Source organism: Peromyscus eremicus, chromosome 3 (genome assembly GCF_949786415.1).
Source record: "Peromyscus eremicus chromosome 3, PerEre_H2_v1, whole genome shotgun sequence".
Lineage (NCBI taxonomy): Eukaryota > Metazoa > Chordata > Mammalia > Rodentia > Cricetidae > Peromyscus > Peromyscus eremicus.
Window position 1 is genome coordinate 27375126 of NC_081418.1, and position 72089 is coordinate 27447214.

Here is a 72089-nt window from a genome sequence, read left to right on the forward strand (position 1 = left end):
CGTCCTGTAGTCTAGAAGTCTGGGGTTGAGGTATAACAGGAACAGTCCTCCATCTGGAATTAGGTGTGGTCGTCCTTCTGTTCTATTGTAAATGCTGGTGTTTGTGAGCGATCCGTGACATTCCATGTTTACAGAAACCTCACTCCAGTCCTTGTCTACATTGTCCCATCCATATCATATCTATGAGTGCCTCTTTCTCTGTAATAAAGTATATTCAGGGCCCATTCTAGTCCAGTATACCTTCATCTGGATACATTACATCCATAAGCATCCTGTTTCAAATACATGCATAATTAGAGGCACAGTAATTAATACTTCAGCCTATCATTGTAGAAAATACAATCTAACTTATAGCCCTTATCAATTGTATCTCCCAACTTTGATATGTTATTTTCATGCTACAAGTTGAGAAGCACATCCCTATGAATCAGCTTACAAATTGCTTAAGATAGGGTTCAGATTTCAACCACTCTTACTTTTTGGAGCTGATTTATGATTTTCCTCTATGATATTTTATAATTTTTGGAATGTTTGAAAAACAATTGCCTCAATGAATTTCCAAAATTACCAGAATTTATTTATTCTTGTCTACCAATTAAGTATTAATGTATCAGCATAGTTATCTCAAATGTGTAACTTTATGATTCAAGTTACCTTTGTGTAAAGTTATAGTTCAGACTCTAAAGCAAATGCTTACTATGTTGAGGCCTTGAAAATATTTTCTAAAGCCGGGCGGTGGTGGCGCACGCCTTTAATCCCAGCACTCGGGAGGCAGAGCCAGGCGGATCTCTGTGAGTTCGAGGCCAGCCTGGGCTACCAAGTGAGTTCCAGGAAAGGCGCAAAGCTACACAGAGAAACCCTGTCTCGAAAAACCAAAAAAAAAAAAAAAAAAAAAAGAAAATATTTTCTAATGTAAAACCTCTCATTAGTCATTATCCTATCCATTATAAATATAAGTCAACAAGGTAATTAGAGTCCTGTGAGGCCGCCAACTTCTTCTAAAACATTAGATACAGAAAACTCACCTCTTTGAATGTTTCTTTAAATCAAATCAATGGTCTGTCTTTCCCAAGCAAACTTAACTAGTTCTTTTAGCATGGGTAACTTGACTTTTTATTGTTTTGTACTTGAGTTGTATTTCCCTTGGAATAGGAAAAGAAACGCCATTATGTCTCTGAGACAGTTTATTTCTCCAACAGTCTTTTTAATATCTGCCATTTCGGTTAAAAACCTACAATTTTTCCAAGTGTAGTAGTGCACATATGTAATCCCAGCCTCCTGGAGATGAAAACAGGAAGTGATATTTTAAAGGTAGCATCCTTGGGTTTGCTTTAATTACAGGAGCCTTGAGGAACAATTGGCTTTGTTCTAAAAGCAAGAGTTAGCACTTTAATATCCTCCTTCCTTCTTATTCTAATGCTCTCCTGTGGTGATATTGTGTTCCCCAAAATATTGTGCACCCTAATAAACTTATCTGGGGTCAGAGAACAGAACAGCCACTAGATATAGAGGCCAGAAAATGATGGCACACACGCCTTTAATCCTATCACTTGGGAGGCAGAGATCCATCCGGATCTCTGTGAGTTTAAAGCCACACTGGAAATAGCCAGGCATCGTGACTCACGCCTTTAATCCCAGAAAGTGAGGCTTTAATCCCAGGAAAAGATGGCAGAAAAGCATATAAGGCATGAAGACCAGAAACTAGAAGCTTTTGGCCAGGTTAAGCTTTTAGGCTTTGAGCAGCACAGTTCAGCTGAGATTCATTTTGGATGAGGACTCAGAAGCTTCCAGTCTGAGGAAACAGGATCAGCTGAGGAATTGACAGGGTGAGGTGGCTGTGGCCTGTTCTGCTTCTCTGACCTTCCAGCATTCACCCCAATACCAGGCCCTGGGTTTGTTTTTATTAATAAGACCTGTTAAGATTCCTGCTACACTCTCTCGCTATGATCTAATCCTCCCCAGCAGCATAAGTCCCTGCTTCTTCTGACCTGAAATCCATTGTGAAAAATGATATTCTAATACTGTCTCACATCCCCCAACATGTGACTTGTCAGAGCCCCACCCACCCTATACAGCACCATGATGGGATTCTCTTCCCTGGGATTAAGCAACAGGTACAGCCTTTTCCTCATCCATCTCCTAGGCATGCATGCCTTTTCCTCAGCCCTTTCAGGGTTCCTTCCTAATTATCTAAGCCTCAACTCATGATTAGAACAATTCTGGTTCTCAGAAGACTATCTTGTTTTCCTTTATCCTCATAAGGCAGAGAGAGAGGACAGAGAAATAAAAGAGAGTGAATAAACATGAAATTACCAGTGCCTTGATCCTGGGATTTCAGCATCTAAAACTGTGAGCATAAATGATTGCTGTTTAGACAACCTGAGAATCTCATGTACAGCAGGCCAAGCTAAGCAAAACAGGCACTTCCTGAATTTGGGTCTTTCCTAGGACTGCCAGCTCCCAAATAATAACATGGAGACATTATTAATTATGAAAATTTGGCCTTAGCTTAGGCTTGCTCCCAATCAACTCTTAAAACTTAAGCTAACCCTGTTACATTAATCTATGTTCTGCCCCACGGCTTGTTACCTCTCGTCAGTACCATGAATTCCACTTCCTCAGTCTGGCTGGCGAACCTTGGCTCTCTTCATCCCAGAGTTCCTATCTCATCCCAGAAGTCCCACCTATCATCTCCTGCCTACCTATTGACCATTCAGCTCTTTATTAAACCAGTCAGAATATGCCTTGGCAGAGACACATCTTCACAGTGTACAAAAAGATTATCCTACAACAATTTAACCTTTACGTCCCATTATTTACCACCTTCCTGCTTTGTTTATTTTCTTAAGAGTATTGAACATCCTTAGTTAATTACTTACTTATTGGCATAGTAGTTATTAGTTTTCTCTCTTTCAGCTCCATGAATGCATGCTATTGGTTTCACGGACAAGAATACACCAAGCATTTATCTTATTTCCCAGCGCATATTAGATATCCATCAAATATTTGTGGGAAAGAATGGAATGGGTATTCAATACTTCTCTGTGAAATTTTGTTCATATTGTTTTAGTTTGGAATAATCTTTTTATTGCTAAATAACAAAATCAAAGAAATACTACATTTTTAAAATTTTATTATTATATTATTATTTTCATAACCATATTAAGATTTAAGACTCATACTTAATTCACGGCTATTTCAAAAATCATATTTGACTTTCACATTTGTTGATCACTATATTATAGAAATTATAAGAGTAATTATGTTCAGGTCACCAATTTTCTATGAATTACTTGGAAACACAAGTGACAATGGTAAACTTAGGAGTCACCTCATAATAATAGTTTTTATTTTGTTAAATAAAAATTTTAAATTTATTTATTTGTAACAAGGTCTCACTGTATAGCCCTAGAACTCACAGAGACCTACCTGCCTTTGCCTCCCAGAGTGCTAGCATTAAAGAAAACTACCACTCCCTGCTTAAAATAAATTTTAAAATGACAACTCCTTCCCACTTCTGAAGAACCAAATTTAGAAATAAAAAAGAAATGGCTAGGTATAAAGTTATTTATACTTCTCATAAGTTATTAGAAAATTTTAATGTTGATGTAAGTATTGGAGGCAGTGACTCGATTACATATATCTAGACTGGCTGAACTGAGGGCTACTTTATTACCATCAGTTAGAGAATTGAAACTGTTTATCGACATTATTAATTTGATATCTTTCTGTAAAATTTATTCCAGTGTTCGTTTTTTTATTATTTCAATATATGCCAAATAAATGAATTGATAACTGAAGTATATGCATTTATTTGTGATCTTTCCAAACATGATCTTCGCCTCGCAGGACAATGCTTAGCTTTGGTACATGCCTCCCAGCTTTAACTCTTACTTAAACATCTTTTTCTGTTATGTAGAAAATAACACTTATCTTGCTGGGAGTCCCTGAGACTGGTTGCCTTGGGATGCTTTGCATCTGATAAGTATTCAGCCAGCCATTACTGCACCTAATTGTCAGAGAGGCCAAAAGACAATATGGTAATTGGCTATCCCTTTTGCCTCCTTTATCAAACAATTCCCAACATCTTTTGAAAGGCCTTACCTGGACAGTCTTCTCAAGGAGTTATGGCACTTATGCAAATTGTAAATGTGTTCGGTATTAGCTAATATGCCAAAGAATTTGCTTCCTTATTCTGCAGAGTACAAATTCTCCACTGGCAATTAAAAAATAATTACAGCAAATTGCAAAGGGAGCTCTTGAGAAATGCTAAAGCCTTTATATAATCTATCTATATTGTAACACACAATAGGACCTTTTGTCCTATTACATTGTATTACTTTCCTTAAGTTTACCTGCAGGGGTCACTGGTGTCACAGGGCGATCACTATCTGTTTTGATGGGCAATTACGTGCTGACAGGTAATGTATTATAAGAATGAGGTAATATATTCGTACAATTTACTATTCAGTAAGAATTCATTAACATAAAGATTATGACCTAGAATATACCCTTGGGAAACTTTCATGTTGATATGCTTTTATTTGGGAGGTGAGTCACTGTGTTTGCTACAGGAAAATAGTTGACAGTGATTTCATTTTAAACTTTTTATTGGAAGTAACTGTGGGGTTGCATCAAATGATACTGAAACAAAGGGAAAGTAAGTTAAAAAAATACAGCACATATTCTTGAATGCCGTAAGAAAAATGCATTATATAAACTTGATTAATAAACTATGTATATTTTATGTTTCTAATAAATTTTAAGTAGTAGCTTTCATTCTATTCTGATTCGTTTTATATTACAGAAGTAAAAGGATTGTCTCTGTGAGATACTGAAATAAATATGTGACAATTAAACTTGATATTTTCATTATATTTAGTTCAATTTTTGTGTTCCTATAACACACACACACACACACACACACACACACACACACACACACACATATATATACCATTTGACCAAGAATCAAACTTTTGGTTTTTAAAATAAATTTTTTATTTTATGGAAATGATGCAATTGGCTTTGGTTCTTCTCTTTGAAGAATTAGTTGCTAAGATACACCAATGAGAAGTAAATTGAACTGAATCCAATCCAATACTTTTTCTAACACACACACACACACACACACACACACACAGGTATTGGGGAAGAAGACACTTTACCCATTAAAAGCATCTATGCAACTACTGGCTCAGGAGAATATGCCCTTCATAGGCAGTTGTATGTCATCTGTGTTGTCCAGAGAATAGAACAGGAAATTCATTATTGTTGTGTTTGTTGTTCACAGAAAAAGGAAACAAAAGTGACCCAAAGAAGAAATAGCATTTGATAATTTTACAAAAATTGGCAATACAACCAGCTCAGAGTTTATTTGTTAGAACTATTTTCTTTTTATCATAATAGACTGAATTATCAATGAGATCATCCCACATCTACAAGAAAATGCAGTAACATTATGATGTTTTAAGACTGAATTCATCAAGTTTTTGAAAAATTAAAGAGAATTTTCAGAGTTAATTTTTAATTCCTTTGAAGTTTCTCTATTACCTTTTGTATTTCCCTATGAAAGGCAAACACTGTCTTAAAGTTTAAATGCAAGTGAATTAATTCTGAAAAAAATATATATTTGAACTAGAACTACAAATGTTTACAGACATTGGAAAGCGGCTCTTAACGAAACTCTCAGAAGGAGAACCATAATTATTTCTAAGATTCATATCTAGTTACCTCTCAGACCAAGAGGACCTTATTTGCTGTGGCATCTTAATGTTTCTACAATACATTCAGCCTCCAAAGGTCAAGGGGTATGTTTACCACATCCGAAGAGCATCCTGAAATATGACACAGCCGTTACTACCAAAGTTCTCATATAAAGTCCATTTCACTGAAAATCAAATTTCTTCATGTGAAAAATATATTGAGTCTTTTAATAATATGAAAAAAATTATGAGTGCATCTGTGTCCTCCATTAAAGATTAGAACATTTCATTTCTTTTGAGGAAAAAATACATTTTACTCCATCACAACTGTATATTCTAGGTTTGAAGATATGGACAAAACTCACACACACACACACACACACACACACACACACACACACACACACGAATTATGTAGGTTTTTAGTTTACTGAAGCTGTGGCAGTAAAAGAAGTCAGAATTTTAGTTTTCCATGTCAGATTTGTTCCAAAATCCAGGTCAGGATAATTGTGATTTTCTGGAAAAGGACTATTATCACTGTACAGAACCTCAAATTAAATTATTCTTAATGAATTAAGTAGCAAAATATTATCAAAACCTATATATGTTCTCATTCTGCTTAGAGATAAAGGCATAAAATATGATCTTTCTTTTAATTAAATTATAGCTTATATTAAAAGAATACAAATAAGAAAAAAAGGAATGGTCCTTAATATAGTACCCTGTGCTATTTGAATAGATTGATTAGGGAATAAATATAAGTAAGAATGTATTACAAGATGAAAGACACTCTTGACCATAAGCCACCATGATAAACAAAAATCACTTACAAAAGTATTAAGTACAAAGTACAAACCGATGACCATGTATTTATCAGTTTGTCTTCCTTATTTTGAGATGAAGAAACAGAGGATCAAAACAGTAAGAGAAATACAGAGACAATAAAAGTTAAACCAGTCATCCAGCATGCTGTCAGAACATAAAGGGAGAAATAAAGTGGCAGCAGACCTTGTTGACTTTCATACCCAGAGGAATTTCCCTCTCTGCTTCTATTCCAAGCCCTGTTACACAAAAGGTGTTTCCAAGCATGCTTTTGATCTGTGACTGATTTACTTGAATGTTTCTTAAAGCTACATAAGATCTAAACTTAGGACTGCTTCCCTGCTTCTCACTATCTTTCATACCCCTTGTGTAAATGAGCCAAGCTGTTCTCTAAAGATAAGCTGAACGTTTTGTGGACCACTTGCCTTAATGTGTGCTATCTCTTGCTTCAGAAGCTGTTTACCCCACAAACTGCAAACTCAATCCCATATTACACTCTCAAGGCTCCTTGACCTCTCCATCTAGAATAAAGTCTAAAGTCTCTACACTTGACCCATTATGTTTCTGGTCTGGTTTATGTACCTGCTTACTTCAGGATGCTAAATGGTCAATGAAGAAAAAGATCTAATTATTGTATTTTCACTGTTTGCAGTACACTGGAGACCTTATGCATAGCTGTAGAGGAATAGCTCTAATACAGTAGTCTATTATTGACAATTACAATACAGTTAAAATCATTGACATGCATCATACAGTTTCTTAGCATCAGCCACTGATCTGAGAACCCACCATGGAATCAGGATTTAAAACTAGGCAGTCAGTTCCAAGAGATTTGTTTTAATGGTATAGGTTCTATAGCCTGACACCTCAGACTGAATTCTGATTCTACCTCTTAATGACTGAGTGACCTCAGTGTTTTCGAGATTCATGTTTAGAATAAAAAATATTGGTAGTATTTAGCTTATAATATTTTTTTTTAAAAAATAGATTAATTTCAATAATTTATGTGAAAAAGCTTTGAGCAGTGCCTATGTATTAGTTTGTCTTATGTATTAGTTGAATTAACTAGTTCAACCCTCTTGAGCAAAACATTTCTTACTTTCCTACTTCCTGTGACAATACAACTGTAGCATCACTACAGTGGTTCTCAGCCTTGGGTCACAACCCCTTTACAAATCTCTGTCTATGAAAAAATGTTTACATTATGATTCACAATGGTAGCAAACTTACAGTGATGAAGTAGCAAGGAAAATATCTGTATGGTTGGGGGTCACCACAACACAAGGAATTTTATTAAAGGGTCACAGCATTAGGAAAGTTGAGAACTACTGCTTTACAAAATGGCCTATATTCCAATTCCTTTGTGAAATTATTTCAAGACTATTTATTCCCAGTGTTGTGTGGTAGTTGAAGGAAACCTTTATAATCAACTATAGTTTGTTGACATGAGAAATAATTATAATTACTCTTGCAATTTTTCCTATAATAACAACAAAAAGGATCATCTAACATTCTAACATTTTGTGTTTTAGATTCATCTTTCCAAAGGTTGACTTAAACATGCAAGAAATAATCTGGTAGTAAGCTAGACATTGTGAAAGACCCAAATGGGAATATACAAAACAGTACTTTGTACCTCATCATATGTACAGCAGTATTCTACATTATAAATTTAGGCAAGACAATCTCTCAAGCTCCCCAGGCTGTGTTAGCATTTCAAAGGTAAAGTGTTTACTCAACATGCTAGTAAAAATCCCAATTTAACCGAATATTTCCCAGACAGGAATTGTTTTAGTTTGAGGAACCATACTCAGTTTTCCAGGTTACATTAAAATATGCTAAAGAGGGATTCTAATGATTTATTTTCCTATAATGAAAACTAAACATGTGCCAGGGATTTTCCCTAAACAAGATCAAAAGGATTTTATAATAATTGTGTGGACCTGGTAGCTTATTAGCTCTACCATATTCCACAATATGGTTTGGGATGAAGACATAAATGAGAAGAGAGGCAGCAATGGGTTAGATTGGCACCACCGTATTTTAGCTTGGTCTTTTGAAACCAAAACACAACATTAACTTAAGCCAATCGTTAGCTACATGATTTTAAGATAATTTTCAACCCTTTTCTTTGGTGGAAATAATCTACATAATATTAGAGATTGTTTTATTCTTTAATGATTTCATAATTTAGTGAGGTAATAACAAGCACTGATGGGTTTAAGTCTTGTCCTAAAATTTGGTGAGACAATTTCTTTTTTAGTGCCTAAAACCATCTTGAGGCAATGGTAAATATTCTTTGTGACAACAATTAGGAAGAAAAAAGAGAGTGGAATATAGAATGGATAAGTCAAGGGCAGAAGAAATGGCAAGGAATCCAAACTTGAGTTCCCTCTCAAGGCTTCTCCGTGGGATTCCATGCTTCCATGCAGGCTTTATCCTTGCTACTGTGGGAGGCATGTGAAAAAATAATGTTGATTTCAAACACACATATATGGATCGATCATATAGCAAAGTTGGTCTGGTTTGCCTAGTCTTATGGACATAGATGACCAAGCTCTGAGAATTCTTGGTGTTTAAAAAACAAGCTGTTTTATACAATGTTTCAGAACCATTCCTAATAAGCCATTTCCTTCTCACATGAACAGTATATATTTCAGAAACAATAGAATTTTATGTATTTTAAAAATCTCACAGAAAAATACATTATAGTATGATTTATTAGTGTATCAGATACATTTGAGAAATTTCTTCTCTACACTGCAAATTTTAATTAGTTTTAAGATATGCAGTGCTCATCAAAAAGAACAAAAAGCAACATGACCAGATATCACTTGCTTTTGTTAAAAACAGCGTTGATTAATTAGATCTTCTAAATAAGGTCTTTCCTTGGAGTGCACTGGCCAGGGATGATCTCAGATATGTATGTTAAAACTGAAGCAGCTGGTACACCTCGCGTCCTGTTTCCCTCTTGCATCCACTTTAGCAAGAGTGGCGTGGCTTACTTCTTATTCCCCCATCGGCCACCACTCTGCCATATCCTAGAAATGACACAGACAACAAGGGAACAACTGGAAGGAATATATGATAATGTGATTCAAAGCATAAGTGCATACAACCTGAGAACAAGGCGAGAAGCTACAGCTAAACTCTAGAATAAAAAACAATCCTCTTGCAGGTGCCAGGCAGTGCATACTCACTGAAAACAGCAAACTTACTTTTGAGACTCTATGGCATTTTTATTACCCATGTTACTTACATGGCCCAGACCCAGTTAATTTGTCTGATTCTACATCAGAGTACCAAAAAGCTGGGAAGAGACTACCAACAAAACAAAACAAACGAACCAAACCAAACAACAAAACAAAACAAAAACAAAATCAAACAGAGTTTAGATGGAAAAGAGTTGATGAAGCCAAACATCAAGCAAGTGTAAGCAACTAAGTCCAGAATCAGGACAAAAAGCTACTCTAAGTTAGATGGTTTTCATGAAACATTCAGATGAAGACTTTGTATATCTGAATGGATAAAGGGAAGAGAAACTTTTCATTTTTGGAGCAGTGATGAGGCATGTATTGTGTTACTATTAATGTATTGTTTGTTTGTTTTACTGTGTCTCCTAGGCTTGGCTTTGTTTTCTATCTAGCCTGCTGACCTCAAACGCATAACCCTCCTGTATCCTGAGTATATTGTGTTGAAGGCATAAACCAACAAACAAATTGTTTAAGAAAAAAATTCTAGTAAGACATGAAAAATTTAATTCAATATTCTTAAGTATAATTTGTAATCATGAAATTTTGAAAGAACAATCAGGACTAGGTATAAAAAACCAGAAAAATAGTAAATTGGAAAGGTAGCTAATGAAATTATTAAAAATACAACAGAAAATAAGAAAATAAAACATGAACATAGAAGTATTGAAACAATGAAATACTTCAAAGAAAATTCGATAAGAATTCTAGACAGGAAAAATGGTAGAGCATTATTATCTTAGAGTTATAGAAAAGAATTACTGATGATTTAGAGAAAAACACACATTCTTAAGTAAAACATACACTCTGGCTCCCAAAAAGAGATGCTCGCAGGCGTAATGTTTTCTCTGGAAGCTTCTGTGCATGGCTTTCTCATTTCCAGAGTTCTGAAATTTTATGATGCTAAGCATTCATCTGTACCAGTAACAATTGTTTTGGATTTATTTTCTGTTCCTCACTTGGCCTCTTTTGATTGGTCCATTTGGTTTAGATGTATCTTTATGTTTCTGCCTTTATTTCAAAGAATTTCTTCAAATAACAGTGGACATTGGCTTTCTACTAACATTTAGGAGTATAGTGTGGTACCAGAGAACAAAATGGAGGCTGTGCATGCTGAGAGAGGTCGGGGATGGGTTGGTTGTTATTTCTCACGGTAGGGTGTTCTAACAGAACTGTTGCAGTGATAAGTTTCCAATAACCCTTCAAATATTATTATCCCTAAAGGCTTTTTCGCTTTCTCTCTCTATGGATAAGTTTATCAGTTTACACAGAAAAATAAAACTGTAGTCCTTCCAGGACTGAGGAACAGAGTTGAGTGGCTGTGTAGAAGCAGTTTCAATTGAGAATCTATGCACCCTACGTTAAGATCTTGTATCCGTTTCATATTTCTCCAGCTGTAAATGTCTTAGACCTTTCAAAAACAGTTGGTGCCCTAAAGCTGTGTTCCTAGTGGAATGTGGTGCCAGTGCATGGCCTCTGTGCTCCTTCTGCGGCTCGCATACGTTTTAACCCTGTTGGGGCTTTGGAGTCAATTATGACTTAGCATGTGCTAGAACTCAGAGAAGTTCGCTGAAATGTCTTCTCAAGCATTTTCAGTGCTGGAGGTCTTCACATTATTTTGTCCTTTCATCTAATTTTTATGGAATGTTAAGGAGAAAAATTAATAATCATCTTGACTCTACCATGTGGTTCCCATTAAGGAGAAAAATGTTACAAGTTCATCCATGGGATAACACAGAATACCTGCTGAGAAGCCAGTGGATGAAGCAGCATCTTTTAATTTCAATGTTATATTTTAGTAATATGAACTAGTTACACTGCCTCAATTTTTGTACCTATTTGTGATGATGGGCAGAATCACATCTATAACATACCTTCCAGCAACATATACCACTATAAGTTTGTGGTTTGTGTAGCAAGCACAGTGGCCTACACAATGTTCTCAAAAGTTTCTTCCACTTTATTCCACTTTGGGTATCTTGGATCATAGAAAGATGATGGCTTGAGCCCTCTAAATAGGCTAGAGTTCATAGCTCCATGATGCAACAGTCATTGTCTGGTATCAGTTTGTAAATAATATTTGACATACTATGACCAGCAACTTCTTTTAAAAATGTGCCTCCCTTCCCTGGTCAATTGCCCTCTATATTACTGAATCTACAAAAACATTGCTGAATTTTCCTGGCTGACCAGGAGCTGATGCATCTTAATCATGGACTGTGGCCCTGAAGACAGGAGCTGTTAAGTTACAAATGATATTCATGTTGGAAACTGCTCCTCCTGACCATATGACACCTCATTATTCACATCCACTCTTCAAGTTCATTTGCTTGATTTTTTTTTACTTGAAGTTCTTTTTCATTTGTTTTATTTTAAGTTCATTTTATATTTTGTTATTCAAACCATGCTGCTTTTTAAAGTTTAAAGGGATACTAGTATTTGTGTCCTCATTCTAGTTAATATATAAGCAAAAGTTCATTGCAAGTAGGAATTGAGTGGGTTTCGTGATTTTTTTTTTTTTGATTTCTTATGGTGTCAAAAACATGGCCTATCCATGAAAAGGAATATATATATATATATATATATATATATATATATATATATATATATATATATTACATATATTATATATATGTAAAAGAGACTGGGCAGTCTTTTTTGGTGTTACTTCTAACCCTGAATTTTTACCTTTACTTCTGATTTCCCTTCACAAATTCCAAAGACTGTGAATGTATTTAAAATATTTCCACTAATGTCTCTGAGAGCAGAGAATACAGAACCTTAAGCTTGGGTCCATTAGAAGGAACTTGGGATCATTTCACTCAAGAAACGGTGAAAATTTATATTCACCATAAAAGAATACAAATGGATCTCCCAAGAATACTAATTGTGAATTTGTCTACTGTGTAGAAAGGCAACACAACATATTAGAGTGTATAAAAGTGATTCAAACTGTAATGTTTTCTTTTATTTTCCTTGCTAAACATACACTCTATTGTTCATACCTCCCACATACAATTGCTAAAAGTACATTATGGTTTATTTAAGTATTTTCAGAGAGAGCTTCCAGCTTCTTATGTTTTTTTAATTGCCATCTCTTTGCTGTTTGATATTGTATTTTATAGAGTGTGTCTTTTGTATTTTAAATGTTTCCATCCCGAACCAAGTCAAACAGTACAAGACATCAATAAATTCTAAAATGGAGTGGGGTGTATCTGTTTTTTCCTTCAATTTTAAATGACCAAGTCCCAGTTAACTTGAAATGTTACATAACAAGCTATTACATTCCCTGCCTGCATACTGCTTTTCTTTGGCCTAAACCTCTAAAATGAGTATATCTCTACAATACTATTTTATCTAATTGATGAAAAAATAAACTTTCAAATATTACATACAACACTATGTGAATTATTTGTAGATTGATGTATTGGTGTATGTTATATCTGTGTGTGCTTTCAAAGTCTCTCTTATGTTAGTTAGGCAAATGCTTTCCTTTTTAAAAAAAGTACATGGACTGTTTTCTATCCCAAGTTCTGTTTGCTTAGCCTGAAGGTTGACATGCAGAACAGGTGTGGAGTGGAGAGATCAGCCATTTTCAAAGGGCATGGCAGCAGCTGGGCAGATTGGGTTTCTTGCACTTTATACCTTGTGATGTTTGTTGATTTAAACAACTGAGCCATTTTCTCTGACAACATGCTGTGTTCCATTAATTTCCACCTTAGCCAGTTAATTAAGGGATGCATTATTTCCCCCTAAACTCAGAATACTTTGTTTATTTTCCTTGAGATAAAATGATAGGAATGTTTTATGTATGAGAAATAAATTTTTAACATGGAAAATAAATGTAATTGTTAAGAGAAAAGTGAAGAAAAGGCCATTTTTCTCCTTCCACATACCAAATCCGAACACGTCATTCTATATTGCTTCTCCACATTCTCTTTGCCTTTTTGACATTATCTTCAGGAATTTACTAATCATCACAGCTACAGCTTAAGGAAGTTTAGGAAGTTTTAATTATATGTCAGGAGACAAAAGGAAGAGACATCATTGTGATAAGTACTGGCTCAGTATCCCTACAAATTAGACCATGTAGGGTGACTGGGAAAAAAGATAAAAATCTTTGTTTATTTCTCAAGCTTATAGTCAGTTCACTTGGGATAGCCAAATGATAAATGCAAGCAATGAGAAGGATCACATAGGAAGAAATAAAAAATGAAACATGTTGTAAACTAAGAAAGGAGATATGACAGAAAGGATGGGACTTAAATTATGCAGAGATATTGTGCAGCACTAAACAGGAAGAGAAGAGTAGTACAGTCATGCAGTCTAGGCAGAGGGGTACACATAAGTAGTGCTCAGAGAACTAATATGATTTGTTGAGTTTGCAAGGGGACTTCAGGGAGGGGACAATGGAGAAGGCTGAATTACTGGAATAGTGAGATAAGAAATCTGCACCAATTTCAACCAAGAGATATTTCATTAGATATCACAGGCTATTGTAAAATCAGATCTTGGAGGCACCACAGCCAATTTAAAATGACTCCATAATCCTTTACCCTTATTGTCCTTTTACTTTATTTTCTAGCAATTTGCAAGAATTGAATGTCATAGAAAAAGACTTGGGGAAACTTTTATTAAAGTTTTGCACAATGTATTGTCTCATTTAAAAAAAAACAAAAAACAAACCAATGTATTGTGTATGCATTTGAAAATATTTGATACTGGGCGGTGGTGGTACACTTCTTTAATCCCAACACTCAGGAGGCAGAGCCAGGCAGATCTCTGTAAGTTCCAGGCCAGCCTGGTTTATACAGAGTGAGATCCAGGACAGGCACCAAAACTACACGGAGAAATCCTGTCTCAAAAAGCCAACAGAAAAAAAGATGAAAGAAAAGGAAATATTAAAATGATATAAAATGAAAATCTTGTACTTTTTAAATAGTTGTTTGTTTAATAAGGTTTCAGCAAACCACAATAGAACAATTTATTGTAAAATACATGCACATTCAAAGCTAGGCTGGAAGCTTCATAAAATTTTTATTTATAATATTGAAAGTTTGGGTTATGTGATAGAAACATTAGATTCTTGACTAAATGTGTTTTAAATGATGAAAATTAAGTTGTGTTGACAAGATTTTTATTATAAAATTTCCGAAAATACACAAAAGCAACCGTGGTTGAGCAGGTAAACACCAGTAGCCTCTTTGACTGCTCTCTTCAGAGACACACAGCCGAGAAGGCACCTGGCCTTTCATTTCACATCTTGTGGAGTTAAAACGGATCTTCTTCAGTTCCACAGGAACTGGTTAAGACAAGATAACACCAAAAGGAGGTCCTTATAGTAAAGTCCAACTTCCAGAAGCACTCAACGGACTCGTAAAAGAAAAGCCTGTATCATAAAGGAGATCAGTAAACAGACCACCTACGATTTTACTAGGCCTATTTGATTTGTTTTTATTTCATTCATATATAAAAGGGATCTTGATAAAGAAGATAAGGCCTTTAACATGAAAAAAATTCATTGCTGTAAAAGAAATAATTTTCAACCCTCCATGAATACCACTGGAGAGAGATAAAATATCTTACTTTTTTCCCCCTATTTTGTCTGGTCACTTAAATTTTTTCCACTTAACCAGAGTACTGGTGTCAGATGAGGTGTAAGAATGTCCCTGTTTTGACAACATATTGAAAAACATTTGAATACAGATAGTCTGAAAAACTTTACTATTGACATATTAGAGGAGCTACTCAGGAAAATATTGTTCCATTAACCCACTGTTCCTCAATGCTGGGGAGGGCATGTCACCCACTGATTCATTTCATCCTGGTGGAGAATTCTGTTGTGACATTGATAGCTTACAGAAGTAAGATTTCTTAAAAGAGGATTGCTTTTACTAATTATACTTCCTGGACTTGTCAACTAATTTTTAGAGTTCCATGTCTAAGAGTGAGAAACTCAACAAGATAAAAGGTGATAATGGTTATATCAAATTTCTCATTCAAATGAGAACGGGATAGTCAAAGCTCCTCATTGCTAATTACCCTGCCATGTCCTCATTATGCCCAAAGTCAATATCGGTGGGACATGGAACATGCAGCTATGCATTAAAAAAAATGGCCTTTACCAACATGGTCCATAGCCAAATTCTTCTTAGCAGAGGCCACGAGTTCTTCCTACTACCCACTCTTCTTATTCAGCATAGAGATGTTAGCAAAAAAGTCTAGTGAACTCTGTCTCCTCATATAGCAATCATTTTACATGTTCTTGTGACTTTATTTCAAGTTCCTCATACATAGTGTTTTGAAGAGTCAGTTCAATCCAGGTTTTAAAATCTTTTGAATCTTGTTCCTGTTTTATTACAAATGCATGAGAACCTTTTGTGAGTTAATGTTACCAGAAATCAAATAAAAGAGATAAAAGAAGTTGCATTGATCATTTCAGAGAAGAATTTCAGTTTGGGCACCTGTGCTCATAAAATAATAGTGTTCTTTGCATTAAAGAGAAATGGCATATTGACTAAAACTCTTAAAACATAGAATTAAAGAAACTCTAAGCCATAAAACACTGGAGGAATGCTTGCTAACTTTAACTCTAACTTAACTTAGTCCTGACAACAAAATATGATGGCAACAATATTGGAGATAATTTCTAAGGACGGCTTAAAGACATTCCACTTGTATTTAATGAAAATATGCTTCTCAAAAACTCAAATATTTGACCTACATTCTACTTCAGGATATTTGTATTTGGCCAACTAAAGAGCTGAAGCCAGTCATTCATTTTCAAGGGGACTTAAGAACAGCATGCAATTACAAGATTGAGAAATAGTTGTGTACATAAAGAAATTTAAGCAAATCACTAAGTATCAGATGAAAATCATTTTAAACATTTTTATTATTTTTTCATCAATGTATATTTCTAATATTCATGAGATGGCATGTAAGTTTATCATTATAAGTAAAAATATTATACCGTTTTCAATTAAAGATTCCCTGAAATAAATACCCATGAAAGATGACCATGCCAATAGGCTCCCTCTATGTGACAGTTTTCGTGCTCTAAGCAAATTAAAAATATATTATTTTGCTATGTAAAGGGGTCCATATATTCAGTGTATGAAAGGACTGCCATAGAATAGAGCACACAGTGCCTTGTATATTACAGTCATACAAAAATTGCTGAAATAATTTGTATATGAATCTTGGTAATATCACCACCTAACCAAAAAAATTATATTATTTCACACTTTTACCATAATTACAGTACTCAAAATCACTGCTGTATTTGATGTTCAGTTATTTTCTAGTTAGCCTCCAACTCTACCTATTTTTCCTGCTTTCAATTTTGAGTCATCAACCTAAAGATAATATAATGAGCATTACACAGAAAAGGTGTTTTGTCCTATAAGTGCATGTTGGGGAATAATTCATCTCCTCACCAAGAGAAAATATTAACAACTAAATTAAAGGCAAAAGAACTATCATAAAGAGCAAATAATTCTATTATCTGTTTTATTATTATCATATAAGGCCTTATCCTTCATAGCAGTGGTTCTCAATCTTCCTAATGCTGCAACCTTTAATACAGTTCCTCATGTTGTGGTGACCACCAACCATAAAATTATTTCGTTGTTACCTCATAACCATAATTTTGCTACTGTTATGAATCATAATGTGAATATCTGACATGCAAGGCATCAGATATCTGATATGTGACCTCAAAGGAGTCATGGCCTACAGGTTGAAAGCTGCTGCTATATAGGTACAATGTCATCCTAAAACAACACTTGCAGAAGGTTTTAATTTTCATGTCTGGACACCACTTAACTTTGAAGTTGTTCAGCTGTGTTACTGTCTACCCTTCCAATTGAAAAGCATAGCTTAAAATGGGCTACCCACATGTTTTGTATAATTGCATGGAAATTTCCAGTTTGTTACAGAAGCATTGGTCAAATTTGGTTTATAAACATTCTGATGTTGTTGTATGTGTAAAGAAATACAAGGGTGTACATATGAAATATAACATGAGTGTGCACAATATATGTCTCCACCTTAAGTTTTGATATTGTAACATACATCGGCATTTTCTTGAAGGTGTAAAATAGAAATTTCAGTATTTGATCTATAAATATGTGTAAAGGTATGAAATACAAATCCCAGTATTTAATCTATAAATATGTGCTGATAAATGACACAATGCTAAATGAAAATATCCTGGTTAGTTCTAAGGGTTAAAAGAAAAAAAATTCTCTGCTATTGTCCATATTTTATCTATTTTTAAAAACCATAGGGGCAAGTACTTTCAGGGAAAAAAATGTCCAAAGCTTTACTGTGAAAGAAATGAATGCAAGAAATAGCGCTTTAAGTAGTGAGATGTGAAGCGTTGCAACTTCACAGCCTGCTAAGGAGCAACAGCTGTACCTAATTTCAACTTGACGTGCTTCAGATCTCATGTTCATATAGTTATTTAATGATCCAAGCATAATGGTCCTATATAGAATAATTACTTATATGAAGGAGCAAACTTCATACGCATTCCTTTTTAAATGTTCCTTCAAGAGAAAAACTGCTCTGACTCTGAACAATGGATATTCTCTCTCACCAATCCAAATGTTTGCGACTAAATGGCTTATCTTTCAGGAGAGAACAGTCATTGTGCCACGCTCACTTCTTTCTGACAGACTCTCTTTGCTTCCCCCCTTCCCAGTATAACCAGTACAAGGAAAAAAGGTAGAAGGCCAACCCAATCATTAAGTCACAGTAATAGATAGTGGCAAGAAATATCAGAAACAAAAGGAGATAAGGTATTTTAGAGTTGATGTATCTTGAAAGCAGAGAGTCCCTGCCCTGAGCTTCGACTTCCTGGGTAGGGAGGGTAGCAGAAGCAGGGCTCTCTGATCCTTTATCGTCCGAATAGCATTGTGAGTGTCCAAAACACATCAATTCTTCAATGTCAGACCTTGCCTCCTCCAGATTCTCAAGAGGTTCACTGATTAAAATCATTGGGCCTTGGGATTTTTCCAAGCTACCATCTTTGTGTTGGAGAATCGGCCCCACGTGTCGTTCTCTTCCACCACCTGATTCCATTATTTCCGAACTTTGGGAAACATCATTAGGTTTAGACATGGCATGGCCCAGGATCTCACTTTCTGGGTGGCAAGTACATTCCGATTTGATCGGAATAGATTGGAGTGTTGAGTTAGTAACTGCTTTCTCTTCAGCAACTCGCCATTCAGAAGAGGGTACTGAATTTTTAGAGTGGCATCTGTAGACTTGAGGGCTGCCCTGAGAAGTGCTGGAAGTGTCCGAATTAAATGCAGAATGAACAGCATCCAAGTCTGTTCTCCGTGGTAATTCTTGAAGCAGCTCAAGATCTTTATTTTCCGGGAACATTGCTTTGTCTGTTGGTAAAACTCCCAAATGTAAATCCAGTTTTGACGTAGCTTTTTGATTGCCTGTAATGACCTGCAAAGGTTCGTCTATAGATGTTACAATTCCAATTCCACGTTTCTCCTTGTCATATGTCTTCCTACGATTGTATGTAGATGTGGTTGCCTCCTTCTCCATTTCATCTACATGTACATTACAAATAGCTGAATGTGACTCCCTTTTAAAATCATTGTCATGGATTACACCTGCTGTATCTCCATGACAAAGGGTATAATGTGAATCATCCTTCCTCCCTTCATGTGGATCAAACGCTGTTTCTTTTACCTCGATGGGCCTGTCACTGCGTGCTGTCTCTTGAGGTAGCTTAGCAATTATTGCTTTTCCTCTAGCAGACATGCTTTCTGGAGTACTTTCTAATGTTGTCTTAATTATATAAGCTGTAACTGCTTGTGCTTTTTCAGTAATACCATGATGGGCTAGAGAAGACAGTTCATAGCTCTCTGTCTCCTGGCAGGTAAACAATTGTTCTGTAGGAGTAGCTTTCAGACCTCTCGTGTTATCTCTTTTTTCCCACACATCTTTACACTCTGCTTGTTCTTTGATCTGCTTGGTTATATTTGTTTCAATCCCTCTTGTTTCTGGCTGACTTTCCAGAACATTCCAATTTTTTTTATGCTGTGCATTCATATTCTGATCTACAGGATTACTAGAATCTGATTTTCCCCTTTCAGCTCGAAAAAGATAATCATCCATCAGAACACTGCCATTTCTTGGTGAACCAAGATGAGTAGTTCCTGGTTCTAAACTGGAACCTTCTCCAGCTTCTCCCCAGTTCACTTTTGTCTTTGTTGAAGGAGAGGGATCTACTGTTACTGTCCAGGTGGTAGTTGTAGTGTCTTTGCTTAGTAGGGTGGTTGTGGTTAAGTCCTCGTTCTTAGCTTTAGTGCCCTCAATGCTTATTTTGGGGTGCTCCATTTGCCTCTCTTGGTTCTGGAATATTGATTGAAAATTCTTGCTTTGGTTTTCACTAATACCTAAGCATGTATTCTGCTCCATTCCATCATTGCCCTTGGTATAATCATTTTTGGAAGATGCATTTGATTCTTCCAGGTTTGTGGATGCCTCTAAATAGAAATCACTTCTTGAATATCTGTAATCTTTTATTCCAGGTTTCTTGATTCCTGCTTCATTATTTTTCTTAAGACCATCTGCCATTAGTAGGTCAGAGGATGAACATGTTATTTGCACTTTGCCACTCTCATGGGCTGGGTTGGCATTATCATCCAGGACTTCTTTGCTGCAGAGGTTCAGTTGCATTAATTCATCAGAGCTAGCATCTCCCAGTGATGGCTCCATTTCTCCCACATATGAAGGAATCTCCTCTGAAGTTTGGTGACCACATTCATTTCCTGGGGAATAGTTTTTGCTATGGTAGGCTGGTAAACTTGGAGACAAAGGCCTTCTGAACAAGTCAGTATGAATTTCATGATAATCTTGCTTCTTCTCTGACCCCTCAGCTGTATTTGTGAAATTGACCCCATCTGTTGAAAATGTATTCTTTTCATCCCAGGAAGTTGTTAGCCGTTGGTTTATCTTATGGAATAAAAACAACAAAAATAAGGACAATATGATCTTTTAAAATATATGAAAAGTGAATTAGATTTTATTAGCTCAAGTAATTATCTGGTAGATTTCCTTGGCTCAATTCATTTGTGGATTTAACACAAACTCTGAAAGTTGGATGTTTGGGACAAGATCTTTGTAAGGTATGACTTGGGAATGAGATCAGTGGGAAAAGGCCCAAATTAATCACTCTCCTTCTCAGCTTCCAAATATCAGATTGTATTATTCACCCATTCTGCTTGTCAGTGCATTTTTTCCTTACTTAGGATATACACATTGATAGCTCCATGCTAATCAATTAGAGAGCAGCTTCCTGGATGCCCCTTGCCACGTTTATATGTGCTGTAGGTGCCCCCATTACAGTTTCTCTTATTAATATGTTTTCTGCAAAGCCTCTGCAAACTATTAATAGCAAAACGTCACTCAAAGAAAAGTGAGGGAGTTAATGTTTCTGCAAATTCTGTTTTAATGACCCTCTGCCAACTGGTACTCAAATGTATTTGAGCTCTTCAGTGATGCCAACTGTCAGGATTTAACAGTGAGATGCCTGTGTTTTTTTTTTCCTCCTCATAACTGACATTTGCATGATCTCAATAATTATATGCAAATCTTACGTTTTCCCCTTCTTCTCACATAAGGCTCATGTTACTTGTCAACTGCACAGCTGTCTTATAAGCCAATGCCTGTGGGTTCTACAGATTTGGTTGTATTTCCATCCATTATGGAGCTTCATTGTTTTATGCAGTCACGTCAGCATGGAGCAAATTAGCATCTAAATTACAGCTCCCTGTTCATTTACTGGGCGTATACTCTCAGTAACTTCTAAACAAACTTTTATATTTGAGGCCGCTCATGGTAATGAGGTGTATTGGTGAAGTATGTGATTTTTCAGGGGACTTTCATTATATTCTGTGGTTTGAAAAAAAGGAGATGTTAACTTTCAGCTGGTAAGAACTCTCACAATGGGTGACAACTTCGTACTGCCTTAAAGTGGGAGCCCAGTAAATTGCATACGTTAGTGGTGCCATTGCCATCTCGAGATCGCAGAGGTGAAATGTGTGGGCAAAGAGAAGAGTTCTAGTTCCTTTTGGCTTCAGCACTGACACTTGAAGAGGGAAATGTCATTTTAATCAAATGTGATTATGAATCCATGTATCCCCATGCTATGAGCTCCAACCGAATACAGTAACAGTTAAATTGCATTATGTGACTCATTTACTTCTATTTCTCATTGTGTGTTCAAAGTGCAAACTAAACCATTTCCTCCAAATTTCAGAACAGATTTGATGTGCACCAATTGTGAAATTTGTGCTAACAAATATTACACTAAATTGTACATTACCAAATTTGATTCTTGTTTTAAAATTATGTAGCACTCAGTAATTTACTATTTTACCATGATAAGGAACTTTGGGATTCTTACTCTGACAGAAATAGTAAAGCAAAAGACTGCAAAACCTAAGAATTATAGGCTTGTCAGTTGGATAGGGCCTTAACCATTTTCTATTCCAGCCCTCTTATTTTACAGACGAGTTTATGCTAAGTGTACACTTGTTACAAAGATTAGACGTACACATCAGGATAGTGCCCCTTGCTTCTAATTCCCTCAAACTATTATTCAGAGCCAGTGGCAAAGAGATAGGAAATGAATGTCATTAATTCACCACTGCAAAGCGCAGAAGCAACACGCTGAAATCAAAGTGCCTTGTTGCTCTAGCTCAGTAGAGATGCTGGGACAGAATAGGCTTTCTACATTTGCAAATTATATTAACTGAGGCCATTGGAAGGCAGGAATTGCAGCATCTTTGAAGCATAAATAGATTCATCTTCTCTAATACCGTGGCAACTAGAACACTTACCACCAAGTCTAATTCTTTTTCATTATGTTCGTCATGCTCCCTTTTGGTATCTTCTATATTCTTATGACTGGCTCCCAAGTCATCCTTGTTTTCATGAGAACAAATGATTGTTGGGATGTAGGCATCTGAAAAGTTAATATGATTAGTTTTTAAGTTGAAGATTGTTTGCATTGCAGAGTTTAACAAAAATGGATTTTGTTTAATTTTAAATAAATATTACCTGTGAACTTCAAATTCTCAAACTTATTTTCTCCAGTGGTTAGCAGTGATTCTTCTTTACTGCTAAAAGTCAGAAAAACAGACATTTGTTCTGAAATGACATCTTTTAAAGTATCTCTACATAGTGGAAAATGAACAGTAAGACAAATAAATGTTTTTATAACCTTTTGTAATTCTGTATTACTGTCTATAATTTTAAATAAAACTTAAAAATTTAAGTTTTTAATAAATTTTTTAGGATGACACAGTAATCAATACTGATTCTAGAAAAAATTAAATAATCTATACAATTACATATTTCTAAATGAGATTTTTTTGTGCTTGTTATGCTTATTAAAACATATCCAGAGTGAAACTATAAGCAAAAGTGTACCATTCATTATATTTTTTTAACCTTTCAAATTGAGAGCATTTCCCTTTTGGTTTAAATGAAAGTAGTTTATGAACTGATCTTCCATTGTTGTTATGAAATTGTTTTCTTGCTTTTCAATAATTATGTTTTTCATCTTCTTTATCTTTCAATTTGAAAGATAAAGAAAAATAAAATAAAACAAGCTCACTAAAACCTGAAAGGCAGCTAAATTTATACTCAAAAATTTCATGCATGAATTGCCACTGGCCAGTTTTAAAATGGACACTTCAGAGTGCTCACAGGAAAACACATAACTTTACTTTCAAATTATTCAAATTACATTGAGTTTTCTAGTGTATTCTGCGTTCTGACTAGAAATGGTAAGTACTTTTTCCTCCAAATGTCAGTAGGCAGATTAATGATGCCTTTATAATTATATTTGTCTGTGATACTCAATATGAAAAATGTAATTAATGAAAATTGCAATTTATGTATTGCTACTCAAAAATTAATTTGTGTACCTTTAAATCATTTTCTTTTTAAAATATTTTATTTATTGCTATTATTATTGGGTGCATCTGATGTGCATGGGTAGGTTCAGGTGTGCAATGGCACAAATGTGGATAACAGAGATCAACGTTTTGGAGTTGATTCTCATCTTTCTATGAGTGCTGGGGATTGACCTCAGATCATCAGCCTTGCATACCAAGCACTTTACCTGCTGAGTCTTCTCAGCCTTCTAGTCTGCATTTCTTCTTTCTTTCTTTCTTTTTCTTTCTTTCTTTTTCTTTCTTTCTTTCTTTCTTTCTTTCTTTCTTTCTTTCTTTCTTTCTTTCTTTCTTTCTTTCATTCTCTCTCTCCCTCCCTCCCTCCCTCCCTCCCTCCCTCCTTCCTTCCTTCCTTTCCTTCTTTCTTTCTTTTGAGACTGGGTATCTCTATGTAGCCCTGACTGTTCTAGAATGCTCTATGTAGACCAAGCTGACCATGAACTCACACAGAGCTCCTGTCTGAGAGCTGACCCTGCCTCCCGAGTGCTGGGATTAAAGGCTTCTACCACCATGTTTGCCACACCCCAATCTGTTTTTCTTGTACTCACTTTTGTCAGTGAGGTTTCTGCAACAACAACAACCAACCAACTAACCAAAAAAATAAACAATAATAATAACAACAAACAGGAAAGTGTCAATTGCTGATTAACTTCTATGCTCGAGTCTAGTCTGTTTGCACTGAAACTTTTATATAAATCCAGCATGGCTAATTTTACTTCTACAAGTCACGTGAAATTTGTACATTTTTCCATCCTGATAATGTAAGAAGGTGACTTAGTTTTGCATATATTTTTGTTACTTCATTTTAGTTTTACTGAAAACAACAGTAGTGAGCATGGCAAAATACCCAATGTTCTATGTACATAAAAATTTTTAGACTATGGAGCTTGAAGTACTGACACCACATTAATCTAAAAGTTGTAGTGTTTGACAAGATCTATAACTATGCAATGATTTTATTTTGTGAAATTCACCTACAAACCAATACATTTTGCTTCTCTGACTATATAATGTCTATCTATTTTAAGAACATGTAAACCTGAAACAGCCACCACCTCTGGCTCTTCTAATCTATCTACCTCCCTTTTGAGCAAAGTTCTCTGAGCCGCGGGGAAAGTGAAATTATATACACATCATAATAGGGCTGAAAACCATGCTATCTCCTGTTCTTTACACTTTGATCAGTTGTAGGTCTCTATGTTAATTGCCATCAAATTCCCAAAGAAGCGTCTCTGATGAGAGTTGAGAGATACTGATCTATAGGAATAGCAATAAGTTATCAGTGGTGAGTGACTCCAAAACAACTGTTTTATTGGCACAGCGAGCAGTTGTTCATGATAACGTGAACAACATCTGTGTAAACTCAAGCCAGATAAAATCCCAGTAGGTAGTGGACATGAATTCCCACCTCAAGCAGAGGAGTTATTGGCATTTGATAGCTGCTGGGAAAAGAAGAGTCAGTTTTCTTTAATGGTACACTTTCTGGTAAGTCAAGCACATTCCAGGGAAGGCCCTATAGCTAAGAGTAGTCTATCAATACAAAACACTGGACACATGATTTTTTTTAAGATATATATATATATATATATAGATAGATAGATAGATAGATCGATAGATCGATAGATCGATAGATAGATAGAGAAAGTAAGTATGAAGTTGTGTGGGTAAAGAAGTAAGAATGGATCTGGGAGTAATTGGGGAGGAGGTTGAATATGATCAAAGCACAATATATGATATTCTCAAAGAACTAATAAATATTTTAAAAGAATGTGTAAACTATTAAAACAACATTTAACTATTTTTATTTCTTATTTGTTCTTAATTAGAATTAGGAACTTTCAGAATTTTATTTATAGAGAGAAAATATTTGCTACTAAACAATGTTTTATTTTTATTTGCCAAAATACCATCCCTAAATTTTCTAATTATTTTAATTGCTTTGTTAAAAAATAGTTGTTTGGAAAGGACAAGAATTTCATTTTTAAAAACTCATTCCAGAGGCAAGTGATTAGGGTTGAAACCACCTTAGTGTGACTGAGTCTCATCAAAACATGTAAATTCAGGAATACAAGGGAAAACTTTATAGTCAAGGATACATGCAAGGCAGAAAACTATATACCCATGGAACATAAATATTATATAGAACAAATATAGAAAAAACTTACAGAAATGAAAAAATTTCTAAAAGTAAAAGTGATAAACTTATATAAACAAATATTAAAGAATAACATATGCCATGTTTATAGATAGTAATGAAATATTGTGAAGGTATAAATTCTCTCCAAAATTGATGCATAGATTCAACAAATTGTAGTCAAAACTATACAACCATTTTTCATAGAGTTTGGACATGTGAGTCTACAGAGAGGAGCAGAGGGACGGATAGCTCTATAGCTGTGGGAAATATAGGGAGAACCTGCTTTAGCTAATTTTAAGAGTTCTTACTCAGTATGAACATCGAAGACAAAGTGCGGCTAAAGCTACAACTCATTTGAGAAATCAGACTTGAAGTTTAGTGAGAAGAAGGAACTAATACATCAGAAAATAGGGAGACAATGGGATCTTCAGAAATGAAGACATGGAAACGGCTACACGTAGAGAAAGTAATGACACTAGAACATGTGCAAAATCCAGGTGGACTGAATTCTTAACATGTCAAAACCTTGAAAATTCCTAAGAGAAAATATGCATGAATATAGACAGCAGGAAGTATCTTTTAAATGATGAAAAAAGACAACAGACATTTAAAAAAAAACTTAGCTTGGCTCTATTAACATTTAAATATTTTAAAGACTTATTTATTTTGATACTTTTAATTTTATGTGTATGTTTTGCTACATGTATGTCTATGAACTGCATGTCCACAATGCCAACAGGAACCAGCAAAGAAGCTGTGATCCCCTGGAACTGTAGTTACAGGTGATGATGAGCCACCATGTGGTTTCAGGGCACCAGGTTCTCTGCAATAGCAGCAAGTGATCCTAAATATTAGGCTATCTGTTCAGCCTATTAAATTTAAATCCTTTGTTCATTGAAAGACATTATAAAAGGGGGCCTAAGAGGTGGCTTAGTGGTTAAGAGCACTTGTCATTCTTGCAGAGGACCCAGGTTTAATTCCAAGCACCCACATTGCCGCTCACAACAACCAAGAACTCTGGTTTCAGGAATCCAACACCATCTTCTGATCATTAAGGGCACCAGGCATGGGTGTGCTGTACAGACATACATGCATGCAAAGTACACATGCATATAGAATAAAACAGAATAAATTTTAAAAAGTCTTTGTAAAGTTTAAAAAAAAAGATTAAACTTGGGGAGAAGATGCTTACATTACATGAAATCAACACAATCAAGAACCAATAATCTATATCTGTATACAGAGAAAAACACAACTTCAAATGAATAAAATTACAACTTATCTTGATATCAAAGGGGAAGGATGCAGAAAACAGAGCACACATATCCATATAAAGGGACAACTAGCATTATTAGGGAGCAGAAATGAAAATCAAAACAAGGTGGTAACATTGATCCTTGTTCAACACAACAAAGTCAAAGTATGTGAGACCAGAGAGAGGAAGGTGGTCTGGAGACTTGGGCTTTCTTGCACATTAGTGGTGTGAAAACTATTAGGGAAAAGCCATTTTGAAAATCAATTTAACATCATTTAAAAAATTTAGCATCTGTATACTTCAGGACTATTACATGCATTCCATGGTGTACACTAATGACTTCTCTATGTGCCACCTGAGATAATTACAGTAATACTTGGAATGGCATTGGTGTCCAGTTTTGAGTGAACATAAATACACATTCACAGAAGACTAAATAGAAAACTACAGAGTATGCTAAAAATGTATACTATATACAATTAAAATTAATAAAATATAAAAACATACAGAAATATAAACCTATCTTAGCAATGTAGTATTAAATGAGAAACCTGGAATGATTATTTCAAGGAATTTTTCCCCATAAGTTTAAAGCCAACTAACATAATTCCATATGATTACCAAGGAAGACAAGGCTATAAAATAGTTGTACCCAAAGGAAATCTAGATTTTAAGGATTATAGTGACTTCAGGTAAAGCAGTTTATGAGGAAGGAATCAGTACATGTGATGACCAAAATCTGTCATTGTTTTATGTAGAGTTAATACATTATTTCAAATGTCTAAACAGTTCAGTCCTCATTTCAAATAATCATGAAATCAAGTGGCTTGCTCTTTGCCATATATTATAGGATGTGTGTAGACAGAACACCACTCTTAAAGTTGAAGTAACACTTTTATGACCAATTACATATAAAGAGTTTAATTAAACAGGTTTACAATTTGAAAACTCTATTGGTTGTTTACAGCAAGTCCTACCTACATCAGTACATCTGACTATGACATAAATAAAGCCATCTTTACTAGCTCTCAGATCCCTTTTGTGTTCCTGAGAATTTTTTGATCAGAAGATTTTCTTTCTTTTCCTTTTTTTTTTTGTATTCCTGGTGATTGACACGCTGCCTGGTACAATCTAATGGCAAAGAAGTGTTGTTGAATAAAAGCCTAGCCTTCTTTCTACCTTTCATTTTCCTTTCAGTCTCTTGCCAGCATTTTAATAACACTATTTTTTCTTTACACAAAATTTACTCAGAGAAAAACAGCATATGTTCATCTATATACCTTCTACAGATTAAATTATTACCACTTCCAAAGTTTAGAATTCCAAGGTCAAATGAATAAATGCAAATGCTTTAAGTTAGGTTTTTAAATTTTAAATTTTGTTTAAAGCTATTCTTCTGAATTCAGAAGAATAATTAAAAAAATAACAAGTAGTAAAAGATACACAGCACAAAATGCATGCATCCAAGAGTAATAAGACTGTCAGAGAGTTTGAATTATGTTTAAAGGCAGAACATCAAGGATGAAACTGGAGTTAGCTTAAGTCGGATTGTGAAAAGGTTTACTGTATGTTACTGTGTTGCGGGGTATTTGATCACACTGAGAACCTAGAGCTTGTGTTGTTTACTGGAACCTGCTTCTAGCTATACTGTGGCTCAGCCTGAGCACACATCTTTAACCCAAAAGCGTTCTGCTTGAATATTGTAAACAGGATTAAATAAAATCAACCATTGGTATAGAGGCAGAGCAAGCAACCAGTTGATAGGAAAAGCTATAAACATTGAGAGGAAGTCAGGAGGACAGAGAAAGAGGTGCACAGGAAGAGAAGGGAGTGACAAGCTGTTGGAGGAGTTTTTGTTTGAGAAAGTGTAGAAGAAAGCTCTCTTTCTGGGAAGATAGCAAAGGAGGAAGCAGTTGTGTGCTTTCTCTGTCTCTATGAGCTAGGAAATTTTTACCCCAGCATCTGGATCCAAGTCATTATTGGTAAAATAGAATGACACTTAGTTACATACAACATTACTGTACAAGCAGAATGTAGTTAAATAAATTCTGCAGTTGTTATTTTTGTTTGTTTGTTTGTTTGTTTTGCTTTCCAACTAGTGGACTCTGGTTAGGGACAATAAATGGGAGACAGATATGGTGAGTTTATTTTTATCTCTTAGCAAGGTTTATCTAATTTACATGAGATTTAGATCTACAAGGGACCTTATACTAAGATAATATGACCAAATTTTCTTATAGAGAAAATAAAGTTTCAATTCTACAATGTTGGCAAAATTACAAAAAGCTAACTAGTGTCCAAACTAGTGATCCTATTGTTCTGGTCCCTGAGCAGGGATTCTTCTGAGAGGATCAACACCCTTGGAAAGAGCACTAATTCTTCCATTCCTATGTGTCTTTCCAGTTACTAAACTTGCACTTAGCCATTACTAACCATGTCACTTCAAACCAGACACATAGCATCTAGATGCTTAGTTTTCCTTCACATATCACTTAGTCCCTTACAGAGTGATTATTTGGTATAATTTCCAACACAGGGACTTTTAATACAATTATTATCACTGATATTATTACTAACAAGGGTATGAGTAGGCACATGCTGATCACATTTTATAGCATAGCCATTGACTCCCATCTCCTTTTTTTACTAGAAATTTTGTTTTTAATATCTACTGCATTTTTCATCAATTCATAATTTTCTTGTAAGACAACAACTTATAATCTGCGGCATTATATTCTCTTAAACTTTAAAAATAGTCTCTCTTTATCACTAGCTCTCATTCCATGAAAACGCACCAGACATTCTAAACAAGCAACTTTTATTTAAACATATCCTCTCCAAAAAAAGCCTGCTTGGGTGCCAGTTTCCACCTTTCTTCATTACTCTACTGATTTATTTGGTATGAGAATGTCACCACCAAATTACTAATTTTAGAGATTTGAGGGCTGCTGTTCTTCCATTCTTGGGGTACTGTTTATTTTATCACTGTCAAAACATAGCAGTTTTAGGATAATTAATAATAGAATTTTCCTAAACTCCTGTAATACCATTATGCTAAAATCTCATTCATGTCACTTAACATATTGGAGAAACTTCTCAAAGACTAGTTCAACAAAATCAAAGCCTGGTGTGATGGAGGTCATCAAGCATCAGAGTGAGTGACAGGATGAGGGTGTCAGGAATAGAACATAACCATTTAAAAGAGGTCTAAAATGATGATACGTATAAGATCAAAGGACCATTTCTCCAAAGAGTTGTGAGTGTTGAATTGACTACCCCTTAACACTGCCTCAAAGTGCACAAAACTGTCTAAAAAGGACCAGTCTTCAAATCCTTCTTCATCATCTCTCATTTTATGCTAAAAAGCAATTACTATGATACTCTTGATTATCATCTGTGTTTAAAGCTTGTGGTCTCATTTACTTCCTTTATGAAAGTCTTCCCCAATATTGTTTGTTGTTGTTGTTGTTCCTTTAATAAATGACGCCCCAGTGTAGCCAAGGAACCTAGTCTTGATCCTCCTGCCTCAGCCTCCAAAGTACTTGGATTGCTAGTACAGGCACCACTACAAACAGTTTATAAGTGATCTTTTAAATAATAAATATTATGAACCTTATTAGGAATATCTTTAAGTCCATTTTAAAACTACATACACCAATATTAGTATTATGTAGATACAGACAAATATGGTAAAAAAAAAAATTCCCTGGGTTAAATAAAAATCAGGTAACATTATTTTCCATTATGTTGTTCCCCAGTAGTTGGCTTATAGAATTTAGATAATTCATATCCACTTGTTATTGGAAGAGGAGAGAGAGTGCAAAGCCCGTGCTTGAAGAAATGCAACATTCACAATGCACTAGCCATCTTACTGTGTTTTCCTTTGGCATCATAATACTATCATTATTTTCTTGATCAGGAATAAAACTGAAAACGTAGGAGATATTAGTTTAAAGAGATAATTATGATAAATGTCTAATAGTGAACAAACATGTCTGAAGAGGAAAGAAACAAGACATTTTTCAGAGTGCGTTTTGGATGGAATAATACATTTAGGCCAGTTTTCTGATGGTATCACCAGACAGCCAAGCATAAATTACACTTCTACACTACTGACAGTCACTCAAAAAAGTAACACATAGTCTCTAGTCTAGAGGAAAACATTAGAATGTTAAAACTGGCTATTTTTTTCTTTTTTATCTGCTAAGTCTTCAGACTAACACCCAACACGATGTGCTTTTTATATATTTGTTTTTGCCTTATTGTTTTTTGTTTGCTTGTTCGATTTTTTTCCTTTTTGTTGGTTTTAAGACACACAGAGAGAGAATACATGAAGCTAGTTAGTTAGGGAAGTAGGGAGGTTCTGGGAGGAGTTTGGGAGAAAATAATATGATAAAAATATAGTATATGTAAAATTTTTTAAAATAAAACAATAGAAGCAACTATTAATTTACAATTGTAATATAACCAGTTCAAGCAAAACTACAGATCACAGTATTATGACCTACATAGTTTTATCCACTGTGTATAGTGGAATAATTAATACCAGGTTATTTTATACATGATCAAGTAAAACTTTGCAAATATTAGAACTTTGCTAATATCTACCATCAATCAAGATAAGCAAGTGTTTTAGATAACACCTATCATAGGAACTAAATTCTTAATTTAAAATACAATCAAAAGCTGTGGATAGTAAACTACTAGCTGGTTGAAAAAAACTATATGAACTGCTCAATCACTGAAGGATCTAAAAACAACCTGCTAGATGATCCAAATTCTTAATTGAGTTATTTTCCTGTTTTAGAGAAGGTTGAATTACTGTCCTAATAATTCCTAGCCGGCCTAAATGCCACTGAATTTCTCTCAATAGGCTGGATTTTCTTGTTTTTCATCCTTTAAATTTTTTTAATTAATTAATTGTGAGTGTGCATGTGTATGTGTGTGTGTGTGTGTGTGTGTGTGTGTGTGTGTGTCCATTGTGCCTGCAGAGAGATCAGAGGCAACCTACATGAGTTAATTGTGGATATTAAGCATTGAACTCAGGTTGTCAGGCTTGGTGGCAGACACTTTACCTGCTGAGCCATTGCTCCTGCTTTTCAACCCCTTAAGACCCTTCAGTGAAACTAAGATCATCCTGCTTCATGATCCCAACGAGTTATTTTCTTATATAGAGAACTGAATTACTATATTCTAAAATATATTTTATATCAATATATTTTATATATTAAAACACTATGTTTCATCATGACACTTCAACTTAAAAACAATGATGCTTTGTCTTTTTGATGGAGAATAGTTTTAATAGCAGAGAAAGAAGCAATTGAAAGTCACCCTTCCTTGAGGAAATCCTTGGTAGGTTTTATTTTATTTTATTCAGAGATTCTTCATCATTTCCACCAAGAAAAATTACAAGTCTGATTGTGTTTGGTCATGTCAGTGTGGTGGTTGCTGTTTTTTCCTAGCTCCACCCCACAGCTGAAGAGACATTTCACATTTTGTTATTCTGTCATTGAATCAAGCATCGCACACTGACTGAAGTGATGTGCACTTTTCAAGGCACTGACTGATGAGGGTCTAGTGCATCATTAAGTAGAATCTTGGAAGTTGAGATGTGGACTAAAAAAACATTGTAGGTTGCTTGGGAATGTGATGTAATTACAAGCAGAATTCATGAATTTTAAGTAGAAGAAGACTATAGATAAACCTGGCTTAAGGGACTTCTCTGCTACCACCTGCCAATTATATTTTATGGAGAGAAATGTAAATGTCTTTAGGTGATGGATACTAGAACAACTGAAGAATGTATATCAGCAAGTTATCTGGGGAAAAAGGTGTCTCAAACTTACTGTCCTAAGGCCCTTACTTTATCTAAATGCTTAAAAGACATAATTACACCCCTGCAGCAGATAGATGTCAAGAAACTCATGACTGTCCAGCTGAAATCCTTGCTGTCTCCAAAGCTAGACTGCCCATTCTTCAAAATCTACGCAAACTGATTGCTAAGAGCTTCCTACCTTCAAAAAAATTCCAGAATGTTACTGTGTGTTAATCTCTGAATTAATACATTTCAACTCTTACTTTCTTAAAAATTATATCAAATTGTGTTGCATAAAAACTAATTTTAGCAGAGTTGAGTCTACTGAGTGTGCCGTGTTGGTACACAATTTTCTAAACTTCTATAAATATTCTGTTTTCCCAGGGAAATCTGTAGTGTTCACATTCACCACTTAAGTTATTTAGTTTCTTAAATACAGTGGTTTGGGGACTGAGAAATGGCTCAGTGGGCAAAGTACTCATATGGTATGTGAGTTCAGATCTCTAACACTCAGATACACAATCCAGTTCAATGGTACCTGACATCTCAGTTCTGAGGAAGCATAAATATGAGGATCCTGGGACGTGATGACTAGCTAACTTAACCAATTAGTGAGATTCAGGCCAAATGAGAGACCCTTTCTCAAAAAGTAAGGTGGATAGACACTTAAGAAAGATACCTGATGTTGACATGTCCTCCACTCCCATGAATACGCTCACTCTATCCATGTTTGTATATATATGGGATTTATTAGAGTGGCTTAAATGCTGTGGTCCAGTTAATTCAATGGCTGTCTACCAAAGAAAAGTCTAAGAATCCAGTTGTTGTTCAGTCCACTAGGCTGGATGTCTCAGCTGGCATTCTGGAATCCTGAAGATGTAGGGTCTAATGCCAGTGAAGGAATGAAGTTGCCAGTGAAGGTGAGGGCAAGCAGGTATAAAGAGAGCTTTTTCCTTCCATGTCCTTTATATAGGCTGCTACTGGAAGCTGTGGCCCATATTAAAGGTAGATCTGTCCACCACAAAAGATCTTCATCAAAGGTATATCCTCCCACCTTCAAAAATCTGGATTAAAAGTGGGTCTTTTAAAATTCAAATAATATAAGTAAAAAAATCCCCCACAGGTGTACCCAACCACTTGGATTTTAGTTAATCCCAGATATGATCAAGTTGACAACCAAGAATAGCCATCATTCTGAGGTTATAAGTGTGAGGCTAGAGCATCACCCTGCCATCACCCACCTGAAAATCAATAGGCCTCCCTTATCTAGAGTAAGTCAAATGAAATAGTTCATTATTCAAGAAAAGTATGAGACGAGCAAGTACTCAGTGTTTTTATTTCTTATTTATTTATTATGTGTATGGATGTTTTGTCTATAGGTATGTTTACCTGCATGTATGACTTGCATATATGAGACCTTGTCTCAAAAAGTGAAGTGTATAGGCTTAAAGAAAGATGTCTGATGTTGGCTTGAGTTCCCCCACCCCACCCCCTCAGACTACTTGTTTTCCTGGTGCCATTAGAAGTTAGAGCAGGGTTTCAGATCCTGGGTTTACAGACTGTCATTAGCTGTCATGATGGTGTTGGGAGTTGAACCAGGATTTTCTGGAAGAAGAGCTGGTACTCTTAATCTCTGAGCCATCTCTCCAGCCCCAATTCTTCAGTAGTTTTATGGTACATCATAGACTCAGTGTTTGTTTTAAAGAATCAACTAATATTCTTTTTTTTTTTTTTTTTTTTTTTTTTTGGTTTTTCGAGACAGGGTTTCTCTGTGTAGCTTTGCACCTTTCCTGGAACTCACTTGGTAGCCCAGGCTGGCCTCGAACTCACAGAGATCCGCCTGGCTCTGCCTCCCGAGTGCTGGGATTAAAGGCGTGCGCCACCACCACCCGGCCTAATATTCTTAATATAATCATTAGAATTAACAGAAGATAAAGTGTCTCAAGCAATTTAGAAATGTGAAGATACTGGGAATTTTGCTGTTTAGCTTTTAATTAAATGTTGAATTTAATATTATGAAGTCATTCTTTCAGATCATGAGATGTCCAGCCTCTTATTAAATCAACTATGTCTTGCATTTCCTGTATATTTTAAAATTATTTCTATTAATCAATGTTTTAGTTTAAATAAATGTTTAGTAGAATGTATGTTATGAAGTCTGTTGGAATTCAGTTCTATATTTAAGTAATTCCATTTCATAATCATACTTTAAAACTAGCTCTTCTACTTGTACTAAATATCAGAAATTAATATATCAAGAAAGTCAGGAACCAAGTAAATTAGACTAGACGGTTCATATTCCAAAGAAAGACTCTCTTCCCAAACTTGGATTTTATTTTGCTGCATTTGGAAACATTTTTAGGCAGCCTTGGTAGGTCTTAAGGCACTATTTCTAAATTTAATGCTTTTGTGAACTTAAGTCACACATTAAAATTATCTTAATGGGCCTTTTTGTCAATTCTTCACAATAGTATTACAAAGGGAAGGGATGAGAAGATACATTTAAAAAGCAAATGAAAAAGAACTCAATGGGAGCCTATTTAGGCTACCTGTTGATGAGCCTGTTAGAGAGTCATTAATATGCGGATCATTGACATGATAGACCATAATGACTCCTCCAGGGACATATCAGTCTATTGTGTCAGAAACTAGTTAGGGATTCATTAATGTGAAGGCTCCTGACTTCTTAATATGCAAATCATCGATGCAAAGCAATGAGGCATACCTCTCAAATGTCCATATTTTGTGTTACACATTTTCTTTGCCATCCCCTCACCCACACCTTCTGTGAACTACTTTCCCCTTCAATCTTCTGTGACAGATTTCTCCACAAAAGATTCAGCGCTCTAGTGGCACCCACCAGTTCATATTCAAACGCCTCCTCCCCTTCACTCCCGCTTCTTTGATTTAAGCCAGGTTTTAAAATGTACAAACCACTTGAAGCATTTTGACTAAATCAGTCAAAATTTAGTATAAAATATGATTTCATATTTTTCTCCAATGTCTAATTGATTTTTTTTGCTCACAACAGAGCAAACTGAGGAAAGCATTTTTAAAAAGCCATAAGCTTCAGAAATGAGTAGTGTCACCAGCCATTGCATAATTTGTAGTGGGAGTGGGTGGAGGAAATAGAATGGAGTAGGTTAAGAGCAAGAGAACAGAGCAGACAACAGCTCAAGGAAGTATGTAAGAAAGAAGATGTAAAGAACTCAAGGAAGAGTAAGTATCCACACGAATGTGCAGCACTGAACAAAGAAACCAATATAAAGCGCACAGTGTCCATCACATAGTAAGCACGCCCTAAATAGTATAATTGCTTTGGCATTTTGTATATATGTAAATACAGTAAAGTTACTACCAACATTCAAACAGTATGGAAAATGTCAGAGAAGAAAGTTGTTCAGTCTTTGAACTAATATACTTCTGCAATGGGCACCAAGTACATAGTGCTGTGATAACATTGTGTGCAGAACCCTCAAGAAGGTACTGAACTGCCCTTCGAAGCTTTTCACACCCTTTGCATCTGAGACCCTATGTGCTGCCCATATTCAATTTCTTGCAACTTTACAATACTAGTCTACTTTAAAATATAGTACAGTCTTAAAATAGAAAAGAATGGGGATTTATTGATGTGTGTAAGGGAAGCAATATACTTTGTTGCTATTTTCTGTTAAATTTCAGGAAAAGCAGGCAGACCCTTAGATTTTAACTTATAAATTCCATATGCCTTAACCTTTTATGCTGTGTCCACAGAAATGTACATTAATTTATCATAAAACATAACAAAAAACACAAAATAAGTCATACAAATTTTAAATTAGGTTCTCATTACCTTGAATAGATTTTACATCAGTTTTATTTCACTAAAGCTGTTTAAGTAGAAAGTAATATTATTTTAATATAAGTAACATTTATTAGAACAATTATCACCAGCAGCAAATTATAGTTTATATTCAGGCTGGCATTCATTGCATTGTTAAATGCCAGAAAACACCTAACCATTGTTTGTCCTGCTAAGGTTCCAGACTGGAGTATAAAAGTGCAGATTTAGGGTTTATGTATCTGAACAAGTACATTCAAGGGAAGAAATCTGATTTGAGGAGCTCAAAAATCAAACACTGGTACATTATCCTTATCACTTACAACAGGTAGCTTTAGGGAAGATCAGAAGGAGCTCATAGTGTGAAGATGGGTCACCAGGATAAATGTTTTAGGTCCCACTTTGAAAAAAGTGATTTTCATTACCAAGAAATCCTAAGAAAATGAAGTAAAGAAAGCTGAAACAGAATAGGGTTGTACTATGCACAATAACAATATGGTGCTTAGGAAATCAGACTGAAATGCTAAGGAAACTTGAACCACACACTGAGATTGTTGATGTGGGGAAAAGAGCCTAGTTTTACTGAGATGGAGTTATGTTGGCAAAGATCTCAGCTACACACTTTGAGTAGTGCAGTACAGAATTTGCAGTCATCCATGTAACTAATTCTGCGAGTGTTTTGAAAGCACTCAATACTGCTGTACATTTACAATAATGCTGGAGAAAATTTAACATGCATCCGTTACAAGAAACTTTAGCATGTGCTAGACATTAGGTTTAAAATTGAGCCACAAGCCCAGGCAGATATTGAAGTTACTATGTCTTCATGAAGTTTACAATCTAATGAAGCATGAACACAAACTAGTGCTTTGAAGTCCCCTCAGAGCTGGCAGAGACAGTGCAGCGGGTCAGAGGACTTGCTGTGCAACCGTGATGACGTAGGTTCCCATCTTTAGGACCCACAAAAGATTCTGGTTTTATCTGCCCACCTGCTCCAGCACTGTGAAGAGAACAGCAGGCCTCAGGAGCTTGCTAGCTGCCTCACTAGTCCTAGGTTCAGTGAAAGAGCCTGTGTCAAGGGAACAAGGCAGAGAGTGGCAGGTTAGGACATCTGAGGCCCTCCTTGGAACTCCACATTTGTGCCTATACAACACACAGACCCCTCATGTGCAGAAATTAATGTGTATGAGTGCACACCTGAACAGGCACACACATGCACACACACACATACACACACACACACACACACACACACACACACACACGTACACACACACAGCATTTTAAACCATGTGTGTATGTTTCTGAAGTGGCATGGACTCCTACAGCTCAAGCAGCAATAATAATAAAGGAACCACATCACACATGGGAAAGTAGGGTGGCAGGGCAAGGGATTCCTACAGGAAACATTTCATCTGAGATCTGAAAGTCACTGTCATTATGCAGATGAGCCAGCTTGGCAATAGTCTATGCAGTGGAAACCCAGGAATAAGATGGTGGGAAACTACCTAGGTTAAAACAAACAATACTAGTATAGTGTATAAGAGCTCAAGGGCATAGCCCAGGGTAATCCTACTTACCCTAAAAGCCCTACTCTTGTGGATCTCAAGGCCATTCCTTTCACATAAAGCTGTTCAAAGGAGTGAAGGTTATTTAAACCTACAGAAAGGCAGAATTCCAGATCTATTATTGCCAATTGAAGAAATCACCTGATTGGACCTTGCATAATTGATACTTACTTGTTGACTTTTCACTTTTCTGGCTAATCAGATGCATTTCTTTCTCCATATCAAGTGTAGTTAATGTTTTCCCTGTTGTCAGGGTTTCATAATGATTAAAACCTGTCTTTAACACTTCAGTGTCTAAACAACAACAACACTTCCTAGAAGTTCCTTTTATTTTTCAATAGAAATTCACTTTATCATGCTAGGCAATACTCCTTTTTTCCTAAAAGAAGCTACTTTCTTTTTTCCAATCTGCTGCACAGACAAACATCCAAATATCGTTGACAAATACAAGGCTTATCCTCTGCATTTCTATGTCTCATGAACCTTAATGCTACTACTCATGCATACAAATTGCTCATGTGACATTTTTCCAAAGTTCCATTTCATTTAGATTCCTAATTTGTCATAAGTTAAACAGCCTTATTCATTTTCAGATACTATAACTAATAACAGATTTAGATTTTTTTTTTTTTTTTTTTTTGTTTTTTGAGACAAGGTTTCTATGTGTAGCTTTGCGCCTTTCCTGGAACTCACTTGGTAGTCCAGGCTGGCCTCGAACTCACAGAGATCTGCCTGCCTCTGCCTCCCAAGTGCTGGGATTAAAGGCAGGTGCCACCACCACCCAGCTAGAATATTTTTAATATTAGAACTCAATAGCATTTTTACCCTTTGTTTATACTCTGTTCAACCTTGCACATAACAGAATCATATGGGAAGCTTTAAAATTTTCTTTGTACCAATTAAATTGGAATCTTCACAGCAGAACCTGACTATGGATGCCTTAGTGTTCTCTTTCTTTAGTGTAGCCAGGTTTGAGAAGCATTGGTTACCACTACTCTGTACTACTTTTTATGACATGAAGGTGTAACTAGGATGAAAATTAAGTACTACAGTCAAAATTTCTTGCTACTGTGGATATCTTGTAGGGGATTTCATGGAAGAGAGGGTTAAACATAATCAAATGCACTATTGTTGATTCAAATTATTGATATATTCTATTTCTGCTACAAGTAAATCAATAAAACATTAATTTTACTTTATCGTAAGAATCACAGACCCCGAGAGGCTAGGTAACCAGGTAGACTCAAGGTGGGACACTCAGATCTCTCAGGGAGGGGAAAGCAGAAGAGATTTTGTGCATTGACTGTGGGTAGGTGTGGATGGGAACATGAGGGATCAGGTAGGGGGATGGGGGAAGAGTACTGAAAGAGACTATTGGAAATGGGGGAGGCAATTCAGGGTCAGGTAGAAACCTGGCACAAGAGAAACTTGAATCTAAGACTTCTAGCAAGAGGGGATACATAGCCTGAACTGGCCATTTCCCATGACCAGTCGAGACTTCCAGTGAAAGGACTGGGACACCAACCCAGCCACATAACCTTCGACCTACAGTCTGTTCTGCCTATGGGATGTGCTGGAGTAAGGATGGCACAGAGATTGTGGGAGTGGTCAACCAATGACTGCTTCAACCTGAGACCCATGCCTTGAGAGTAAGCCCCCAGCCCTTGACACTGCCTGGAGTGCCAGAATCCAGTGGCTGGAAGTCCCAGAGACCTAGGATAGAACCAAACATGACTGGGGGTAAAATGTCAATGTAATGATGCCTAACACTATTCTGCTATACTCATAGATTGTTGCCTAGCCCAGTAGTCATCCGAGAGGCTTCATTGAGCAATTGATGGAAACAGATACAGACCCACAGCCAAACATTAGACAGAGCTCAGGAATCCTGCTGAACAGAGGGAGGAAGGATTTTAGTAGCCAGAGAGGTCAAGGATATCACAAGAAAACCCACAGAATCAACTAACCTGGACCTCACAGAGACTGAACTGACAACCAGGGAGGCTGCAAGGGACTGAACTAGGCCCTCTGATATATGTGACCATTCTATAGCTTGGTCTTCTCATGGGACTCCTAACAGTGGGAGCAGGGGCTGTCTCTGACTCTTTTGCTGGTTTTTGGGACCCTATTTCTCATACTGGGCTGCCTTGTCCAGCCTTAATACATGGGAGGTGCTTAGTCTTACTGTAACTTGATATGCCATGTTTTGCTGATATTCATGGGAGGCCTGTCCTTTTCTGAAAAGAAACAAAAGAAAAGGAGGAGGAGTGGATAGGGAGGGGTGGGGGCAGAGTGGAGGTTGCCAGGAAAGACTGGAAGGAGGGGGGGGGGAACTGTGGTCGGGATGTAAAATAAATAAATAAATGTAAAAAAAAGGAATAAAAAATGTAAAAAAAAAAGAAGAGAAAGAATTACACACCTATGCCTCAGTGACTTTATATTTCATTTTTGTGTTTTTGTACAGAAAGGAAACAATACATATGTTTCCTCATTGTTTAAGCATGTAATTGTAAAAGACAACCATGACTTTTTTTTTTTTTTGACAATTACTACTTACTATAAAATTGACCATGTTTGTAAAGATTTGAATCTGGCCTAGCAAAATGTTTTCTAGTTGTACTCAGTGGCAAACTGCCAAACAATTACTATAAATGCAAGCACCATAAAGCATACTGCCAAGGACACTAGTAGCCTAGATCCCATAAAAGAAACAATTAGAGTCTGGAGGTGAAAGTACAGAGATGAGGTGACAGTCGTTTAAAAAGGCAGAACATGCAGTATAATGGCTTGAATGAAAGTTCACCGACAACGCCGATAGTTTAATTTGAAGATATTTTATCATGTGAAAGGGAGAATTTCACATAAAAATACCAGTAACTAGATTTATTCTGATCTTTATTTCCCTGATACAGTATATGAGTGAAGACATTTACAATACTATGTTTGCTGTCTTTCAGACTCAATTTTCAATAGTTAGGTTGATTTCTATGCACATTATACTGATTTTGTAGAAAATATCTTCTTCTCACAAACCAATTTACACAAACTTGTCTAACGTGTACAGAAAGTGTAGTGTGTATTCAAGACAAGGCATTTTGAAAACAAGATGATATATAGCAATTTAGAACTATTAAAAGTAAACTTGGATGGTGAATTTCTTCTTTGCCCACACTAACTGTAACAACTCTATCTTCATGCAAAGAGAATTAGTAAGGAGGGCATTCAGTAAAATCCAAAGACCTAAGCAGTAGGATTGAAAGAGAGCTTGGTGTTAAAGACAAGGAGTCGATTCATGTTCTCATCTATGCCTTTCCTGCTCGCATTCCTTTGTGCTTTCAAACTGTTGGGTAGGAACCATCACTGCAGGAAATAAGCACAAATATCCACAGAAGACTGTAAAATATTAAGCGTCTGTTCTGTCACTCTTAATCTTAAAACTCTTCAGGGAGGCCCTTCTCCTGCCTTCAGTGACAGCTGCGCACAGTGGTGGAAAGTTTCCTCAAGGAAGGGGGGCTCTCTGCCTTTTCACTTTCCTAGCTGCATCCATCTTCTGAAAGCATGTGGTTAATCTTCTGTTTATTATTGCAAATTATTCTGTTATTATTATTATTGTCCATTAAAATGTGAGCTATATGAGAACAAAGTTTGTGTCTTTTCACTGAAATGTCTACAGTGCTTAAGACAACACCTGGAAAAGGTATTCAGAAAATAGTTCCCAAGTGATTGAAGATCCTCCAATCATTTTTTTTCTGGTAATTGATGTTTATTAAAACTGCCTATCAGTGCACAAGAGGAGCACAGTAGGTGCTTTGTTCCTGGTATTTATTTCCTTATTTTGTGTTAACCAAGATCCCAAACTTCTCAATTTTCAAGTTAGCATAGAAGCAATTCTATCAATTTACATGAATTCACCAAAAAATTATGCTGAAATGCCCAGGCTAATTGTGTGTGTGTGTGTGTGTATGTGTGTGTTTCAATTTGTTTTTCAAGTTTGACTACTATTATTTATTCTCTTTTGGGTGATCTGACTGGCTAATAAAACCTGCAATTTGCCCTTTTTTGCTATTAAATTCATGGAGTGATTTCTACTCCATAAAAATGTCCCTCCACACTATTTCTCTAATGCTTATTTCTCTACTTGCCTCTGAATTCCATGGGATATATCTCCTTCCACGTGACACATGACATATCAGTACCAAATACTATTCCATTCAGATGGCATCCTTTAGCAAACAAATTTGAAGACAGAAACATACTTGAAGATAGTAGTTATGGGTAAAATAAGTACTCTGCAAGCTCTTTATGAGTGATTTTTTATAGTCTATGACAGCAACCTGAGGAAATATGGACCCTAGATATAAACTCAGCTTCTCTTCTTATATATTCCCTGAGTAAAATTTCTTCCAGTGCAAAATGGAGTGGGGCCTGCTTACTACAATGTATGATGAGATATAAAGGATATAAAATATATAGTCCTAAGTTTATATACATAGAAATTTCTAAACTGAGGAAGAATAGGCCAATTTGCCAATGTAGCAAAAGCTGAACTCCATTGAAGAGATTTCATTATACACAAGAATGGCTTTTGTCTCTGGCAAGTTCTAATAAATGTAATGTATCTTCATGTACAAAATTAGACTAATGAAATAAATTTGTTCAAAATGATCAAGAGCATTTAAAGAGTTCTACAAGAATTGAGGGTAGATACTAAAGAACACAATATGGCCATTCTAATAACATCAACACAATTTTGAAGATTATTCCAAAATAACTAATTTCTTAAGATACTCTAATGTGTCACAAAAAATATACTTTATTGTGCCATGTTGGTTGGCCAGCAGCTAATCCTCAGGAAAAGCCTACTCCAACCTAACAATATTTTCAGTAGGAACATCTTCATATTTGTCTGTTGAAAGTTAATAGGAAAATAACAAAACATATATCATAGAGCCTCAGTAGGCACTAATTTCATTGATACTTTTATTCTAATAAAGTAAAATGTACTTATAAATGCTATAATTATCTACTTCAATAATATATTTAAACTTAGTATAAAGAATTCAGAGGTTTTATAATTGAGGTTACTTGCATATATGTTAATATAAGAATGAGTTGATGTACTGTTATAGATAAGTCAGATTTCTATTTTTTTCATAAAATACAATGATTTAGAATTCATGCTAGCTTTACTATATGTGCGTGTTTCTAATTTTTATTGTCATACAATTTTTATCAGATCTATAAAGTTTTAAAAACATTAATCTTGCAAAATAGTGGTAAGAATACAAATGGGATCACATGTTGATTTTTTTAAATAAATTTTAGATGTATCTTACACCAGCAAAATAAGCAATTGGTAGCACACTAGAATATTGTCGCTATGTAAAGTTCATTTTCTTAAACTATATTTTGCTGATAGTGACAATGTGGATTTGACATGTATTTGGGCATATACACATGTGGAGATTAGAGGACAAATTCTGGAGTCGGTTCTCTCCTTCCACCTTCAAATGGTTTAGGAGATATAGCTCAAGTCCTTTATCTGCTGAGTCAGCTTGCTGGGCCTGTGTAAAGATTTTAAAAATAATAGCTTTGCCTAAAACAACCTTTGGCTGGACCCTTGGGCTATAATTTTAAGACATTTAGATATACAAAGGCCTGAAAGCTTTATATTCATATACATCTGTAAGTCTGATGCCACAGTAAATTTAAAAATTAATGTTTCAATAGTCATTATCAGGTGAGAAATATATCAGATTACTTTTCATAAGACATAGTTTTTAAAACTTGCCACACATTACCTTATTTTTTGTCATTTCTGATTTTCTGATTTTATTGATTTCATGTAAGGACAGGCCTAGACTCCTAATAAGTTCAACACCACATAGGCTTCTGGAGAGCATTAACATGGACTAGTCTCCTAGGGAAGAAAACAGGAAGGAAGGAATCTCTCAATCAGCAGGCATACAATATCTGCCTTTGTCTTTTCTTGTTCAGTCTTGGGCTGTTCTGCTTCTCTTCCCTTTTTTAGATCATAAAAAGAGGGAAGCCAAATATTGACCAATGAATTGGTCTCTAGTATGAGAGTTAAGACTTATTGATATTATTGGAAAGTAAAATTGTGATAACTCGATGAAATGATGCTTCCAAAGGCATGGAAAGAAAAAAAAGGCTATTTTTTATGGTAATGTGTTCCTCACATTGATAATATATTTATATCTTAATAGCCTAAAATAACTTTATCTACATGTAGACTGTCTATAAAGTAGTAAAACAATAAACATATTTAAATCTATATTTAGTTTTTAATCAATTTAAATAAGCATTTAGTATTACAGGATGAAACTAACATTTTATATTATATAAATATATCATTCATATGATTTTTCTTAATTTCAAATACTAAAAATATTATTACCAACACAACTATAGACTATAATATAGGTATACAGTTGACAGAAGTGTTCCAAAGATGCATAAATTTTTATTGATGAAGCTTCTTATTTTCATGAAAGAAATATGATGATGATTCTAAATACAATGAAGACTAAAGAAAAGAAAAATATTCATGAGGGTTATCATTTAGATGTGAAATATGAGTCCATTAATTTGCTACTTTAGATACCCAAATATAGATGTATAATAGGCATCTACATTTGAAATATGATGAAATTACAAAAAGTCTTCAACATTAAAACTCTGTTCAATTGTTTAGAAGATGCTTTTGGATTTTCTCAACATCTAGGTTATCAATAAGAAAACAAATTGCTTTTAACGGATACTTTTTAAGGTTAATTTTTCTGTGAATACCTGTGCAAAGCATTATGGGGAATAGTATTTTAAGCTTGCACACAATTCCTTATTTTACAGAATGTGCAATCCAGTTGTGAAGAAAGGCATATATACAAGGCTTTTATTAGTGCAAGAGGAAACACATGAATAAGCATCAGATGAATAATGCAAGCATTAAATGCCAATTGTAGGGAAGGGAGAAACTTGGAAAATATTTAATTCCAGAAAAAATCCTTGAGTAGAAAGGAAAAATTGATCAAGTCCTTGATTAAAGAGTGGTTTGGAAGAGATAAAGAAAACAGAAAATGATTAAGTTAAGATGGGAAAAGAAACAGTTAAAGTAAGGTGGAAGAGCTAGAGGCTTCATATTGGAAGATGTCTGTGCTTCCAGGGGAAATGGGATGCCTTCACAGGAATTGTTGAACTCACAATGCACTGATATGGCATCATTGCTTCCTAACATCCCTAAAACTACAAAAGTCTCACTGATTTGTTTTCATAAACTCTGAGGGCCTTTCTAAATATTTATATCCCAGAACATTGATGGTTCATTACATAATTGAGATTTAGTATTCCTAGTACCTGTGTGGCTAGGTAGGTAAGGCAGTGGTCACCACAGAGGAGAACGTAGTAGTTCAGTAATTAGAACCGGCTGCAACCCAGCTTTTTGAAGGATTACACTGAAAAACCCGAGTTGCAGTTCCTTCATCTGTAATAAGCTGCTCACAAGTTTAAAGGAATGTGTTTTTGTAATTTAACTGTGTTAGTCTAAAGATTTGTTGCCATCCTTTTGCCTATTTATGGCTAGCAAGATGTAGCCTTGTGATTGTTTTTTTCAGTAGTCCTGAGAAATGTAATAAATGGCCATCTTTGAAAACAGATTTAATGAAGTGCTTGACAATGAAGCCTTTTGTATTTTATATTTAGAATTTATACAGAGGAATAAACTGTATACTAAAGTGGAAAACTTATATTTTTTCTTTATTAAGAATTTTTTTATACATTTTACATACTAATCACAGATCGCCCTCTCTTCCCTCCTCCTGTATTCCCCCAGCCTTTCCCTCCTAACCTAACCCCCACTCCCTCCTCCACAAAGATAAGCACCCTCATGAGGTGTCAGCAAAGCCTGGTACATTCAGTTGAGACATGTCCACACCCCTCCTTCCTACATCAAGGCTGTGCAAGGTGTCCTACCATAGGTAATGGGCTCCAAAAAGCCAGCTCATGCACCAAGGATGGATCCTGATCCTACTGCCAGGGGGCCTCTTAAGCAGACCAAGCTACACAACTGTCTGGCTTATGCAGAGGGCCTAGCACAGTCTCATGGAGGCTCCACAGCTGTTGGTCTAAAGTTCATGAGTTCCCACTAGTTTGGTTCAGTTGGCTCTGTAGGTTTCCCCATCATGACCTTGATGCTCCTTGCTCATAGAATCCTTCTTCCTTCTCTTTGACTGGAAAACTTATAAATGATAAAATACACGAGAAATTTTGAAAAGTAAAATCATTTGTATGGGGACTGCCTAGAAATGTCCTATAGTCAACATTCTGACTCAACTTGTAAGGAGGACTGTATATCGGGGACTTTTGCAGCCAGATACAGAAATAATAATCTAAGTAGGTTAATGTTAATGCTTATTTGTTTCAAAAAATAAGTTGTATCAAATATATTTTGCCCAAAAAAAGCTTTTTAGTTAAGGAAAACATTTTATTTTATTTTGTATCCTATGAGCAGTAACTCCATAGGGTAGAGTAAAAGCATGAAAAGTAATGAAATAATAAAGTAAAAAAATAATCCATATAAGGAGGCTAAGTCAAAAGTAGCACCAAGATTCATGTTGAAATATATTTATAAGACTTGTAAACAGAATCTTGATTTTTTTGTATTTTTATAATTGTCTACTACTTAAACTCGTTTATAAACATCAGCTTTGAATAGGATGTTATAATACATAAAGTAGAAACTCTAGCCAAATCATTAGCAGTTTGAGGAGGGAGTTATGTATATGTGTCATACACATACACACACACACACACACACACACACACACACACACACACACACACATGCATGCACTCACAAGCATAGGCTGGGGGAGTCAGGAAATTTTACATATATTCTAATAATTTCTACTTGAAGTTTCAATATTAACTTCCCACAGAAGGATGTACTTACTCGTTTTAAATTTCATCTGCTCTACAAAACTTTGGAGTTTTACAAATTTATTCAAAACAGTCTTCAATGTCTTACTTGCATAATTACATTCTTGGAGGAAATTTTATTTTAAAATTGGATATCTCTAAACTAGCATAATTATTATTCTAAATTATTCCATATTTTTCTAAGAGTTTTTAAATTATTCTAATACAGCAGTTTTTGTGTAGATTGAAAACAAAACTAAGTGATCTTCTGAAGTACTTTTAGCTTTCTCTTTCCTAAGATGAAGTCTTCTCTGAGATGTAGAGGACATGCCATCATAACAGTGCTCTGTCATTAATAAGTCAGTGATGGACTGCAGGACTGGGAAACCTCCTTAGCCAGCTGAGACTGACCCACTCCGTGCCACCAAGTCTTTGGATCTGGTAACACCAGTTCATTGTAATGGAAGTGTCATTCACACCTTATCCAGTTGATGGGCTAATGGATTCATTCTTCTCTGACACAGAATTAAGCCACTGCAAACTAGTTTACATGTTTATTGGTTCAGATCTCAAGGAAAACATCTAAAATTATAGAGGACACTTAATATGGAAAATAGAAATCAATGATAAAAAAAAACATACCTGCTTAAATTAAAATTGTAATCTTAGAGATTCCAGTATTTAATTCAACTGAAAGCCGGAATAACTGAATGACTAAAAATGAAGTGTTATGAATAGACATATTACAGTCACAGAACTTCCTTATCAAACTTATTGCTGAATAACACAATATTCCCAGGAAAGTAGTAAGAAGAAACTATAGAGACTTGGCAACTTTCATAATTATTCTGTTTGAAAGTAAAGAGTAGGATTGGATGGATTCTCCTACAATTTGACCCAATGAAAATCATTCAGAAATCTGTTCAGGAGATTCTGCTTAGTGTAGAACATGAGTCAACCATGCACAAGACCCTTGGTTTGAGCACCCAATACTGACAAAACAAGGGAAAAAAGAGAAAAAGAATGAAAACAAAAAGATGACCATAACTTTCTTTACACTAAATCAAGTAATTATCTTGTCTTGCTAAAGAATGTATCACTTTTCCTGTTGTGCCTGGTTATGATTTTTCTGTTGGGTACTTTAAATAATTAAGTTGTTATCAGTATTTTATAAAACAAAAATCTTCATCTCCAAAAGCAGATGCCAACAGTGTGCCTTGTCAGTTTCCCCTCATTTTCTGAACAATGTTATACAATTTGAAATTAGACAAAGACATTTGCTGAAATCTTTAAGAACAGGAGCTCAGTGTTCCTACCCTAGACTACAGTTAATAAGTAAAGTCTCATGGTGGCTGAATTATGTGAGATAAGTCCGAATTCCACTGCAGTCTTGGTATTCTGGTGCTGTCAGAGGGCAAGTTGGTGTTTGTGTCTTTCACTACTTAACAAGACATACAAATATCAATTTGAGGCTGAACTATTTTGACCTTAATTACTTCTATAAACTTCAAAAAGAGTAAGATTCAAGCTCATCACTCAAACACAGGACAATTTTTTCTTACAGTATTAGAATTTCCTGTGTAGTTGCCACTTATGGCAAGCACTGAATGTGCAGAGAACATAAAGGGAGAGAATATCACACATTCTGATGATAGACTTGTTGAATACACATTTGGTCTTTGTAAACAAAAATTATAGAATATTAGTCCAAATCATTAATTTAATTTCCAGTTGGTCTTTAAACACAAAGATGTATGATTAACCTTCAAAACAAATTATGGATAGGAACATGTTCGTTAAGGCATCAGAAGAGAGCTTGGACAGATCTGAACTCCGTGTCTGAGAAAATTTTTGTTACTTAAAACTCAGAGGTGACATAGATTCAAGGATGCATAATATATTTTCTCTGCATAAAGGAACCATATAAATTTCAAATTTAATCCTTCAGTCATAAATATAAATGGACAGCAAGGTGAAGTCTGTGTAGCTAGAGCTGTTTGATCCAAAGAGCATTTTTAATTATAACTCATCTTAAAAATTACCTAAACTCCAATTTCCAAAAAGATTAATATCCCCGTTCCATACAAACACACACACACACACACACACACACACACACATACACAAATACACACACATATACATAAATACACACATATACTATGTATTATATTATGTATACATATAAATGTGTGTGTATAATGTGACTACATGTGTGTGTGGTGTGACTAACATATGTAAAATTACATATTATACATATAGTAACTATATATGTAGATATTTATATTGAATAGCCTACAAGTGACTGAGATTTGGAAATCATTTTTTTCCACAGAAGCAACATCCTGAGGTTTCTTGGTTAGTGTCAAGAGCTTATTGAATGTGACTAATTTAGAAACTATTTATATTACCTTGGGTGGTGGCAGAGGAATGGTAATGAGGGGAAAGCAGTTCACCATTAACCCTGGGTACAGAGCTAGGCCACATTCAAGGTGGTAAACTGTGGAATGTATCACCACTGTCACTGAGATTCCATTTTGGAATATCTCCAAATGTCAGCAACTTGGTTTGGTGCGTTGTGTGTGAGTTAATATGTTTCTTATTGCAGCTCTGAAAAAATAGTATTATAATCCCAATTTTATATCTTAATAAAATGGAGGCAAGATACAGTTTTTCCAAGTTCAAACAGTAACTAATTAGAGAGGAAACCAGAAATCGCTTTCTACTGTACCTTACTGTTTTTAGAAGCCAAATACACAGGACTACTCTGGAGCCAACCTTTGCCACAGTTATCCATGCAAATCTGCCTTGCACCCAATAGCACTCTGGACTTTAAAATTCTCCATTTGCATTATCTTAATCAAACCCAAAGATCTCTGTGTAACTGATCTTGGTGAGTATATGACAACCCTTATGAAACGTGTCTGTACTGAAGAGATGGAGACGACGGCTTTGTGTGTGTGTGTGTGTGTGTGTGTGTGTGTGTGTGTGTACATACACCTTTCAGGCAACAGCACTACAGTAGGTGTCAAAGTACAGCATACCTTTGTAAGTCCAATAGGACTCTGGACCATCAAACCCACCTGAAGTTTGCTGAAGTCATTCTGCCTATTTTATTCTTATTGGTGTTTGGGGTAAAATACAGGAACAGATTGAAAAGAAAGTGAAAAATTACTTTCTTTTACTTCACGGTACACCACCATATGTTGGGGGACAGTAGGGGGTCTGGTTCATAGCTTTGCAGTTCTCTCTGACCTTGCAGGTGGAAGATGGACTCCAGTAAAGAAGATGGAGTCAGATACTCAGAACAGGTACTTAAGATATGACTTTCACAGTGACTCCTTTAAATAACACTTCAGGACAACCTCCTGCTCATTTCATCTCGCAGAAGAAAAATCCACACTCATCTAGTAGTCTAGGCTTATAAGAGTGCAGACTTCCACAACACCAGGAAGCCATGGAGCCTTGGTGGGTCTCCAAGGACAGTCAGCAGGTTGGCCTCTCACTGTCAAGCAGCTGGCAGCTCTCTGCACCCTCTTGAGGGGCCTGTGCAGCTGTGTTTTATGTTTCCATGTGGCCTTGCCAGAGGTCCCTCCCCTTAAACAGGCCCAGCTTCCACAATTAGTATGTATTCAAAATGAGCTAGGTATGGAACACATTAGGTCCCAGAGGCCTCATGGAGCTATTTACACTGCTTTGGACTATTTCCAGAATGGCAGACTATGTGGGATGTGTAAATTAAGGAAGTCTCACAGTCCAATGGCTGTGACTGGAACATACACCATGGCTTTAGCTCATAGCCATTTTCTAGTGCTTTTCTTGGCCTCCTTTTCACAATTTTATTGTTCTGAGAGACAAACGCTCTGTATTTTTAAAGCGACACTTTAGAAAGAATTTCTCTTTCCTTTACCTCCATGTGCCTAGTTCTATTCCTCAAGCATGAAGAAAAGTAAGACTAATCATTCTTTTCTTGGCATTAAGGCCACTTGGGGCTTTTATTTGTAGTCACCTGGCCAAGTCGTAAATACCATTCAACACCTATGCATACTGTTTCTTTAGTTAGAATAATAAATTGATTTCACTTAATAAAATAGAAAGCCAGGTGAGGTCATCTTGTGTATAGTGGAGAATACATGTTAGACAGTTATGTAGGAGAAAAACAAGGTGCCAGGAAGGCCATTCCTCTAACCTTAAAGTCTAAGAAGCCCAAGTCACAAATATTTATTTGTTTGTCTATGGCTTCCCCTGTATACCCACAGCATATGAGATTGGCTTTGCTGTTTTTTTTTTCTCTCTCCCACGCTCCTCTCTGCCCTCTGAGCTGTTTTCTCTTGGAGTTTCTCCATATCTTTAAAGGCCCAAGTACTTTTGCCTTAGTTACCAGTTTCCTATTGCTGCTTGGTAACAGAGGACCTGACACAATGGCCCTGAATGGACAGTCACTGAATCCTTTGGGAATCTGAACAAGGAAATCTTTGATGTCAGGAGAAACAAGGCAAGCCAAGGGTCAGGAAGTTAGGTATCAGGTGAAGACCTGTTGATGGTGGTGGTGACAATTTTGAGAGCTTGGGATGCTTAACTTGTATGTGTTCAGCATTCATTTGGAATTCTTAGAGATGCAATACCATTTAGTTTTCATACTGGCCATGATGATATCCCTACTAGGCTAACCTGACTTCTTAAAAGACATCCACAGCCAGGCAGCTATCTATCACATCCTTTTTTTTTCCTACTTAGATTAAAATATGTTCTTGTTCAATGCCCAAAAGAATGCCTCTTTTACCCCTTCAAGAATGGTCTTTCAGGGCTGGAGATATGGCTAAATGGCTTAAAAACGTGTGGCCAGACCTGATGACCTGAGTTCAGTGGCCTGGAACTCACAAGGAGGAAGGCAAAAACTGACTCGTAGAAGTTGTTCTTTGATGCTCACATGTGTGTTGGGACATATGGCACCCCCCACAACGGTTTGGAAGAAAAGGAATAGATCTTCAATTTTCACCTATTAAATGAAGAAATTTTAGCAGTTGCTACTAAGTTTTCTTCCTATTTTAATATACTCAAAAATATAAGATCAAATATATCTAAAAAAATGACACTTTAAGTTTTTTCTTGTTGAATAGAATCTTGCAAGAGACAAAGGAATGCTCTCCACCTGAACATCTAGGAGCTGTGAAAATGCAAGCCTGCAATTTGGAGCAACCTGAGCCTTAGTGTGTGTTTTACAGTTTCCTAAAGCTGAAGTTAGTCTTGGCCTGTTTCAAGCAGCTAACTGGAACTTCTAATAATTTACTAGTAAATTCCTATGAACTAGAAACTATGCCAAGTGTCAAGAATATGCCCCAATAGACTGTTGCTACTCGCACTATACCTAGGAGGAATCAATCCTACTTGCCCAAGTCCACATGTCTAGTCTATGGAAAAGCTGGAATTTAAACTTAGATATGTTTAATTTTTAAGCTTTCAGGTAATGTACTGCATCTGCATTCTATTTTTAGCTTACCTGGATCTGGACATTGAATATAACTTGCATCAATGACGTTTCTCACTAAAGCATCTGCTCAGTTTGCTCACTAGCACAGTCCCCATTGCTGCATGTGTGGTGACATCCGAGAGATGCCTCCTGATGCATACCTTTCACTGATATTAGATACTCTGGGTCACTTGCAGTCACATGTCTGTGGATAACTCTGATTTTCCTTCTCTCTATATATTTCAAATCATATAGAATAATAAACCTCAAATGAAAGCAGACAACCCACACCAGAGAAGACATCTACAAACTCCAACTTGAGAAAAAATTCCACAAAGAAAACATCAGTCCTGTGTAGGTGATTGACACAACAGAAATCCTACCTCTCTGAATGTGCACCTGCAGTCTGTTCTGTACTTATTAGAAGGGATTATTGACACTTTCAGAAAATACAATCTCAGGGACGCCGACAGCAAATTAACTTTGGTATTAAGAGAAATTGAAGTTAGTTGTTGCTCGGTGCACTAGGACAGCCTAATTTTCATTTTAACTCAGTTATTTTGCACACTCTTCTTAATCTATGCAAGATCTATGTAAGAAACACAAATTCACGCATATTTCTATTCAATTTTTACCTCACAAAAGAATTGTCCTCCATCAAACAGCACAGGGAGGGAGTACAGAATTTTTTGTAAAAGACCTTTCAGATCTTACAACTATTTTGGGTGTAGGAAGGGTACTTTGGAGCTATAATCTTTTATTAAATGAGTACAAGTTTATTTTAACCATTGGAGGATTTTTAAAAATAATACTAACGGGGTAGCCCTCTTCTTTCTTAACCAAATTCTTCCCAATTAAATCCAACTGCACTATTCATTTAGAAATTTGATAATGCTCTCTTGTACGAGTTCGAGAAATATTTGAAAGCCCATTGCATATAAATTATATCATGGAAAAGCTGTATAAATATTCTATTATGGCACATGCTGTTCTGAGGATCTGTCAGGATTTCCTTTATACACTCCATCTTGAGTGGTATATAAATCAGATGTAAAAATTCATGTTGGACTGAAACAGCACAGAAAGCCTCCTCCAGAGGCAAATGCTTTCTTCAAAATGTGGTTTGAATTACGTTGGTCATTTTTAAGTTATAGAAGTACAGAAAATGTATTTGTGGTTTTGGAGGAAAGAGGTTTTTCCATTTTCATAACTCATTAGGAAACTTTACAGGCCTTCAGACCATTTTGTGGTTTAGTTTTTCTCAGCTTTTTTTTTCTCCAAAGCAATATTAAAAACTGAGTGCTGTCTGCTATGAACTGATGATTACTGTTCTTAATACAAAGGTGTACGTGGTTATATACATATAGCTAGATGTCCCCAATGATATTGTGGCTGGAGTGCATGATTGGGCCTAGGCCTATCAGCTGCCCACTGTTTACTCTGGTTATCAAGTGAAATATGGCCTGTCACCGGAAGACCTTCTGAACTCAGATCAGAATGTACTGCTTGACATTGTGAAGCTGCATTTTTAACTCACAGAAAAACCTACTGAGTTAAATACTGCTTCTTTGGCCAAATGTTTTTACCTTTCTTAAATCCTGTTAGCTCTAACAGACACAGCAAGTGGCTGGCTGAATGTTTAAAAAGCATTCAATAAAGTATTAAAAATGCATATGTTTTTGTGCAAAGGTTCGTTTGAATTCATTGAATTATTTTTTTGTGTGTAGATAATGTTACTGAATATTATCACAAACACTTCAGTTTTTATTTTAGCATATATAGAAGTTATGATTTTATTATCTCTTTTAATAATATAAGTATAAAACTATGAAACTTTCATTTGGAGTGAGAAAGTCGGCATAGCTCACATAGTAGATTAGGCTTCTTTCAAGTGACTTGAACATAAAATTAAAACAGTATTATCTCATATATTTGAATTGCATTACCCTATATGAGCTTAATTCACTAATCCACTAAATCAACAAACTGAGTAATTACTACTTAATGCTTTATCCATTAAAACACAAAGTTATTAATGTCTTCTCAAAATAACTTGTAAAAAGTTTCTATTTTGTACTTGGATTCTGAGTGTTTTCATTCTTTACCCAGTTCCCATTTCATCGTGCTAAATTATTTCTGGTGAAGTTACTGAATTATTTGTTTAGGGATAGTTAGGATGAATCTCTCAGAGAATAACCAAACATTTGCCTGTTGCTATAAGAGGAATGGGGGCTTTTCCTTTGGGATGCAATGAGGAGCAGACAGTGGTCTACCTGCTCCTGAATGTTTTATCTGCTAACCTAGTGTCACTGAAATTAGCCAGCTCTGTACTACAGAGCATGCTGAAGGCTACTTCTATTTTTCAACATTAACAGATACGCAAGGTTACTAATGAGGGGTCATATCCCCAAACTCTAATCTGTAGAGCTGAATATCCTTATTTCTATCTGGGTCATTTTTTTTATTCTGCTCCACTTACTTTTACTAAATTACACTAATTTGTGTTCCATAATGGTATATTTGTTACAATTATAAAATGGTATGTACGATTTATACATCACTACAATTATCTTTTTGTTAGTTCATTATTAAATTCATTTCTCTTATGATTTAATCTAGTATACGTTGCTCCAAACATCTTTATATAACCCCCTCAGTCATTAAAATCACCATTGCAGCTTTGGAGGAAAAAAATTTACACATTTTCTGAGCACCAGGTACATACTGAAATACAATTTTATGTTAGTTAAATATACTTCAAAGTGAAGTAAGGGGATTTAAGAATCATTGAAAATAAATATACTCTAAATAAAATAATTTCATAAATGAATCCTCCATAATTCAGGGTTTGAATTCAAGCAAATAGTACATTCATCAACCAACACTGTATTACACACTCATTTTTCTTAATTTAGAACACTAGAGTGATATTACTTAAATAGCATTGACCTGCTAATTCTAACACCATTATTTTTATGAGCAACCAGCAGATTTTTAGGTTTGTTATTTCTTATAACCTGCAAAATAATGACATTTTAGAAATTTTCAAGTATGTAAAAACATCTCCTCACCTTGATTTTACCTTTAAGCAGCCTTTTATTTGTCTGCTAGGAGCTTCTTCCACTGGTTTTACAGGCTCTGGATCTTTCTTTTTCTTTTGACAAACCAATACATAATTGGTGCCATTATTATTTGACCAAAATGTACCAACAGAAGTTTCATAGCGTATGCAAAACTCAACTTTACTGCCATCTTTTTGATAAGGAGGAATCAATGAAATCTTAAAAGAGAACTGGTCGGTTTCACCATCACATGAATTAGGAACATATTCTGCTAAAATGTCATAATGTGTCTGCCAGCCATCCAAGGACATGCGCACATACACTAACTTCTCAAAAGAAATGTTCAGAACTCGAATAATGCCCTTCACACTTGTCGACCCAGGGAGGTGTTCAGTTGACTCCAGCACTGCTTTCTGACCCTGAAGTTGTTCCATAAGCTCTTCTTTTGAAGAGGGCAAGTCAAAGAGTGGAGATAAAACATATTCCTCTGCGTGGAAGACATCCCTATTTAGGTCAAAATCAGTTGAAACACTTGGTAATTCCCAAGAATCAAATTCTTTAATGGACACAAGACTGAATCCAAGGCTGTCAGCAAAGGAAACTCTCCGGGACGCTGAAGTTGGGGTGTCCAGGTACGTGTCTTCAGAAGATCCTGATCCTCGTCTGCTTGGCTGAGGGGAGAAGCCAGGCTGGAAGGTCGCTTTAACCTCTTCATCTTCACACACAGAATCAGACAGATTAGGAACTTCTAAAAAATTATCTTTGCTAATCTGACCAGGTACTTCAGCGGGCTCCATTGGGCTGTCTGATATCAAATAAGAGAAAACTGTACAGCTAGTAGAGGCTGATATTTGAGATACTGAGGCTTAAAATAAGTGTAAGGTTACAGTTGACATTGCAAAAGAAGTCAGCTCTATAAATAGGTCCAATGGCTTGTAAACTATGCTAGCCTGCCTCCAAAGACCTTTTATATGATAGTGTCCATGCTGCTCTGGCTTGGATGTTCCAGATTTAACTCTTAATGTTAAAAAGTTGCATTCGTTTATGAACTCAATTCGAGACATCAAATAATCATTTTTGTCATTAAAATATTAAAATTATAGGTAAAAGGCTACTTTAATTAGTTGCTATAAAATTTAAATACATCAGAGACATAAAAGCAGAAACAATGAAGCAGACAAGATTAGAAAGGGAATGTATGAATGTTTGTAACTTGGAGAGATCTACAAATTGCTAGTAATTAGTTAGCATTTTCTGAGATTTACAGTGTCAAATGTTGGTTGTCAGGGGGTCAAATACAGGTGCTAAAAATGAGTAAGATATAAACTAGAAAAAAAATTAAAATACTCATATGCCTTAGCCCAGTGAAATAGCTGTCCTACTAATATGATGGGAGCTTGTGCACAAGTTAATGTCACTGTGTACTCATGCCTAAAAGTTTATTTTTAAAAAGTCTCTAAATACTACTGAAAGGCTGCCATGAAGGAAAGATATAAATAATGCTACAAACAAAGATAGAATCCTTGCAGTCATTACAAAAATTAAAAAGCTAAGTAGAAAAAGAAAAATAAATGTGCAGAGGTGTGTGTGTGTAGAGAGAATTCCTGGAAAGTTTCAAAAGAAATTGTAGTGATTTTAGCTACTGAGATACTTTTTGAAATGTTAAACATGATGAGCATGGTACTTTAAAAATATCTACAGTTTGAACTTAAGTAAAATATAAAATATAAAGTAAAAGACGTAACTAGTTTTTTTTTTCAAAATCAAAAGATGCAATGGCACCCTGTCTTTCAAATGACAACTTCATAAATATTGTAACTTATTGTATAAGTTTAATTGCATAAATTCTGTGACTGAAAATTTATTCTCCAAAGTTGGAAATGGATGGCATCTAGTACAATAATAAAGTGAAACTATTTAGGTTTTACCTCATCTACATAGCTGGGATGGATATGGGTCATATAAATATTTTCAGAGTGACAAATGTATGTTATTGCAAATCAGGGGATTAGGAATAGCCATTTTTCAAGGTACATAAAGTACATCATTAGGTAGTTAAAGGAATTGGCAACAAAACATTTCATAAATGTAAAGTACCCAAACAAGCATGAAAATAATCAAGTAAAGGAAGTAACGATGTAATTCTTTTCACATGTAATTTATCCTTTGACTTATAGAGATGAAGACCCTGGGTCCATATTATGCTTCTGTGGCTTAATATTTCTACAACTTTCAGTAGATTTCCATAATTTTCTGTTTAATTTTTTCAGTGTAGTGTGAGCAATGAAATATGATGCACAAAAGTAGTCCTAATAGAGACAATCATGTTTGTCCCTTGTGAAAGGCTGACTTACATATCAATCAATGATACTGTAGATAACCCATATAGGTCATATTAGGGAGATATCTGTAATTTGGTTTATCAATATATTTTTCAGTGACTATAGTCTGCAAAATTAGCTTTACAAATTATAAAAGGGATGCACATTAGAAAATGGTCTTGTTTACTTGATTTGAACTCTTCCCTTTCGACTGTTCCTCTTCAATGGAGAGTATTCTCTTGACTTGTGGTAGCCACCACCTTTCTTTAGAGTTGATAAGCTTTACATAATCGGAGTCAGCTGGCGTGTCCCTTTCGTCACCACGTTGCTGACACACAATGACCTCATCGTCCTAATCTCGTCTTACTTGTCAACTTTACATTGTTTTCCTCCTTTTTAAATCACTGTGTTACTCCTCTCTGAGCTCTTTGCCATCTTCCTGTGTTCCTCTATTAGTGAGCTGCCCATGGGTGAATGGAGGATCACAGACCAAGTGCTTATGAAGCTTATAAAACAAGCAAGCAAGCAAAATAACCCACTACCGCCCTCATTCTCGTGGATATTTGTGTAAAGTGAAAAATCAGAATTCATGGTCATTTCCACGTAATGGCACAACATCCTTTTTCTCACGCCCACAGCTCTCAGTTTTAACAAGTTATCCTGCTCCTCTCCAGCTGCTCAGATGAGCATTTTAGCATAAGGAGAGCTTTTGAAAACTAAGCTTCACACTTTTATCTCCCTCTCCCTTTGTATTGATAAAGCATTCTCAAGTACCTTTCTTTCACATGAAGATAAAAAAGATCACTTAGGATCCCAGTAAATAGGGTGTAGGTGACACACTCATATAAAATAATCCCACGAGTCTATTTATAAACTGCAAATAAGGATATGTCACATGGCTAGTGTAACAAACTCAGACCAGTTGCATAATAGCTATTCCTATTTCTAAAGGCACAGGAAGGGACATGAGCATAAGAACTAAAAACGTAAAGTGCCATGGGGTATGTACTGAAGAGACCTGTTCAAGGAACAAAACTAATAACCTTGCTAGCAGCAGTACAATACCATAAATCATTGGGTTGATTATGTGCTTTGCTAAGGCGTTCTCCAAGGATTACCAGTGGCCGAGAGCATGGAGGCTAATGCTTCGTTCAAATCTGTCTCTTGTGGCACAAAGCAGGGTCGGAAAGGTTGAAAGCTGAGTAAAATTGAGGAAAATCCTGGAGATGAAACACACACATGTATGCTATATACATATGTGTGTGTGTGTGTGTGTGTGTGTGTGTGTGTTTAAAATGTTATACATGTAAAACTTAACATGTTTTATTCTTTATAAATATTCCATATCAGGCAGTGAAATTTTTCCTTAATCATTTACTGTCAGGATGTTTTTTTTAAAAAAGGGGTTAAGAGTTTATGGCCTATAAATTCTGAAACATCAAGAGTTACAAATAAGAAAGACTGGATATTTACACAAATGACTGGGGAAAATGATTTTTTCAGATGAATTGTAGCTTACTTTCCTCTTTTATAGATATTCATCTATGACCATAACCCAAAGTCAAGTGAAATCTATGTCAATGGCTCCTAACTAGAGACCCATAATAAAATCGCTATGAGAGATACTTAAATTCAAAATGGGATGCAAATTTATTTCCACAGACTAAGATTTCCCCAGATGAAGACCTTCTCTGGGGGTCTGGCACACAGATTTGGTTTAGTTGTATGATCAGATGATCTGTTGACCTTAGAGTTGGGGACTTGTATTCTACTCAATGAAATAGTTGCAACCATCATTGTTCCTGTAATGGATGCACTTCTTGCCATGAACTCTATAAAACACTTTGCCAAAAAAGCCATGAAAGTACACTAAAAGTATACATTAGCAAATTAGGTGCATTTAGCAATCATTTAGACTTGTCTTTTACATAAGGAAAAAAATTGAAGACAATGAAATATTGCATTGTTTAGTAACTGAGCTTAGAGTTGAACAAAGTGCTTGTTTTCAGCCTTTGCTCTTCATATTCTAACATACATATACTATCTTGTTTTAGAATTCATAATTAACAAATTAACCAGTCTTTGAGGATTGTCATTAAAATCCATTTATTTTTAATAATTAACTTTTGTGAACCTTCTCTTTTTCCCATTTGTTGAAAGATCTCTGGGGGTGTCCAGATAATTTTTCTTCAGGACAGAGTCTGTCCACCCTTTTGACCTGTGTGCTCTAGTGGGATATAACATTTCAGGCTATCTTTCTCATCCTCGGAGACTTCTGTTTGTGAATGACAGAATGACTTTAAAAAGAATCACAGTCTCTTTAGATCTCATTCTAATGCTGTCAAATGATTTTTAACAGACACTATTCCAAAAAAAGTTTTAGACACAGATTTATTCGTTCAAAAGTGCCAATTATTGAAAAGCAATCTGCCAATAAATTGTGGACATAGAAGTCAGTAGAAAATAGAAAGTTTATCCTCAATAAAGCTAAAATTTTAAGAGACATGTCTTTCTTCTTGGATAATAGAATGATGTAGCATAGACAAACGATTTGTTGTAGCAAAGAGCTTTGTCATCAAAAGTAGCATCTCAATTCTTTTCATTTATGTGGTTAAAGCTAGTGCAATGCTCAGCTATTGAGATCTTATTTTATGTTGGTTGTACATTCTGCTCTACAATCAGTGGGCCATTTAATAAAAGCATGTGAACATAGAGCACTGAGTATACTTAGCAAAAAAGTATTGGTTAAATCTTTCATTTAGCATATAAAAAAACTAAAATCTCAGAATTCTTTTCTTAGAAGGCAATCAGCATTATCTCTAAAAGGAAAATAAAACTACCTAAAGGCAGATATTACTGATAATGTATTACCAAATTAGATCTAGACCAATACAATGTTCATGGCATGACATATTTAAATGTTTAGAAGTATAGCAAAGTATTAGGATTAAATATGACAAATTCTTAGAGTTATATTTATGAGAAGTAATATGATTTTGGAAATCATTTAGGTGGTTTGAAAAACTCCAAATATTTATTTAAAGTCTCAAAACTAGAAAATCCAAGTAGATGTGAGCCATTTATCAAGAAAGATGTTACTAGAAGAGATCTCATGGGTGGGCAGGGGAGCTGGTAGAGAGGGGAAGAAGAGGGATAAAGTTGGGAGGTGAAAGGAGAGAGTATTCAAAGAGATGGCTGGAAGGGGGTACACATTTCAGCATCTGGTAGAAATTTGGTGCAAGGGAAACTCCCAGGAATCTACAAGGATGACCCCAGCTAAGATTCCTAGCAATGGAGGTTGAGTAGTTTGGACTGGGCATCTCCTATGACCCAGAGGGACTTTCAGTTGAGGGATTGGGACACTGGCCTATCCACACAACCATTAACCTACAGTCTTTCCTGCCTATGGGATGTGTGGTAGTTGGGGGTGGGGTGGTAAGGATGGTGTGGAAATTGTGGGAGTGGCAAACCAACAACTGCTTTAGCCTGAGACCCAGACCACGAGAGTGAGCCCACCCCTGACACTGGCTCGAGTGCCAGGACCCGGAGGTTAGATGGCCCAGAGATCTAAGATAGAACCAAACATGGTTGGAGAAAAAAAAAGTATCAACGTAATGATGCCTAACAATGTTCTCCTGTACTCATAGATTGGTGACTACCCCAAATGACATCAGGGAAGCTTCATCCAGTAACTGATGGAAGCAGATGCAGAGACCTGTAGATGTAAGTCTTATAAAATAAGAAACAGAGCCAAATGCAGAGTTAAAAGCCCAAGAGGTCAGAGTAGTAGCTAAGCGCTGATACTAAAAACCTTTTCTTACCCTTTGCTGCCGCTGTCGTCCTACCCCTCAGAAAGAGACCTACTTCCTGTGTATCTGTCTTTTTATTGACTTTCTGTTCTGCCTTCTCATTGGGTGTAACCCAACCATATGACCTCCTTGTCACTGCCTGTCTATACAGACCTCCAGGTCTCTATGGTTGGTATTGAGATTAAAGGCGTGTGTCTCCATGCTGGCTGTATCCTTGAACACACAGAGATCTGTCTGTCATGTGATCTGGATTAAAGGTGTGTGCCACCACCGCCCAGCTTCTGCTATGGCTTGCTATTAGCTCTGACCCCCAGGCAACTTTATTTATTAACATACAAATAAAATCACATTTCAGTACAAATAAAATATCATCATATTTCCCCTTTTCTATTTTAATAAAAAGAAAAAAGTTATAACTAATATAAGAAAAACTATATACTAAAGTACAATAACTATATACTGTATATATAAGCAATAAATACCTAAACAATGTCTAGTCCATTTGCATTTGACAAACTCAGAGAAAAAATTCCATTATCTATCTTATTTTGGTAAGTCCAAAATGTACCTGATTCACTTTCTATCCTAACTTATATTACTAACAGAACTATCTTGTAACATCTTCCAAATTTATACACTTTCTCTTTAGTGAGTTTCTTTTCTAAAATTCTTAACAAGGAAAACTATAACTTCTAAATTTAACTATAACTATCTAATCTTCAACTTCCTCAGAGACAGAAGGAAATAATATTACCTAATAAAAATAAAAACAGGAAGTGTACCCAAGCAGCTTCCAAAATAATGTGAGTTGACAGAAACAGCCAGCTGCCTGGGCAGTCACCCGAGGTTTCTCCACAGTGTTGGGGCATTATCTTCAGCCTATAGGCTTAGTGTATCTGACAGACTCATTTGTGAAGTAGGATGTACACAAGGTCAACAGTTTGACCTCACATTTGGTGAGAGCAGTCCATGTACCAGAAACACCTGAATTTCACTAGTGTCATGTCATGATTCAGGATTTTAAATTCTGGAAATTGTTGCTATTTTTTTAATTCAGCTGTCCATTCTACTTGGCTGTGTGTGTGTGGCTTCATCTCGGCATCCCATTCTTCTCCACATCCCTCTATTAAATGCCAGTCTACCATTGAGAGGTGTGAGCTTAGTTAATCATCAAGAATAACTATTTCAGCTGCTGTTCCACTGCACATCAGAAGCCATCGGCCCACTGCCTGTTCAGCTGCCTTCAAAGAAAAGGGCACGGTACCTTTTCCGGATTGCAAAGGCCACTTCAGGGGTGGTGCCATATTGCTCTGGCCTCAGATGGGTTGGCAAGAGTTTCCACCTAAAACTTGAGAAAAAGGATTCTAAAATGGAGCGAAAAACAGCTTTCTAGTTGTCTCTCTCAAGTTAGTGCAGCCTGCGGGTTTGAGCTGCTATGGTGGGTTCCTGGCTTACATGCTTGACCTGCAGTATGGTAAGAATGAGGTGTCTGCAAGTGGCACATTATGCTGCGTGGTGGATTTAGCCTTTGCTAGTACAAAAAAAAAAAAAAAAAAAGGTTTCTGGGCTACACGCTGCTTTGATAGAACTGCTTCTGATAGTTGATGATACACATGGCTCCAGACCCAGATCTGGCGGTAAACTGTACCACAACCATGTTAAGAAGCTGACAGGGGTGGAGCCATCAGCCACAACCACCGTTTCAGTTTTAGAATGCTGCAGTTTAAAGCAATAGGTTCACAATAAGACAGATTCAGTTGGAATAGTTTACAACTGTGTGTAAAAATGTACATAGGCTTGAAAGAGATATATATATATATATATATATATATATATATATATATATATATATATACAGTTATATAAAGAAATAGAAAGTTTTAAAAATTAAGTCTTTAAAGAGACAGTAAAGGTAGTATAAAAAATAAGCCACATAAAGATGGATATTACACAGAGAATCTGGATTGTGTTGTCTTTGGGATTTTTAACTGCAGAAAAACATTTGATTGTAAAAGCTGTTGAGTTAAGCAAATATGTATATTTTAAAGGTACCTTGACTTCAAAATTTGGATGTAAGGATATGTTGCTTTGGAAAGGAGGCTCTGCTTTTGTTTCCACAGAAAGCAAGAGGCTATGGATTTGTTCCAGATTAAGATACATCAGGTTTGACCAGCCAAGCCCCCCTGAAAGGTCTCTGATGATCTAACATCCAGAACAGTTTCAAGGCAACTGGCTCAGATGATACACCCTCACAGACTACTCCATAATCCTAAAATTTTCTTTGTGTCCCCATAAGAAACACCCTCCCCCAGCAGGAAGTAGTAAGAGAAGCTACACCCAAATTCCCAAATATACCAAGCTGGCTTTGGAGATGGAATTGGCTCACTCCTTCTCTAAACCCAAGCATATTACTAAAAGAAAAGGTTAAGAGATTCTTGTGTCCCATATCAGAAGAGCCCTCTGTTGTGGGACAGAGAAAAAACAATATTTTTATTTAAATCAGGTTGATTATAAATGCGATCTTTCTAAAGAAGAAAAGGGGATATGATATAGATATGATAGGATGAAAGGGTAAATTATTGAATCTACTTTTAAAGAGCAACTTGTTTAAAATGTTTTACATTGCTATGGATTTTAGTTTATTGATACAAGTTTAAACTTAATTTTGTTATACTGTATATATATTTCTATTCTCATTTGAGGTATTATGTTTATGTAACTCATTTAGATTTTAATGGATAATTAAGAAATACAGATTAATAATTAGTCTTCTATGATAGTCAAACTTATAGTCATGTTGTTTTCTAGGTGTACATAGATATACAGTTTGTAAACAATATAAGTCTGTGTGTTTAATCAGTTGGGTCTGAGCAACTGTAGGACTGGGGGGTGAGAGAGATTTGTCTTGACCGCGGGCCGGGCAGAACTGGAGAAACTCTCCAGCTACAGAGACCCACAGCTAAGCTGAGTTCAGGGAATCCTGCTGAAGAGAAGGAGGGAGGAAGGAGTAAATGAGCTAGGGGACAGTCAAGGTCACCGCAAGGGAATCCACAGAAACAACTAATCTAGACTCATGGGAGCTCACAGCATCTGTGGACATCTTTTGCAGCTTGGTCTACTTGTGGGACCCCTAGCAATGAGAGCAGGAGCTGTCCCTAACCCTTGGATGTTTTTTGGGAACCTGTTCATCATACTGGGTTGCCTTGCCCAGCCTTAATACAAGGAGAAGAGCTAAGTCCTACCTCAATTTGATATGCCATGCTTTGTTGATACCCATGAGAGGCCTGCCCCTTTCTAAACAGAAACAGTGGAAGAGTGGATGAAGGTGGGGGCAGAGGTGTGGTGGGGGAAGAGAATGGGAAGAGAGGAGGGAGGGAAAACTGTGGTTGAGATGCTACCCTTTTTTTAAATAAAACTCCCTGTTCTATGTCAGACATTGTGTCATACAGTAAATTTACAAAGTAGACCTAAAAGGTAAAATTTGTTCTCAACTACCTAATATCTGTGCTTCATCCTGAAGAATTTCACTACTTCATAAGTGTCAGTCTCTAGTACATCTTGGAAACAATCCTTAAAAAAATGACTTCAAGGACTCTGTCCATATTCTCCTATCTTCATGTACAAATTAGACTGTTATTTCAGGCAGTTCTTTGAAATAATTTATTAGAATTACTTGTTCTCATTTCAAGAAGTCTAGACTCCATGTCCTGCACAATATTGACTCTTGTGGCTTCCATTTATTTTGTTAATTTGATTAACTATTCATTTGCATGCGACCCAGTGTTAGAATGCAAACCCATGATGCTAATTTTTCATTCCACACTGTCACTCAAAGTGAGGGTACAAGAAAGACCAAGGAGTTCATGACAAAGTGCAGTGTCTTTGTATAATGTAGTCTAGAATCAATAATTGTCACAACTAGGGGAAAAGTAAAACCCAAGACACCTTTTCCTCTTTTTAGTGTAAATTTTAAAATATTATTTTAAATGTTAGCACAGGATTTGAAATTATAATACATGGTGATTAAATTTTAGACAGTGCTTATTTGGGTTCATTCTCAGGTGTCACACTTGAACACAAGTTTTACTCTTCTTAAATATATTTAACTAGAGTGAGTTTCATGAGGTAGTCACAAAAATATGTTTTAGAATAAAGACTTGTTTTGAATGTTGGCTCTTCATGTTTTATGATTTGATTTCAATCAGGATATGTATTTGTCATTTTTCATTATATGCATGAATCACAATAATATCTAACTCATTTGGTTCCTCTGAGAATTAAACAAAAACATGTCCATAAACAGTTATCAATAGTGACAAATTAATCAGATGCTTTAAAAATGATATCATCAATTATCATTATTACTACATTGCTGATAACATTGCAACATTGTTTATTATGTTAATATGTTTCTGATACTATGATAAAATGTAGTAGTACAACCTAAGAACACTGTCTATAAAATATATTGCCTAAGATCAAATCATTCCATTCATTGACAAGTGTAATTAGCTAGTTAGTTAAACTCTCTACTTCAATTTCTTCATCCTTATAATAGGAATATTAGCAGTTCTTACCTCAAAGGTTTGTTATGATAACCAAACCAATTAATACATAAAAAAATTGAAAATAGTTTAAGTGTAAATAATTACTGAAAGTTACAATGCTTAAAAACTTATAGGGGAAAAGATAATTTAAAATCTCTAGTGAATTCCAACATGCATTTTCTGGGAACCCACAAGCCACTCTGATCAGGGAAGTAGTTAGATCAGCTGCTAATCTTCACCTCTACCTCAGGCCCTCCAAGCCCAATTCCCAGTCTCATGCCCTGCTCTGCAGCAGACTGTTTGCTGCATCCTACCCCCTTCCTGTGTGCCTTCATCTCCAGTGGATCACACAGATCTTCCCTTCCAAACTTCTTCTGCACACACACACACACACACACACACACACACACACACACACACACTGCCACTGCTTAACCCTTAACCCCATTTATACAAGAAACCCAGCAGGCATTCCCCAGGAACTTACAGAAAGCAGCCCCTGATACAGTCAGTGCACTCCCTGGGAATCCATACACTCTAGGCAGGGAAGCAGACAGGCTGACTGCAGATCCTCACCTCTCCCTCAGCTCCTCAGAAACCAGTCCCTCAGTCTTAGTCCCAGCTCTGCAGCAGTCCACATGCTGCTGCCTCTCCACTCTCTTCTCATTCTCTGACCCCGTTCCCAGGGGGATCAGATCCTGGGGAAACACATTGTTCCTGTGAAGGTCTAAACTTGACTTTGCAGGCTCTGTCTTGGGGAAAGGGTCACCTAGACTTGACTTTACAGGCTCCATCTTAGGGAAAGAGCCACCATCTTAGACCACCTGCTGTACTCAGTTCCAGGAAGGACCTCAGGAATGTGTCATGACAGCTTGAACAGATGCAGGGCAGTATCCTCCTGCAGACACCTGTCTGTGGTTTATGGCCCTTGAAGATATCTAGATAATCCTGCTGAGCAGTCCAGATAATCCTGTTCAGTGGGTTGTGGTTCCTGCCAAAAGTCTAAACCAATGGTTTCAAATGTGGTTTCGCGCCTAAAGTCTAGACCAATAATTTCAAAAAATCACCTTGCCCTGTATCCTTTCTACCCAGTCCCAAGTTGCCAGTTTTCGGCTTGTGGTTTTTCCCTATAAAAACTCTCTACAGCTGGGCTCCTGGCCACCGCCACATTTCCTTCCATGTGCCATGCAGTGGCCCAGGTTGAACCTGAATGAAAGGACCTTTATGTGCTTGCATTGGAAACCGGCTCCTTGGTGGTCTCTTGGGGTTTCACAAAATGAGTACAACTGTTTCCTCACCCTTGTAGGCCTCACTCTTATAGACTATCCTTATTTCTTTGTGATCCAAATACCTACAAACACATTTTACCTGGAATCCACAATGGCCGCATCTATCAAGACCTCAGAGGAATTTCATACCAGGTGACACACAGGTACCACACTGTCCTAAGAACCAGAGAGGGCAACAAAAAACAAGGAACAAAACAGTGACCCAACAAAGACAAGACAGGCTATCAGCACCTAGAATTACAATCTTCCTCAAACCAGATGCCTAGATGTCAGATAAAAACACAATAGCCAGGACAGTGTGCACTGGAGCCCAGCAACCCTACCACAGGAGGCCCTGAATATTACAACATTGCTGAAGTACAAGAAAAGGCCTTAAAATAGAATTCATGAATATGATAGAGATCCTTAAAAAGAAAATAAATATATAGCTTTAAGAAATCTCTGAAAACACCAACAGTGGGAAAAAATGAACAGTTCATGACCTGAAAGTAGAAATAGAATATATAAAAAAAAAAAAAAAACCCTTAGGAAAATCTGAAAATGAAAAATTTAGAAACTTGAATAGGTTCCTCAGAGGCAAGCAGCCTCACCAGCAGAATACAAGAGATGGAAGAGGTAATGTGAGGCATTGAAGAAATGACAGAAGATATGGATACCTCAGTCAAAGAAAATATCTAAAAAACTCATGGCACACAATATCCAAGAAATCTGGGGCATTATGAAAAGAACAAATCAATGATGCTCAAGTCAAAGGCACAGAAAACATTTTTAACCAAGTCATACAAGAAAAATTTCCTAACCTAAAGAAGGAGACACCTATCCTGGACAAAGAAGTGCACAAAACACCAAATAGATGCACCAAAGAAGATAATGTTGTACCCACTTCGCAAAACCACCAGAGACCATCAGGGAGCTGGTTTCCGATGCAAGCACACAAGGGTCTTTTTATTGTTAGGTTCAAACCTGGACCACCATGCCTGGTGGATAGAGGGAAATGTAGCAGTGGCCACAGGCTCTGGCGTAGGAGGGTTTTTAAGGAAAAAAAAAAAAAAAACACAAACCAGGAATTGCATGCCTTGGCACTTTAGAATTGGGTGAAAGGGATATGGGGTGAGGCTATTTTTTTGAAACTATTGGTCTAGAATTTTGTCTCGAAACAGAAACCTGCTGACAGGATATCTGGATATCTGCAAGGGCCATAAACAGCCAACAGGATGTCTGCAGGAGCATCTGGATCTTGTTAAACTTTACTGCCTTCTTTCTTAATTGGCTGCTTCTAGAGTATCTGTTTGAGTTGTCATGGCACATTCCTGAGGTTCTTCCTGGAACTGAGTACAGTCCCTGGTAACCAGGTGGTCTAAGCTGGTGGCCCCTCTCTAAGATGGAGTCTGCAAAGTCAAGTCTAGGCCTTCATACTGCCTTCATAAAAGTCCCCTGAGAACGTAATAATAAAAACACTAAACACACAGAGCAAAGGAAGAATATTAAGAAAGATGACCTCCCCCCTTCTCCGCCCCTTGCTGTCTGTGGCATTTGGGAGAGCTGGCCCTAAAGTCATGAGATTGGGAGAATTGGCACTGTCCCTACCTGAAGCAGCACTAGGAAGAGTAGGCCCTGCACAATAGAGCTGATCCTACTGACAGTAGGTACAGGTGAGCAGGTGGGGAGGGGTTGGGGAGCACAAAAGTGCAAGAGGACTGACCCCGCCCCCTCCTCATCTGACAGTGGTGGCATGGCTTAGGAGGTTAGCAGGTGGGAGAGCTGGCCATTGGGCAATGAAAGTGGGCAAACCAGCCCTACCCTTACCAGCTGCAGAGCACTGGAAAGCAGCCAGGCACCGCTGTACCTCGCCTGGGAAGCACAGGAAAGCTGAGACCCTGTTGGTGGGGGAGCAGGTGAGCTGGGCCTGTAGGTGTGGGAGCAGGAAATCTGCCCCCACTCCCTCCCCAGTACGCCATGGGATGGCAAGGGAAGTTAAATCTGCCCTCCTTCCCCACCCCTTGCCACTTACAACAGGTGGGAGAGCTAGCCCTGGCCCTCACCAAGTGCAGCAATCCAGAGAGCAGCCCCCGAACCTCATCTCAAAACGGTACAGCTAGACATGGTGGTATTACTGCAGGTGAGCTGGACCTGAGGGTGTGCGAGCAGAAGTACAGTCCCAGCTCCTTGCTGTCTGATGCATTGGGTGCGCTAGCCAGGACAGTGCTGAAGAGCTTGCCTGAGTGGTGACGCTGAGGGAAACCTGGCAGACTGACTAACCCAGCTACCACCCAGGCCCAGAACCAGGACTATGAGGTAGTCCACCCCAACACCCACCTCATCTATGAACTATTGAAGCATGTGAAGGGGCAGGACCTGAAGATCCAAAGCTACAGGATCTCCATGACACAAGGCAACAACAGGATATCAGAGAGGAGTCCCAGTGAGGGCCCAGTATCAAGGGTGTAGCAGAAGCCAGGGGCCACAAACTGACCAACTACTCATTGCAATAAACACAAGTAAAGATGTATGGGCTAAATTACAGCTTCCCCGCTGAGATTTTTTAAATTGTTTGTTTGTGTGTTGTTGTTTTTTTACTTTGAAATTTTGTTTTGAGTGGGAGGTTGCAAGAGCAGAGGGCAGAAGTGAAGGAACACAGAGATGAGTGGGATGGGGATGCATGATGTGAAATCCACAGAGAATCAGTAAGAAATTTAAAAAAAAAAAAAAAAGAATATTAAAAGCTGCAAAGGGAAAGGATCAAGTAACAGAATCTAAAGACAGAACTACCAGCCTGGACTACAGAGTGAGTTCCAGGACAGACTCCAAAGCTACACAGAGAAACCCTGTTCAAAAAAAAAAGACAGAACTAATAGAATTACACCTGACTTCTCAATGGAGACTCTAAAGACATTCCATGATAAATACAAATTTAAGCAATATCTAGTTGCAAAGCCAGCCCTACAGATGGTGCTAAAAGAAAAACCAACCTAAAGAGATTAACCACACCCAAGAACACACTGTGAATAAACATCCCATACTGCAAATGAAGAGAGGAATCCCAACCCCAACACACACCGCTCACAACAACAACAACCAAATAGCAGGAATCAACCAACACTGGTCATTGATATCTCTCAAAAGCAGTCTCAATTTCTCCCAAAAAGGACAGACTTATACAGTGGTTCTCAACTTTCCAAATGTTATGACCTTGTAATACACTTCCTCAAGTTATGGTGACCCACAACCATAAAATTATTTTGTAGCTAACTCAAACTGTAATTATTTTGCTTTTATGAATCATAATGTATCTATCTGATATACAGGGTATCTGATATGCAACTCCCTTGGAAGAGTCATTTGACACCCCCCCCACCAGGGGTCAGGACCCACAGGTTGCAAGTGGCAATGCTTACAGAATGGATTCAAAAACAGGATCCATCCTTCTGCTGCATCAAAGAAAAACATTTTAACATCAAGGGTAGACATCACTGCAGGGTAAAATTATAAAAGAGATATTCCAAGCAAATGGGTCTAAGAAGACGACTGATATCGCCTTTTTAACATATGACAAAATAGACTTCAAACCAAAACTAATGAGAAGAGAGAGAAGTACACTACACAGTCATGAAAGGAAAACTCCACCAAGAGGACATTACAGTTCTGAACATCTATGCACCAAACAAAAGAGCACCCAAGTTAAAAAAATAAAAACACTGCTACAGTTAAAATTACATGTTGATGTTTACATACTAATAGTGGGAGACTTCAATACCTGACTCTAGCCAATAGAAGGGTCATCCAGGAAAAAAAAAAAAAAAAACTAAACTAAAAGAAATGCTGGAGTTAACTGATGTCATAAACCAAATGGACCTAACAGATATTTGCAGAACATTTCACCCAAACACACACACACAAATTACCTTTTATCAGTACCTCAAGGAACTTTCACCAAAATTGAACACATTCTCAGACACAAAGCAAGTCTCAATAGATAGAAGAAAACCATAATAACCGCCTGTATCCTCTCTGACCAACGTGAAAGCTGGAAAGCTTACAAACTCAGGGAAACTGAACAACTCACTATTGAATGAAGAATGGGTCAAGACAGAAATAAAAAAGAAATTCAAGACTGTATAGAATTGAGTGAAAACAAATACACAACATATCCAAATTTACAGGACTCATTGAAAGTGGTTCTAAGAGGCAAGTTCATAGCACTAGTGCTTACATAAATATACTGGAGATATCTCATACTAGTAACTTCACCAGACATCTGAAGGCTCTGGGGGAAAAAAGAAAGGAATAAAT

At 36.3% G+C, this 72089-nt stretch overlaps 1 protein-coding gene across 2 annotated transcripts; it reads right to left on the reverse strand.

Annotated features, from left to right (window-relative positions):
• Window positions 1-18442: 18442 nt before the first annotated feature.
• Ppp1r3a (protein phosphatase 1 regulatory subunit 3A) lies at window positions 18443-56630 on the reverse strand. Of its 2 annotated transcripts, none has more exons than XM_059256521.1 (4): window positions 55843-56630; window positions 22871-22929; window positions 22651-22775; window positions 18443-20761 (listed from the first exon to the last, which is right to left on the reverse strand). In XM_059256521.1, the coding sequence occupies exons 1-4, from the start codon at window positions 56628-56630 to the stop codon at window positions 18443-18445; spliced, it is 3291 nt and encodes a 1096-aa protein (XP_059112504.1). The 2 variants fall into 2 exon arrangements, with proteins under 2 accessions (XP_059112504.1, XP_059112503.1); XM_059256520.1 differs by having other exon boundaries at window positions 22871-22932.
• Between the last annotated feature and the right edge of the window lie 15459 nt (window positions 56631-72089).

Excerpts from the sequence above, each read along its gene's own strand:
- Ppp1r3a (XM_059256520.1), bottom strand. The coding sequence starts at position 56,630 with ATGGAGCCCGCTGAAGTACCTGGTCAGATTAGCAAAGATAATTTTTTA. Across the intron at positions 22,776-22,870 it reads TGAGAATTTGAAGTTCACAG|ATGCCTACATCCCAACAATC; the intron begins GTAATATTTATT and ends TTAACTTTTCAG. Across the intron at positions 20,762-22,650 it reads AAAAAGAATTAGACTTGGTG|ATAAACCAACGGCTAACAAC; the intron begins GTAAGTGTTCTA and ends TTATTCCATAAG.